This window comes from Notolepis coatsorum (genome assembly GCF_963971535.1).
Source record: "Notolepis coatsorum genome assembly, chromosome: 19".
NCBI lineage: Eukaryota > Metazoa > Chordata > Actinopteri > Aulopiformes > Paralepididae > Notolepis > Notolepis coatsorum.
In genome coordinates, this window is record NC_140183.1 from 50,458,366 (window position 1) to 50,519,313 (window position 60,948).

The window sequence follows — 60,948 nt, forward strand, 5'->3', positions numbered from 1 at the left end:
CAGCTGGGCCTTGCGGGAAATACCATGCTGGGGGACATTCCATGGGGTTTCAAGGACAATCGCAAAACCACAATCCAGTTCACATCACTATACTTCACATAAGCTGTTTTACACCATCCAGCAGCAGATATACTGTCAAACATTCAAACACTGTGTCCTGTTGGCTTTTATGATGATCAGACTGACATGGGCTTTCAATGACCAAGATTCAAGATTCAAGAGGTTTATTTATCACATACATACCAGGGCATACAGTGAAATGCGGGTGGCCATGCCCGCTTCGATTGTGCAAGAATACAATAGTAAATAAAATAAGTAGAAGATAATAAAAATACATAAAATAGACATGTTAAAAGTCCTGAGATAAATGCAATACAATGTTGAGCTACGAATTAAAGGCACTGGGTCCTATGTACACTACTATACAATATACAGTTTTACTCTATGTCCCTATGCTATACTTGCTATTACTAACTATACTATACAAGAACCACAACAAGTTCTTTCCTTAATTTAAAGTGACCTTTTTTTTCTCGCCTCCTCCTTCCTTTAAAAGTGTCACTTTACACTTTACATTTACACTTTAAAGTGTAATAAATATATATTGTAAACTATATATTAAAACACACACTTTTGGGGACGTTTATGGGAACTTCCTGCATGTTACCTCTCATTTGAAAATGTATATGCAAAATAAATAAATGATTCATGAATTTTTTTTTTTATTTGATTTGCCACATAGAAGTAATATAAATCATACAGTTCTCATACAAACACATAAATCCAGTTCTACCATGGGCAAAAAGAGCAGGAAGAAGAAAAAATCTTATTCACAAAAGTATTCATCTCACCTTTTATTCGAAAAACTGGTATTTGTTTATATCTTGCTTATTTAATGTAAATATGTGCAAAACAGTTGAAAGAGGTGTAGATATTTATATTTATGGAAGGGGTGGGGGAGGGGGGTGGTTTCACCTCAGAAAGAGACCAAGAACTCGGGACAAAAATGTTATCTCTGTTAAAGTAATGACAGCCAACACCATTAAATCTGACGATCACAAGAACAATGTGCCCTCTCTGGGGTGACAGGAGGGCCTAGGGGTAGAGAGGAAGACCACAGACACAGTATGACTGATTTAGTTTGTCTCTCTCTCTTCTATTTAGGCCACAACATGACCAGAAATAGAAAAGAAAATGATTTAGATATGAGCAAAACCACTCCATGTTGCTCCAGAGATAGTGATATAGTATCCCTCGTTGAAGATTCAAGATTCAAGAGTTTTATTTGTCACATACATATGTAACGGATGGTATCGTGAAGCACAGTCAAGAAGGGCTGGGGTGAGTAGCGGTGCTATGGGTTAAAACTCACTCTCACATCCTCAAAAGACGCATAGACACGGTACAATGAAGTGAATTCACCTCTTGGTATAGCGGTCTGTGTTGCTGCCCGCGGTGTGGGAGACCGGGGTTCAACTCCCACTCGGGGCATCGAAGTTTGAGGTGACGTTGTCACAACCGTTACAATGGTGCCGACTGACCCGGATGCCTTGATTGATTGATTGATTGAAAACTTTATTAACAGATTGCAGAATGGGTACAGTACAGTACAGCTCAATACATACAATTGTTAAGGGGATGCAGACCAGAGAAAGACTTTCGTCTTGTTTACATCAGGGTCCCCCATTTTCAATTCATCATAACATATATGACATACACGACATACAGATAGACAGTACTGCTACATCTATACATTTATGACATACCAGATTTGCAAATACAGTACTGTTTGTGATACAAAAAGAGTCCAGAAAAGAGAGTAGGCCTATATACATTTGACGTACATTGGAGGAGGTTGGGTAGGTGGGGTGTGGTTGGAGGGGTGGGGGGGGACTGTACATTCGAGGTGGTTGGGTGGGTGGGGGGGGGGGGGGGGGGTTGGGTAGGAGGGGTGGGTGGGGGGGGGACACTGTACAACTGTACAAGCAAAACTGTACATTGGAATATTGACAAAACCATACTTGGTCATTTACTGTACATTGGAGGGGGTTGGGTTAGGACATTTACAGGGGCCACTTGGGTGGAGTGGAGTGAGTTTAAGGAGGGTGAGTGTAACGGATGGTATCGTGAAGCGCAGTCAAGAAGGGTTGGGGTGAGTAGCGGTGCTGGGTTAAACTCACTCTCACATCCTCAAAAGACACATAGACACGGTACAAAGAAGTGAATTCACCTCTTGGTATAGCGGTCTGTGTTGCTGCCCGCGGTGTGGGAGACTGGGGTTCAATTCCCACACTGTACACTGTACATTGGAATACTGACAAAGCCATACTTGGTCTTTACTGTACAACTGGGTTAGGACATTTGTAGGGGCCAGTTTCGAATTGCAGTCTCCCGTAGGTGTTCTTTGAGAGTGTTTTTGAAAGTGGGTAGTGATTCACATTCCTTTACAGCTTTGGGTAGGGCGTTCCACATTGATGTGGCATAATTGCGAAACGTGTTTAGTGCCTTGTTTGAGCCGAATCTGGGTTTAACATGATTTGTGGGTGGCCATGCCTGCCTGGATTGTGCAAAATTATACAACGGCATGCAAATTTCTCGATTCTGATTGGCCATTCACACGTCTTTATTGGAAACAATCCACGGTCCTGGGCTCAGGACCCGCCCACAACCAAATCACATAACCCTCCCCGGCTCACTCCGGGAGAAAACAGGATCCCGGACAACAAATGGTTATGTTGAAAGCACCATAACGACTAAATATGAAGCGATTCTGTCAAGGGGAATGTGTTAGTATTTTAAACAATGTTGGATGATGTAATTGATGGGTCTTGACTCAATCTAGAACAAAAGAAAAATCGCGGTTTGATTGATAGATTAATTGATTGATTTAAATTTCTACTTCCTTCCCACTGACTGCAGCGTTCATCTCACACTGTCCGACGCTGGCGTACCCACAAACACACACACACACATACACACACACACACACACACACACGCACACACACACTGTGACACACACACACACACGCACACACACACACACACACACTCCTGTCTGCAACAGCGGGGGAGTCAGACTGAGAGAGAAGCAGCGCTGTTTTAAGTGAGCATGGTCTATTGAATTGATTGATTGGTTGATTGCTAATTTTATTACTGTACCCCTGGTTTCCAACTGGTTAAGTTTAGGCTAAAAGAAATAAATAAAAAAATAGGGCGAAGAAAACGTTTTTTTCCTATAGGGCAAAGAAAACGTTTTAATAAATTTTCAATCAATCATTCCAATAATACACAGTTGGATGTGTTAGTTGGTTGGATGCACTTCAAGCTGCTTCCACATGAGGCAACTTCTCTCAATCATTCCAATAATACACAGTTGGATGTGTTAGTTTGGTTGGATGCACTTCAAGCTGCTTCCACATGGAGTTGTGGGAACTACTTTTTCTGGCGGATGGTTTTTTCAATAAATCTTCGATTAATGTGTGTTTATTGTATAGAAATAAGGTTGGATGAATCTGGCAGTTGTATAAAAGCTTTACACCACGTGCAGTCGTGATTTGTGACCAATAAACCATGCCTAGGGGGTCTAACGACCCTCGGCTGCGCCTCGGGCCTAACAACCACCCCTAGGCATGGTTTATTGGTCACAAACCACTCCTGCGTGTGATGTAATGCTTAAATACAAACAATAAAATAAAAAATAGACATGATAAAAAAAGTTATACAAATAAAATACAGTACTAAACGTAAGAAGTAAAAAGTAATAAATAATAAGTAATACTATACAAATAAACAGTGGACTGAGAATATAAATATGTGCAAAGATGTATACAGTAGTTTTTTAAAGTGACCTTTTTCTTTTTGTATTATGTATGTAGGGTTGTGTGAGAGGGTGTAAGTGAGTGTGTGTGTGTGTGTGTGTGTGTGTGTGTGTGTGTGTGTGTGTGTGTGTGTGTGTGTGTGTGTGTGTGTGTGTGTGTGTGTGTGTGTGTGTGTGTGTGTGTGTGTGTGTGTGTGTGTGTGTGTGTGTGTGTGTGTGTGTGTGTGTGTGTGCGTGCGTGCTTGTGTGTGGAGAGATCAGTGTTGAGTGTTCTAAATGGATGTTGTTGGCATAGTACTGTATATACACAGCATATAGCCTAAAACATAATACAGTATATCTATGTCTATGAGTTGCGCTGTAGCCAAGATTTGTTTTGTTCCTTTCACTATGGCCTGATCGTGTAAATGGAACGTTTTCACACCTCTAGTGGCCCCCATCAGCGAAGGACAAAAAGTGTGTGAGCACTTCAAGGGGGCCAAATGGTTGCCTTGTGTGTTCAACCACCATGGGAAGTGACTGTGAGTGATGTGATATGGATCGTTGATGCAGCAGGGTGTGGTGGTGTACATACTGTGTCTAGGGTCACCTTGAAGAGAGCTGCACGGAAGAAGAAATATAATTCTGTGTGGGCAAATGAGCAATTTCAGTAAGGCTTTTCCCAGATTAATTAGCGATGCGTATAAGCTACCATCCAAAATAACTATATTACCCGTTTTCCTCTGTTACTTCCACAGAGGAAGTTGGTTTTCACCCCTGGGTGTTGATGCTCGATCACACAGTGACGTTGCCATTTTATTGGGGTCGTATTATCGGGTTGTTTATAAACCTATCCCTAACCCCAAACATAACCACCCACTACCTAGACATTTTAAATAAATGCAAAAAATTTCTTCTGGCCCGTGGGATCTAACATCTATACTCTCTCTCTGCGTGTCTGTTCCCAACATTATCTTGAAAAGTAATATGGCCAGATTGTTATGAAATTTGTCAATTGATCATCCCAAGAGGGAACCTATTCATTTTGGTGACCCCATGAGCCAATATTTTCAAATGAGCGCATCTCCTGACCTGTTAGCTGTACAGTCACAAAATGTGCTGTGGATATACATGGCCCCTAGAGAAAGACACATGTTGATGTTGGTGACCGAACTCTCCTCTAGTGCCACCATGAGGCCATGCTGAGAATAAAATATCTCAAAAAGTAATGGCCGGATTGTCATAACATTTGCTGTGCACATTCATGACCCCGAAAGGAAAAAATCTATTGGTTTTGCTGACCCCATTACCTTTCCTCTAGTTCCCCCACATCATATGGATTTATAGCCTGGCTCTGATGAGACTGGCAATAACAGCAACTCTTGTTTCTGTCATCTACCCAGTGAAATGTTGCATGTGAAAGTAACAACAAAGTGAAGGGACTGTTAGGCCTTGGCAGAGTTCTGCACTCTACTGAGTACATTCTACTAATTTCCAATGTTATCACTCCCTACAGCTATTCTCATCATATTTAAAAAGAATAAGGTTTGGTCCCCCTCCTCTTTCTCTGTCTGCCCCCCCCCCCCCCTTTCTCTCTAACTCCCTCTCTGGTTTTGTGATCACAGCCACCCTCCCCCTTCGTTCTCCCTCTCCCCCTCTCTCTCCCTCCCTGGTTCTGTGATCACAGCCCCCTTCGTTCACCCCCCCCCACTCTCTCTCTCTCTCTCTCTCTCTCTCTCTCTCTCTCTCTCTCTCTCTCTCTCTCTCTCTCTCTCTCTCTCTCTCTCTCTCTCTCTCTCTCTCTCTCTCTCTCTCTCTCTCTGCCACCACTGAGGTCTGGAGAGTAAAGTGGAACTCACAGTGATGCTGCTGAGGGAGACAGTGAACCAGGTCCTCCCCACCGCTCCACTGACCGAAGGTAAGCAGGGGGATTTCATTATGCTATAGCTTTTTTTGTTTGTTTTCCTTTTTTTTTTCATTTTGTAAAATATGAACAGGCATTATGGATTATACAATATGCACCGTTTCTATAATGGTGTACATTTATTTCAAAGTTTTAAAGAAAAATGCTGCTTTCTAAGGGGACATTCTCACTCTTTGTGCTTTTAAATGAATAACCAACGCTATGACCTTTATAAAATACTATTATTTTTTAACTCTTTTAAACAGGGATTTCCTTTGTCTCTCTGAGCCAGAGGCGTTCTCGTTATTTTGAAACAACATTTCCAAATGATGGGAGACGTTATTGCCACATCCTATTTCAACACTGATGTCACCACTGTAGCCTGCATGTCCTGCATACAATAGCCTTGTATTTACGATAAATGAAGTTTCCTGCATGCACAGCCTTTCTATTTATTGACAATCCTTTGCCATACGGATATAAGAGGACCAAGCATATAGGGAGAAACCAAATCCATTACCCTGTCAAATTAACACATCCAGCACCTTGGACGGAAGCCTGAGGTGGTGTAATATCCTGAGTGCGTGCACCCGTACAGCCCTTAAACTCAGATTGAGAAATATTGTCCCTCCAGTCAATAAGGGTCTCTGCTCTCTGTGGAAAGTAATTTACCTCCACCACTTCTGCTCATATATTCTGAGCACTTCCAGGAGGCGGTGGCGTGTTCCTGATGAAAACCAGTAATAATAATGGGCTAATCATTGGGAGGCAGAATGAAAACATGGAATAAGCGGTGATGGTGTTTGGAATATGAATGTTCTATACATTAGTACATTGACAATGATCACTTTGGGCTGTCTGCCTATAGTTGACAAGGAGCGTGTGCCGTTCTTAAGACTATTTCCTTTTTTATATAACGTTAGGGCCTATTCATAATTTTACCAGTTTCAGCTGATTTCCCTATTTTCACCAGACAGGGTTGACAGTGACACCATGGAATTCAGCCCATCAGTTATGGGTGGAAACAGCCGTCTATGACAGGTTCATCAATTTCATCTAGTCAAATTGACTTGTCACACGCTTTAGTTTAATCTATTGATTGCATAGGTTAGGTTCATCCTTAAAGATTGTTTTACCCAGTGATGATGTCACATTAGAGGACAATGCGCTCTATCCCCAAAAGGGGGCAGTCTTCAACCTATAAGATAACAGGACTACATTGTAATCAATTTCCCACCCCATTCCCTTTTGTGATTGAATACAATTATCTCCCAATGACACTGGAAGGAAATATGTCATCCACACTGTGGCCTTGTTCTCTGGTCTATCTCAAAGTCAAGAACATATAAAACCATGACCTGTGTTGTCGACAGTGGTGAGGTCACACCATACTGTACGTCTTTCAGTGAACTAAATGTCGTAGACCACCAGAGCACTGCAATTTGCCATAGACCATGGTCTGTATCTATCTCTCCAGTCACATCTCTAATTGCACCTTGGTGCCCACGACTTGCCTTTGACCTCTATTAAATGGTGTGCTGTCATGACAACACCCAGTTTATTTTTTCAAGCCTGCAGCTAAACATTGAGGATGAGATAAAAGTAAATGATTCTATTTTTCTCGGGCGGCTACATGGCGTAGTGGGCAAGGCGCTCGCCACGAATGCAGAGACGCTGGGCTCGCCTGTTCGAGCCCAGCGCTCCACATTGCTTTCAGTTTAGCTGGTCGTTCATACTAATACACATTGGCCGTATTAGGGGGTGGGAAACTGATGGGTGGGGATCGGGCGCTGTGGACAGCGACTCCTACAGGTCGGTTGGTGCGCCTGCGCAGTAGAATCAGGAAGTGTCGGGGGCAGCGTGAGCCTCCCACGCGTTACTCCTCGCCACTGAGAGATCGAGCTGCGCAGGTGAAAAAATGCAACTGCTGTTACCTCAAGTACCGGAGGGGACTTGTGCTATGTATGACTTAGTCCACATTGCAGCCGGCTTGTGGGAGGCAAGACACAGTGTTCGGGGTTCGAGTTATCACCTGAGAGCTATGGGGGCCCCCTGAATCTTTTTTTTTACTATTTTTTTTCCTGGAATTGTGGCTGTTTTCGAAGTCATATTTAGAGGAATATCTCATTAGGATTAGTCTAATACTAAGTAATAATGACATCACACAACATTCTAATCATTAGACCAGGGGTGTCAAACTCATTTTCACAGAGGGCCACATCAGCATTATGGTTGCCCTCAAAGGGCCAAAGACTGTATTAATGTTAATGTAATGTAAAATAAATGTAGCTACTCATTTACATATTGTTAAACATGTTGTTTCTGTATTTATTACTTATTCAAGTTATACATATTGCATATGCATTTGCATAGATGTAAAAATATATGTTAGCTTATGTTATTTTAACAAATAATTTTAGTTTATCAGAACCCCATATTACTCCATCAATCAATGATCAAACCATTCAAGTAAATAACAAAGAAGAATATCATCAAATACAAGCTATGACATTAAGTTTGTTCAAAACCTTTTTGTCACAGTCAAGAAGGGCAGAACTAACAACTGAGCTGCAAAGAACACGTGGGACAGATGTAGCAGATGTTACAAAAACAAATGGCTGCACACAACCTTGCAGAGGCCACTAATGGAAGATAGTTTAATTAACTTTAATGAACAGATTGCAGAATGGGTACAGTACAGTACAGCTCAATACACACAATTGTTAAGGGAATGCAGACCAGAGAAAGACTTTCGACTTGTTTACTTCAGGGTCCCCCATTTTCAATTCATCATAACATATATGACACACACGACATACAGATAGACAGTACAGATACATTTATGACATACCAGATTTGCAAATACAGTACTGTTTGTGATACAAAAAGAGTCCAGAAATGAGAGAAGAGAAGAAGTACCCAGAGACAGATCTACAGTATTGGTACAGTATATTATCCTGTAAAACAATAAAGTCGTGATGACAAAAGTTGGCTATAAGAGAATAGTCTACACACTAGATCAATATGTCTGCAGATGTGCTATACAAGCTCATAAGATAAGAGTGTAATACCTTATTAGGTAGCAGTCTATTCAAAGGTTAAAACAAGGTTTCCCCCAGTAGATTAGGCTTATATTAAGCTACTCTCCCAATCTAATTTATATTATCACAAGAAATAAGAATTCTAGATCCAAAATTGAGTCAGTTGTTGTCTACAGCGGTGACTTCTCTTTCTTTCTGCCCTCCTCAGTTCCTCTCTACAGGGGTGTCAAACTCATTTTCACAGAGCAGCGGTGACTTCTCTTTCTTTCTACCCTCCTCAGTTCCTCTCTACAGGGGTGTCAAACTCATTTTCACAGAGGGCCACATCAGCATTATGGTTGCCCTCAAAGGGCCAAAGACCGTATTAATGTTAATGTAATGTAAAATAAATGTAGCTACTCATTTACATATTGTTAAACATGTTGTTTCTGTATTTATTACTTATTCAAGTTATACATATTGCATATGCATTTGCATAGATGTAGAAATATATGTTAGCTTATGTTATTTTAACAAATAATTTTAGTTTATCAGAACCCCATATTACTCCATCAATCAATGATCAAACCATTCAAGTAAATAACAAAGAAGAATATCATCAAATACAAGCTATGACATTAAGTTTGTTCAAAACCTTTTTGTCACAGTCAAGAAGGGCAGAACTAACAACTGAGCTGCAAAGAACACGTGGGACAGATGTAGCAGATGTTACAAAAACAAATGGCTGCACACAACCTTGCAGAGGCCACTAATGGAAGATAGTTTAATTTGATTGATTGATTGAAAAGTTTATTAACAGATTGCAGAATGGGTACAGTACAGTACAGCTCAATACATACAATTGTTAAGAGGATGCAGACCTGAGAAAGACTTTCGTCTTGTTTCCATCAGGGTCCCCCATTTTCAATTCATCATATGACACACATGACATACAGATAGACAGTACTGCTACATCTATACATTTATGACATACCAGATTTTCAAATACAGTACTGTTTGTGATACTAAAAAAATCCAGAAGAAGAGTATATACATTTGACATAGAAACTGTGCATTGGGGGAGGTTGGGTAGGTGGGGTGGGGCTGTACATTGGAGGTGGGGGGGGGGGGGGGGGGGGTTGGGTAGGGGGGGGGGGACACTGTACATTGGAATACTGACATACATTTGACATGGAAACTGTACATTGTAGGAGGTTGGGTAGGTGGGGTGGGGTTGGGTGGGGCTGTACATTGGAATACTGACAAAGCCATGCTTGGTCTTTATTGTACAACTGGGTTAGGACATTTGTAGGGGCCAGTTTTGAATTGCAGTCTCCCGTAGGTGTTCTTTGAGAGTGTTTTTGAAGGTGGGTAGTGATTTACATTCCTTTACAGCTTTGGGTAGGGCGTTCCACATTGTTGTGGCATAATTGCGAAACGTGTTTAGTCCCTTGTTTGAGCCGAATCTGGGTTTTACATGATTTGTGGAGCTCCCTCTGGTGTTGTGATCGTGGTATTCACTGACCTTTGGGAAGTATTTTGACATGTACATGGGTACCTTGGTCGTGTAGTGTATCTTGTAGACCAGGCCCATTGCAAGTTGCTGTACTCTGTTGTCTACTCTAAGCCATCCTAGGTTGGCAAAGTGTGCAGGGGTGAGGTGGGTTCTAGGAGTCAGGTCAAGCAGTAGTCTGACTAGTTTGTTTTGAGATGTTTGTAATTTGGTTTTTAGTGCCTTTGAGGTGCTTTGGTACCATGAGGTGCAAGCATAGTCGTTAACTTTAATTAACAGATTGCAGAATGGGTACAGTACAGTACAGCTCAATACACACAATTGTTAAGGGAATGCAGACCAGAGAAGGACTTTCGACTTGTTTACTTCATCAAGGTCCCCCATTTTCAATTCGTAATGAAATTGCTATTATGTGTCTGCATGAACACACAACTGTAACTGTACTCAAAAATAACAAAATAAGGGTTGTCTCAGTTCACAACTATATTGGTCAAGTTTTGGGTGGGACTTGTTTGCGTCCCTACAGCTTCTTATTCAATTGAGCGAGATGCTCGGTTATGTCACACAGCCAGCTTGCATCTGACAGTTCAGACAATATTTCTTCAACCCTTTGTTACAGGGACGTGCACAGGACTTTAGAGGGGCAGGTGCTCAAAGGCTGAAAAGGGCACAACACTTGTGTGTCTATATTAAGCGAGCGCGCGTAAGGGCCCTTTTCGGGCGGGGGGCCCCCTTTTTATGCTTTTTGGGGGGTTTTGGTGATCAAATATTGAATATTGAACTATAATAATCAGTGCAGGAGCTCACTTATCCTTGAAAGACACTTTTATCACTGACTTAAAAGGCCCATACATCTCCATAAATGTTCAGGGGGGAGGGAATAAGTGCTTATCCTACAGACCCCAAGAAGTGCTGTATATTCTGTATTGTTTAATATAAATGCATTTTTTATTCCAATCCCGATTTGTATTTGAGATTCCCAAATCCCATCGAACTTGACTTCTTTGTGTCCCTCAGTGAGTGTAATACCAGCATTCAACAGTGGTTTCTATCATGATCATCATCACCACCCACGCTATGCATAAAATATATACAGTAGGTCCGCGGAGAGGCACGCTGAGGAGGCCGTGCAAACTGCAATGGAATATGGGGCATCTCTCTCTCTTTACCTAATATTTTTATTCTATCCTGACATTTTTCAGTTGGAAGGGCAGTCTATATGCGTAACAGTAAAAAAAAAAAAAAAAAAAAAAAAACCCTTTTTTTTTTTTCAAAAAGGGCACTTTTTTGATGAGGCTCAAAAAGGCAGGTGCTCAGGCACCCCTTGGCCTCTATGTGTGCACGTGCCTGCTTTGTTACCTATTCCGCCTGGATCTTTTTTGTATTTTGGGCTGTAAAATTGTCAAAGAATGTCTGAGGAGTAAGTGCTTTTGGCTTTTTTCCTTTGTTACTTCATCAATACCTCAGATGTTCAACACACATGTATGTGTAAGAATGTGTAATAACTAAGGCTGTCAAAGCTTTATTAACGCATTAACCCACAATTATTTTAACGCCGCTATTTTTTTACCGGCGCTCTTGGGGGGCCACATCAAATGACGTGGCGGGCCGCATTTGGCCCGCGGGCCATGAGTTTGACACCTATGCATTAGACTATTGTGTGATGTCATTATTCAGGCTCATTCTTAACCATCAATATTTGTTCATTTTCTTACTCACCTCTGATATATAATGCCATATTTACTTATTTGCATTTTGCATCTGAAAAAATACAACAATTTAATTTGAAAAATTAGACCAAATTTATGAACTTGAATTAACATTTATTTGTCTCTGCACTTATAAATCAAAAACTAACAAAATAATCTAATGGAAAATAAATAGTTGTATGGCACAACAGCAGCATTTATCAGGATACAGTAAGTAACATTATCATCTGATAATAAAATGAACATAAAATAAATACTTGTATAAATCAAAATAAATAATGTTATAAACAAATGTGCACAGGTAATCAAGAACTGTATGAAAAATAGTAGCAGCATCTTCTTAGAACAACAAGAAGAAAAGTAACTACTGCAGCATGTCACCGATATGCAGACCTGAAGAGCCGGGATTCAAACCACTGACCTCTTTTATCCAAAGCGAGTAGTGACGACTATATTCTCTTCCTCAACTTCTTGCTCTGAGAGCTAGTCACAGTCCCATTCATCCACTGCTCTGCCAAATGGGCTCCAAATGATTCATTTAACAATATCTTGGCGTTTTTACATGGAAGGCAGCCAATGCATCCCTCCTTGGCAAATAACCAGTCATATTTATTTTTCCAAAAGTTCCACTGACTCGGACCCCAGCATTGTGGTGGTTGAGTAGCAGCGCAGTCCAGGTCTAGTGGTGGAGACTCGGGTCTGGCAGTGGCAACCGGCGCGGTAACAATAACAGGTCGTGCACTGCGCACAGGAGCAGCAGAGCTAACACTAGTACTAGCACTAGCAGTGTCAACTTCAGTGACAGTAGCGCTGCTAGCTGCTACACTAACAGCGTCAGTCTTTGGCCTTTTTATAAAACCAAAGCTGTACAGCTTTGTACAGCCTTCCAGCTGGTTGAGCCTTTTTTTTTTTTTTTTTTTTTGGCGGCATGTGGCGTACTGTTTAGTGTTTATGTTTTTAGTTGTTCTTCTTTATTCTTTATCATTATTATTATTATTTAAATGTTTCTTGTTTAACTATGGATTGTGTTTCTTTTATAATGGTATAAATGATTATTTGTGTAAATAAGGTTATACGCCGACCATTAAGAAAATACATGTTAGTTTAGGAATAAGGGGCAGGTAACTATAAGATTTATTCTTCTTCCTGCTCCTTTTGTCCATGGAATGGCTATTTATGATTTTTTTTTTTAATGAAGAAACTATGATTGTATTATTCCATGTGGCAAATAAAAACTCTGAACTGAACTGAACTGAACACAGACCGGCAGCTTTCTGTTTACAGCAGCTGCTTGCTGCTTCTTCTTCACTAGGTTGCAGTAGCGTTAAACTCATGGGTGACGCATAGCGGCTTGGAGGTGAAATGCAGCCTATTCCACAACATTAATTACTCAGTTCTTTTAAAAACTGAAAAGAAAAATATGATCTATTAACAATTTATTTAGGTAACATAAATAATACTAATTCGTAAAAAAAAAAAAAAGAATATTATATACATTTTTTGAGAGACCCCGACAGGGGCTCTTGACTATGGGGGCTCAGACTATAGCTATGGGGGCTGAGCCCCCATTGGCCCCCTCATAATTCGAACACTGGTGTTCGTGACAGGGGAGGGTTGAATTGGATGATACAAAATTGGGATGGGAGAAAATATAGAAAATGGGAGAAAAAGTGGATAAAAAAAAATGATTCTATTTTTCTCATCCGCCCTCTCCTCCACAGGGAGATCCCATTCATCCACTCCAAGTGAAAGGCTCAAGGTCAAGGTTAGGGATTAGCTGCTATTACATCCACCTGTTGAAGCCCCCCCTTCTTCAGGAAATGTGAATTCCAACGCAAACTAGCATGGTTCACAATATTCCTTTATAAAGCACAACTGGTTTGAATAGTTTTTCTTCATACATGATGAATGAAAGTTATTACCATGCTTTCTTGTTTTTTTTCTGTATTTGTAAATGCAGAAATAGCCCCATTCAGTGGTTCATTTTGGTATTTGGTACATGCATCAAATCTTTATTCTTCTCTTAGTAGATTTGTGTAACAATCCTGTGCCAGTGTTTTTCACAGAGAGAATTTCACAGAGAACTCATACTTTCTCAGTTGATAGAATGTAAAGTGAATTGAACACAGTGGCTGTAGTTATGTAACAGATACGAGATTTCAAACACCATGTACTTTATTCCCTGGTTAGATCTTGGTGATAAAAGATTTGTTCCCAAAAATACTCTCACAGATGGAAGAATGGAATGATCCCTACTCATTAGGAACCATGGGAGCCAAAGAGAACGAGAGTATACCTGCATCATCCCCCACACGTATGTACCCTTCAGTAAATAAATCAAAATATTTGTATATGAAGTATTGGTTTTCCAGCAACAACGGTAATAATGATGATAGATACTAAATGAGTTTACCTGTCCTCAAACGTTATTTTTTACAAGATGTACCTCTCCTTCATTTCTACTCTAAACCCACCAGTCAACCGGTCCTGTGAGAGTCTGGACTGCTACATGGTTTTGTTTGACTCAGAGAAGACAGCTATCGGCTCCATCTGTTTCCTGGCCGGTCCTTTCACCCTGCTGGAGAACGCTCTGGTGCTTGGTGTGATCGCTGCCACGGCCGCACTGCGCCAGCGGCCCTCCTACCTGTTCATCGGCAGCATGGCTCTGGCTGACGTCTTCGCCAGCTGCTTCTTTACCATCAGCTTCCTAGACTTCCACTTGTTCCGCCGCAGTGACGGCCCCACGGCCTACCTCTTCAAGCTGGGCGGCGTCACCATGGCCTTCACTGGTTCGGTGGGCAGTTTACTGCTGACCGCACTGGACCGCTACCTCTGCATCCACCAGGCCTGCAGCTACAAGGTGCTGCTAACCCGCCGGCGAGCCCTGCTGAGCTTGCTGGCTCTGTGGAGCGCCACAATCTTCATCTCCTTCCTGCCGCTGATGGGCTGGAGGTGCCCCACGGGCCTGGCCCCGCCTTGCTCGCATCTCTTCCCCTACATCAACCGGAGCTACTTGGCCTGCTGGACAAGCTTCATCCTGGTGCTTCTGGCCCTAATCCTGGGGGCGTATGCCCTCATCCTGTGGAAGGCCCACCGCCATGAAGCCTCCATGACCGGCATCCAGGCAGCAGTGGGGACGGGTCAGGCCCGCATGAGGATGGACATTCGGCTGGCGCGTACCTTTGGTTTGATCCTGCTCATACTGGTAGGGTGTTGGCTTCCTGCGCTCTCCTTCATGCTGGCTGATGTTTCCATGCCCCTCACCCATGCCCAACAGAGGGCCTTTGCCTTCTGCAGCACACTCTGCCTGGTCAATTCAGCGGTTAACCCACTGCTCTATGCCCTGCGCTGCCGAGAGCTAAGGGTGGCTCTGGTGCGGCTGTCGGGGGGTCTGCTTGGGCTGAGGTGCTGCCAGGATTCAACCCCTGCCATGCCATCAGGAGAAGGCAACAGCTGTACCGCTGTCTCTGAGGGAGAGGCACCCGGGGTCACTCGCAGTCGACCTAACACCATCTCAGAAAGAGTAGACAAGCAGCAGCTGGACATCATTGGAAAATAATGGGGGAGGAAATATATATTGGGGAAGTAGCTACTGTACAGTATGTAGATGATAGTGTGCTTCTTCTGTGTTTGTGGCAGTGTGCTATAGTGGGTAAGAATGAATGAATGAAATGATAGGCAATTGATAAGATAGACCAATAATAAACATGAGACACAAGTCACCAAGGACCTAGGCAATCACAATAGAGTAAGTATGAAATCTAGAGTACAGTTAATTGTGTACAGACATTAGCACTTAGCTTACCTAGCTTTTTGGGAAATAAATGTTTCTCTAGATAATACTGTGAAAACTGACCTACAGCAGTTAAAGGAAAAAGAACAAAAGAGCATGGTGTGAAGAAACACCAGGAGCCAGGCCTGTAGAATTAAGTCCACTTATCTCAGATCAGTTCTTTAGGTGAACATCAATCTTGCGTTGCCATCGCTCCGTCTCTAATACAAACGCGCACAAGGAGTGGAACGACAAGGCTAGAGGAATATAAACAACGGTTCTATTCCTCGTTTTTCTTTTTTTAAGGCAGCATTAACGTGCTGTGACCTCTGCAGCACAAATCCCATAACCTTTGCCCCCTCTCTGCTCTGTGTCAGTGCTTTAGGGTTCACCGCTAGGAAATATTGTGTCCTCTCAACAGAACCGCTGACTCTTTGTTTTAGCAGCACACAGAGGGAAGGTGGATGTGTCAGAGTTGGAGTGTTTGTCCTGGGGCGCCCGGGCAGGTGAAAAGGATCCTGTTGTGGTTGCCTATCGGCACATGAATGCCAGGACATTACAAAGGCCCATTGCACGGGAGGTTCGCACACAATGTTCACCGCATCTGACGGCAAGCAGTGTGCCGATTTAAGTGAGGCACATGTCAGAAAGATAACTAACCCAGAGCACAGTCACTGGAACATTCTCTCTCTCTACGATGGTAGTGAATGGCAGCTATAGCTAAACATGCACACACACACACACACACACACACACACACACACACACACACACACACACACACACACACACACACACACACACACACACACACACGCAAACATACTTCATTTGAATTCACCCATTCGATTTCGATTATACAAACACAGATACACACGCCACCCAGCAAAGTCCTCACAAACATATTCAGACACAACTATTGATGTTTTGTGTCGTGTTTAAAGCACCATAATCAAGTGATTAAAAGTGATACTTGAACATACTCTGTTTTGACTCTATATTTCCTTTAATGTCTTTGAATGATTTTGTCCTTGAACAATTTATTTTCTACTCCACATCAGCATATTTATTGTCTCTATTCCTCGTCAGTGCTAGAGTACACCAATGCTTTTGAAAAGTCAATGAAAAAGTAGCTACTTAAGCATTACATCACACGCAGGAGTGGTTTGTGACCAATAAACCATGCCTAGGGGTGGTTGTTAGGCCCGAGGCGCAGCCGAGGGTCGTTAGACCCCCCTAGGCATGGTTTATTGGTCACAAATCACGACTGCACGTGGTGTAAAGCTTTTATACAACTGCCAGATTCATCCAACCTTATTTCTATACAATAAACACACATTAATCGAAGATTTATTGAAAAAACCATCCGCCAGAAAAAGTAGTTCCCACAACTCCATGTGGAAGCAGCTTGAAGTGCATCCAACCAAACTAACACATCCAACTGTGTATTATTGGAATGATTGAGAGAAGTTGCCTCATGTGGAAGCAGCTTGAAGTGCATCCAACCAACTAACACATCCAACTGTGTATTATTGGAATGATTGATTGAAAATTTATTAAAACGTTTTCTTTGCCCTATAGGAAAAAAACGTTTTCTTCGCCCTATTTTTTTATTTATTTCTTTTAGCCTAAACTTAACCAGTTGGAAACCAGGGGTACAGTAATAAAATTAGCAATCAACCAATCAATCAATTCAATAGACCATGCTCACTTAAAACAGCGCTGCTTCTCTCTCAGTCTGACTCCCCCGCTGTTGCAGACAGGAGTGTGTGTGTGTGTGTGTGTGCGTGTGTGTGTGTGTGTCACAGTGTGTGTGTGCGTGTGTGTGTGTGTGTGTGTGTGTATGTGTGTGTGTGTGTTTGTGGGTACGCCAGCGTCGGACAGTGTGAGATGAACGCTGCAGTCAGTGGGAAGGAAGTAGAAATTTAAATCAATCAATTAATCTATCAATCAAACCGCGATTTTTCTTTTGTTCTAGATTGAGTCAAGACCCATCAATTACATCATCCAACATTGTTTAAAATACTAACACATTCCCCTTGACAGAATCGCTTCATATTTAGTCGTTATGGTGCTTTCAACATAACCATTTGTTGTCCGGGATCCTGTTTTCTCCCGGAGTGAGCCGGGGAGGGTTATGTGATTTGGTTGTGGGCGGGTCCTGAGCCCAGGACCGTGGATTGTTTCCAATAAAGACGTGTGAATGGCCAATCAGAATCGAGAAATTTGCATGCCGTTGTATAATTGTCCTATACATAATAATTAGTAAAAGTACAAACTTGCATACATCTTTTTGTGTTACAAAGCATTTAGGCTACAATATGACCTCTGATGGTCCCGTTATGCATGCTCTAAAGTTTTTTATGAACCAATCACATATATTGTATGCAAAACCTTTTTCCTTCAGAGTAGGTGGAGACCACATGTTCTTTGCTGTCGCAGTGGAGTAAAAAGAAGAATGTTTGTTTTGAAATGTAGAGAATTAATAATCAACGGTGAACGGTTAAAAAATAAAAACACCAAAAATATAGGTACAGCACTATTAACTAACTTTCCATCCCTGTTGTTCCTTGTAAAGTGACAAAGCAGATTTCTGGGTAGGCGGGTGGAGACACTGCAGACATAACGTGCTCCATTTACAGCCTAGCTTATTCCTCTCCTGCATCAAGACTCTAGGGCCATTCTTCTTAGCTGAGGAGACAGGCTGGAGACAGGCTGTCTGCCATGCCAGACCAGTGGTCAGAGAACACCGGGAAAATACAGGATGGATTATGGAAGGGGGTGAGAGATGGCTGGAGGGGAGGGGATTTAGTTGTTTTACCTTTAAGAAAAAGAGGACGGAATGGTGGATGGCCGAAGGTAATTATATCCCTCAGGCAGTGGCAGACAGTGGACGCATCAAATTACAAACTGGATTTCATTGTTCAAATAACCAGCACCGCACAGAGGAGACAACAGAGACAGGGGGGGGGGGGGGGGGGGGGTGAAGCTCGACTCAGCTGCTCAGCAGAAATCCAACAGAACGACTGTATATCTCCAGCATCTGCTGCCTATGGCACACACTTTTTGGATGAGCAGCTAAGATGTCATCTTGATTCATAATGCTGAGAGCGTTCCCAGCTGTATACAACTATATATCACATGAAGAAGTGTCTGGGCCTTTTAATGTGCCATCCATCCCACACTGCATGGCTGCGTGCCCCTGCTGCTAATTGCTCAAACCCGGTGTTCAGCTTCACGAAGAATGCACATCAGCGATGTTTTGTTTGCATTCCCAATTAGCTCATCAAGGCCTGCACACAATGGAACAGAGTGAGATGTGCAGGGAGCAGGGGACCCCGGCCTGATGGGTTATTCTTAATTAGGCCGGGTCAATTCCAACACATCCTACAAAGCCATAGACTGTATACTGTATATGTGAGTGGTTATTGGTGCATGTCACAGAATAAGACCAGGAGGATGACATATAGCAGCAACAACTGAGCAAGTTATGTATAAACACATGCACTCACACAGTCCTTATGAGAACACCTGTGACTACATGCCAGTTGTGTGCAATCAGTCTGAGACACAGGCCCACAACGCCATGACGGGCGTGCTGAATGCCAAATGAAATATTTGTGCCATATGTTTTTCATACTGCTCTGATAACAGGTGTTTTGACGTTACACATCTAGCCTTTTTTGCCTGGTATAGAGCTGGCTCTAGCCTGTACTGTTAAACTGCTATGAACCCCCTGAATGTTCCTGCTGGGACCAAGCGACTAGCCTAATTGGATGGCTAAATGGAGTGTGGTTACAGTAGGCCACAAAACAAGGAAACTGCTTCAAAATTACATTTACATTACATTACATTTTGTCATTTAGCTGACGCTTTTATCCAAAGCGACTTACAAGTTTTGTACAACAAGACAGCAGGAAGGGTACAACTCTATCAGCTGAGTAACAATGTTCATCAAAGTATTGAGTGATAGTGTAGGTTAGTATATTAGGACAAGTGCATGACAGTAAGGTTACCGTAGTTAGGGTTAGAGTTTTTTTTTATTTGAATTTTTTTAATTTCATTTCAGATAATAATATCACTGTCTCTGATCATTACTGTGTGTTATTTGACAGTGTCCTATCCGTAGCTAGGATCACAGATGAGTGTTTGGTTCAAAAGTGATTCTTAGATGCTGCAGCAGAAAGCGAATTCTCTGAGCTTGTAAATTATTTTGATCCATGTGACAATCATTATATGAAATGGTTATTGCCTTCAATAACAACCTGATCGCCACACTGAACAAAGTTGCCCCACTCAAGGTTGAAAAATAAGTCATGCAATAAAACATCTCGATAGATAGACAACACTATCCATGAGCTCAACAGATGGTGTAGAGCAGTGGAAAGCAAATGGAGGAGAACATGACTGGAGGGCCACCATAGTATTTACATAGAATATAGTCACCTATGATAATGGATAACTGGATGCATCCCCAGATGGGCTTATTTTTCTAATGTCATAGAAAACAAAAGGAACTCAAGAATACTGGTTTCTACTATTGACAGACTGGTAAATCCTGACCTTCTAAACCAACTTAATTTACATTCGACATTTAGTCATTTAGCTGACGCTTTTATCGGCCAAGCGACTTTGAGTATAAATAACTCTGGCAGCTAAGGGTAAGTAACATTGTTCGTCAAACAGTGTCGAACTTGAGTGCTACAGTCTCTTGAGTGCATAGTATAGACATATTAACATAGTAGGTAGTGAATGAATGAATGAATGAATGAATGAATGAATGAATGAATGAATGAATGAATGAATGAAATTAATGAAAACTTTATTTAACAGATTGCAGAATGGGTACAATACAGTACGGCTCAATACACACAATTGTTAAGGGGATGCAGACCAGAGAAAGACGTTTGTCTTGTTTACATCAGGGTCCCCCATTTTCAATTCATAGGCAAGGTATATTCCTTAGTAGCAAGGTCGGCAAGGTAGATTCCTTAGTATAGCAGAGACTTTCTTTAACAATAAAATCACAACCATCAGAGCTAGCATTGCTAAAACTGCTGGCATCCCTGCATTAAACCTTGTGCAAGCAACCATGAGCAAGCATCTCAACCCCAGAACTTTGTAAGATTGTTACTCTGGGCGGAGTGGGCGCCCTCGTGGCACACCTACGCGGCCGTGCCGGGTTCGCCTCCCGCTCCCGGTGACATTTGCTGCATGTCTTCCCCACATCTCCTCCTGTTTGCCCTCTCCTCTGTCTGTCCTGCATGACCAATATAAGCTGTACAAATATTTAAAAAAATACTCTGAGAAAACTGTCGTCCTGTTGTCTCGACCTGGTCCCTTTTCCACTTTTTTTTTGTCCACTTTTTCTCCCATTTTCTATATTTTCTCCTATCCCAATTTCGTATCATCCAATTCAACCCTCCCCTGTCACGAACGCTGTTTCTTGCCTCCCACAAGCCGGCTGCAATGTGGACTAAGTCATACATAGCACAAGTCCCCTCCGGTACTTGAGGTAACAGCAGTCGCATCTTTTCACCTGCGCAGCTCGATCTCTCAGTGGCGAGGAGTAACGCGTGGGAGGCTCACGCTGCCCCCGACACTTCTTGATTCTACTGCGCAGGCGCACCAACCGACCTGTAGGAGTCGCTGTCCACAACGCCCGATCCCCACCCATCAGTTTCCCACCCCCTAATACGGCCAATGTGTATTAGTATGGACGGCCAGCTAAACTGAAAGCAATGTGGAGTGCTGGGCTCGAACAGGCAAGCCCAGCGTCTCCGTCATTCGTGGCGAGCGCCTTGCCCACTACGCCACGTAGCCGCCATCCCTTTTCCACTTTTAAGGGTGTTTTCAATAGTAGCCTATCTCAAACTCTGTCCTGAAGATTATTAACACATCCCTTGAAACTGGAGTTTGTCCTGAGGCCTTCAAAACTGCTGTCCTGAAACCTCTACTGAAGAAGCCTAATCTAGACTGTGGAATTCTAAGCAATTATAGGCCCATATCAAACCATCCACTTTTAAACAAGATACTTTAGAAGATTGTTTTCCACCATATAAACAACTTTCTAGAGAGATTTCAATCAAGTTTCAGAGCTAATCATTGCATACAGACTGCTCTCACAAAGATAGTTCTGTCTCATTAGGGGCTCTGCTTGGCATCACTCTGCACTATCTCGCGTACGTGCACGCGCACTGAATAAATTCCACAAATGTACCTTTAATACCAGTATTAGTCTGACCACACCCCTCATCAGCTTACCTTCATAAGCAGGTGTGTGGTCACCTGCTCTCCTCCTTCTCGCTTTCACCACAAGGAAGTGCCTGGTAGTACCCCACTTGACGTGTTGTTAGTTGAAAAGAGTTGTGACGAGTTTACATTGTGCTTAATTTTTTCTTCTCTCACATCTGTTGTACAAGAAAAAGTTGGGTCATAATGTATTCCGCGGAGAGTAGACCCGCTAGACCTACTCTTCACCAGCGGTTCTCCATTCCCGCCTCCGTCGTGCGCCTTGGTGCTGGGCTGTTGCCACTTTCGTGGTTGCCGACCCAGCCCAGGAGGCAGCCGGTGGATAGTTTGCCTCACCGAAGAGCCGAGGAGTCGGTGCCGTCGCTCCGGCGATGGCCTGATCTCGACTCTGGTTCCTCTGGTTCCGGGGAATCGCCCGTTGGTGAACGGGGGGTTGTCTTGGAGCCAGGGGATTTGCGACGCAAACTTTTCGCGTCTGCCCGTTCACGTCGCAAGATGGTAGCGTGCAGGCGCGAACGGCCTGGGTTTGGGGAACTGCTGGAGACCAGCGAAGATGCGTCCGGCTCTGGATTTCCAATGGAAACTGAGGACTTCATGGACGAGGCGGACAGGTTTTTGTATGATGGCCCCGTGGAGGAGAGTATCCCTCCTCAGGAGACCCCGGAGGGGGGGGAAATGGCTCCATGGGGCGCCCTGTTCGAGGATGTCGAGGAACCACCTTGGCCTCATCAGCAGGATGCCCTACTGTCGGCCACATCAGACTGTGGCTCCTTGACCAGTCGCAGCCTGCTGCATGTGAGGGATGCGGGGTCGGTGGAGGAAGGTTCGCAGGGGGAACTGCGGGCCTTGTTTCCCGAGCTCATGGCGGTAGCCGCCACCGCAAACGGCGTGCCGCTGCCGCTGCCATTGCCTGCACCTGTCCCTGATGACCTCATAGGCCATCCCTGGCAGCGTCCCCCAGTGAGAGGGGTGGACGTTGTCTACCCATTTTTCCCATCGATGGGGGCCTATGTTCGTCGGGGTCAGGCAGTGTCCAACATCATGGGACTAACTCCCGCCTACGTACCAGTTACGCGGGTGTCGGGGTTAGTCAAAGGTATGGGGGAGGGCGTGCCTCGGCTTGACAGTCCGATGGCCGCGCTCCTCTGTCCGGATATGGTGTGGGAACCCCTATGCAAGCCGGTCCTCCAGGGGAAATCGGCTAGGCGATTGGCTTATTGGGGTGACCAGTCATTCATCGCTGGTACACAATCGCAGGCTGCGGCGTCTAACATCGCCCACCTGGCTAGATTTGTATCGGGGATAATGACGGGCGGCACGGATCTGAACGAGGTGAAATGCGATCAGATCACCCAGGCTGCGGGAGCTGTCCTGCACCTTTCCCAGGTGCTGGCCATAGCCATGGGGAAAGTGCGCGCCCTGGCCACCCTGGGCCAGCGTCACCTTTGGCTGGAGCAGGCCCGTGTGCCAGAGAAGAAGAGAGCTCCTCTTCTGACGGCCGCCCTCTCCGACGCTGGCCTATTCGGGAAGGCCCTGCGGTTGATGACCTCAACATGCAGAGAGATGGCAGAGGAGAGGTCCATTCTCCAACCCCATTTTCCGCCCTCCCGTCCTTGCCGGTGGAGTCAGAAGGCTTCCGCGACGTCGAGCTGTCTCCGTCGCCGCTACCACTGCCTCCGCCGCCGCTGCTGGCCCTGCCAAGAGGGCCAGGGGACGAAACGGCGCTTCTGCCACCGCCGGCCCATCCACGACCAGAGGAGACGGTAGGGAACGTCGTGTCCAGCAGACTGTAACCTACCGTCCCTCCGGGGCTCCTCGGGGTGGCAAGACTCGAGCGGTGCGAGGTGGCAGACGCCGTTGAGTGACTTTTCCCCTCTGTGTCCCCTCTCCTCTACACCCTCCCCGGCCCCTCTATGATTTTGTGCCTTAGAACACTTTTTAGTTAATAAAAAAAGTTCCCCGATATAAGGGGGACTGTGTTTTGGCCGAACAAACTGTGTGTTTCTTCAAACAATTCATATGGTGGGGTTGTGTATATATGAATCTGCCTTTGTTGTAAAATCCTGTACACATTTGTGGGTAGCAGGCATTGTATTAGCTTATGCTATGCATTGCTTTCTACCGGAGGTTTTCAAGATGGCTACGGTTGTTTTTCTGTGTGTAGGGTAAGAAGAGTGTTTTTCGGGAGGGGGTGTCGAATAAACCCCTGCTTTTCCCACTTGATTGGTTTAGGGGATTTTTGATCTCTTCTGCTGAGCCAGTCAGGGCCAAGCCGGTGGGACGTCTTGGCAGGGGGGGGGGGGGGGGGGTGTTATTCTACCGACTCCTATTACATGACAGGAGCCGGCAGATTTCCCCGCCCGTTGTAGCGGTGTTGCTATGGCGACGCCTTCCATGAGTTGAGGTGTCTTAAAGGTGTCGAGTTAGGGCGTAGGGCTCACAGTTCTGCTGCGCCCGATTTATGTGTAAACTTGAGTCGGTTGGTCACGTGACTCACAGTTGGCATATCTTTTTCATGACTATGAACTCATGTGGGAAGGTGTTTCTGGGAGGGTCTTACACTCTGATTAAAAAGAGTGACTGGATTAAAATCATGTGAAAACAGGTTTTTTACTCCCAGCTGTGCAGTTGGGTCATACAGGTGATGCTTTTTCTTTATTATTATAAAGAGTTGGATGTGTCTATATGGATTGGAAATGAGGGTCCCTGATGGAAACAAGACTAACGTCTTTCTCAGGTCTGCCTCCCCTTAACCAATTGTGTGTATTGCCGTACTGGGTTGTACCCTTTCTGCAATCTGTTTGGTAAAGTTTTTCATTCATTCATTCATGGAGTTGATTGCATCTCGCCCCTCTTGTCGTTCCCCTGGGCGTCTTGGGGATTCAATAAGGTGGTCTGAACAGCCTATTGTTGATGTGGGTATGTCAAAACGGACACATAGTGCTAGCTCAGGATGTTCTGTTGGACATTAGCTGACTGGCGCGCCTTGATTGCTTGGGGTTAAAACAGCGTTTTTATGAAGCAATTGGGATGGGGGTTTTTCCTCTTCCGACACCCTGTGTGGTTGTCGATGGGTTCCCGTTCATGTCAGGGGATGATAACGGAATGGGTCTGGACATATGGGGAAGGGTCTCACGCCCTGGGGGTGGGCCGCCGGGCGCGGTTCGTACCGAAACGTCTGGGTGGGCCTTCTTTTTATGTTTTAGGCTCAACACGCATATCTGCCCCTTCTCCTGGGGTTGGCAGGTCGGCGTGGTTAGGGCACAGGACTGGTTCTGGTCGCGCTGGTCCAGGTCAGTTACACCCGTTGTCCGCCGGGGATGCAGATCTGCTGTTCTGGTACCCTGAGGGACTTGGGCTTTTTTCAGGGGGAAAAAATGCTAGGTCGGTCCGGGTGTCACAGGGTTGAGCGTTATGGAACCCTTGTTGGGTACGTTGTATTCTGCACTGTCGTAATGGCTTACGGCCGTGCCAACCTGTACGCGCCCGATCTCGTCGGATCTCGGCCGCTGTGCAGGTTGGTCTTGGTTGGTACTTGGTTGGGTGACCTCCTGGGAATACCAAGTGCGGGGTGCTGGGGCTGGTCTTCCATTTTTTACGCTCTTCTCTTGCGCTTGGCGAAGAGGGGCCTGTTGGGGTGGTTTTAGCCTCCTCGGGGGACCCTGTGCTCCCCGTATCACCGGGCCCGGTCCGGGGTAATGTCTCGTTGACCCGTAGGCCCGGGATAGCCCTGTTGGAAACCGGAACGCGGGCTGCGGCAGTGTGTTTTGGGGTTTCTTTCCTGAGGGGTTATGGGACCAACCATTGCATAGGGTAATGCCTGGGTGGTTGGTTCTCTGGTGTGTTGCTGCAGTGTCAACTCCCGGTTTCTCCGGTTGAGGGTGCCCCTGCACGTTCATGACATCTGCCGATCGTATCAGCCTTCTCTGTGGAGGCTTGGTTATGCGACAACGCCAGCATACGCCCCTTCCGCCGGGGCGGCTGTGTTCAGCTGTCCTTTCTGGCGCCTGTCTCGTCCGCAGTCTCCAGGCTTGGGTTGACAGCCTGTTGCCTGGTCTTTTTTCCCGGTGCACTGCCTGCTTCCGTTGGTTAACTCTTGTGTGTTACGACCATGCTGTCTGCCTGTTGCAGGGCCAGTGTGCCAGGCGGTGTACTGTTGGGGAGGACAGGGCCCGCTTGGCTGAGGGGCCTTTGTCCGAATACGCTGGCGATGTGGGGGGCGGGGTCACTAAGTGCCCACCTGGTGGGGTCTTGATGCTGGCATCATGGACTTCTCCGGGCCCCCATTCCAGGGAGTCCAGTCCTTTTGGTGGGTCTGGGTCTTCCTTCGCGCTCCGCTGCTACGGCCTTGCCACGGGGTTGGGTTTGCCCTTGATCCCGTGATTCTGGGGGCAGTAACGAGGTTGTTCCCTACGTTCGTTCCCGGGTGGCATGCGGGTTGTGCGTGGGTGTAGTCGTGGGGTCAAGCCACGGTCTGCTCACCCTGTGCGTTGAGTTGGTCAAGCCACGGTCTGCTCACCCTGTGCGTTGAGTTGCTTGAGTGCCTCTTCGCGCGGTCGGGTCCGTCGCCCTCTCGGTAAACCTCTGATAGGGAGGGTGCCCTCCATTAGGGGGGGTCGGGGGGGCTCGGCCTGTTCTGTTGGTTGTGGGGGGCCTTCAGCAGGGTGTATTTGTCGGCCAGTGGCTCCGCTTGGCCTCCCTTTGTGCAGAGTGATGCCAAGCAGAGCCCCTAATGAGACAGAACGTTAGGTTATAACTATAACCAAGTTCTGTTAATTAGGGGTGACGCTTGGCATCCGACGGCCGCTGCGGCCCTTGACCTCACCTTGTGGTGAAAGCTTGGGAAGGAGGAGAGCAGGTGACCACACACCTGCTTATGAAGGTAAGCTGATGAGGGGTGTGGTCAGACTAATACTGGTATTAAAGGTACATTTGTGGAATTTATTCAGTGCGCGTGCACGTACGCGAGATAGTGCAGAGTGATGCCAAGCGTCACCCCTAATTAACAGAACTTGGTTATAGTTATAACCTAACGTTAATGATCTGGGACTCACTGACTAAAAAGGTTTCAGTTCTGGTTCTCTTAGATTTAAGAGCAGCATTTGACACAGTAGACCATGAAAATATTTTAAACTGCCTTGAGAACTGGGTTGGCCTCTCCGAATGTGTTCTAAATTGGCTCCTAACATACAATACAGGAGGAAAATGTTATGTTAGTCTTGGGGACCATGTGTCAAAACACGACAAAAGCCTTTGGTGTTGCACAAGGGAGCTGCCTTGCCCCTCTGTTCACTATACATGCTTAGGCAATATCATCAGGGAACATAATGTTAGCTTCTATAGCTACACGGATGATACACAATTGCACATATCTGTTGAGCCAAGTGATGTAGATGCCTGCTCCCTCACTGCCTGCCTGTCTGCAATAAATAAATAGAGGGATAATAACTTTCTAAAACTAAATGAGGATAAGACAGAAATTATATTAGTTGGCCCCAAATCCAAACGGATGAGCTGCTTAAAACATTTGGTAATTTGATACGCTGGATCAAACCAGAAGTAACAAGTCTGGTTGCTATTTTAGACTCCAACTTCACTTTTGTGACCAAGGTGGCATTCTTTCACCCCAGAAACATTGCCAAAGTAAGGTAATTCCTGACCCAGCAAAATGCTGAAATATTTATTCATGCTTTCATTTCAAGTAGACTACAATATTGTAGTGCACTTTCTGCAGAACTTGTATCCAGAACTCTGCTGCAGACTGCTAACAAAAGAAACAAAGAAGAGAGAACACATCACTCCAGTCTTAGCTATGCACTGGCTCCTTCTGCTATACAAATCTCTCAGCGGCTTGGGACCAGCTTAGGACTGGCCTACATCACAGCTTCCCTGTTGTTTTATGTTCCTTCACGAGCAGTTAGATCCTCTACTGCTGCTTTTCTAGTTACTCAAAACTCCACCTAAAAGAAAGTTGGACATGCAGCTTTTTTCAGCTACGTTCCCGAACCGTGGAACAGCTGACCCATAGATATTAAGGCAGGCTCTGTTGACATTTTTAAATGGCATTTAAAACGCATCTCTTTAACATGGCCTTTTTCTAGCACTACTTCTCATGATGTGCTTCACATGGAGTCCCACATGCTGTTTTTTTTATGACCTTTTATGCCGTTAAATGTCTTTTTTAATAATTGGTCTTTCAAATGTCTTGATTTCACTGTAACGCTAAGCATTTGATCTTTACCTGCTGTTTTTTTTTTATTTATTATTTAATTAGTCTTTCCTGTTTATATTTTTAAATGTAAAGCACTTTCAGCTGCATTTTTTCGTATGGAAGATGTTATACAAATAAAGTGTATTATGTATTATTATTATCATCATCTGATCTGTCATGCAGCAACAGTGGCTGTATTATTTCCGATAGTGTAGGCTGCTTACAAAGGGTGAGATTGAAATTTGTATTTGTATTGATAAGACATACAGTGAGCCTGCCCGTGGTTGCTGCTTCTCATACATATTATACAGACGTACAAACCTGTTTTTTTGGAGTGTGAATTCCAAACTGGCTATAGGGTTAATTGATTATCTACCCATTTACCTGTCAAACGATCAGACTCCTCGAGAACCTTAAAAAAAAGCAATCGTCATCAACCATAGGGTTACAACTCAACACCACGAATGCTAAAATTGTACGCCCGTCGCCCAATGGTCAAATATACACTTGTTCCGAATAATACTTTATGTTAAGATGTCCATCGCGTTTTGATAGTATTTACATTGCCAATGAGCGAAAGTATATAGGGAAGCAATCTAGTGTAGATATTTGAACACCCCCTTGTTTGCCTGAATGGTAGGGTCCGCCATTGTGACGCTGTAAAGAATCAGCAGGCAGTCAGTTTGTCACTAACGTTCCTCCAGTGGAGAAAAGCCCTTGTTGTGAGAAGAGAAAGGAAGGCCCGAGAAATTCGAGGAAAAAGCTTATCATAAACATTGTCAGCGTTATTAAACCCTGCTTTTTTTTCCGGGTCGGCCTTTTCCCCGATCACATTTCTTTATTTTTTTGTATTTCGCCACCATGGCTTGTGGAGCTACGTTAAAGCGGTCGATGGAGTTTGAGGCCCTCCTCAGTCCCCAGTCTCCGAAGCGGAGGAGGTGCAACCCACTACCGGGGACTCCGAGCACTCCGTCCCCGCAGAGATGCAACCTCCGTCCGCCAGGCGATAGCCCGTCGCACTCCATGTCTCCTCAGGCCATTGGAGGTGAACACAGACTCACTCCAGGTATACACATGTGTAAAAGTGAAGCTGTTTCTGTGTGTGTCGGGGTGGGGGACATGGGGGAGGGGGTTTGGGTGGAGTTGGATCAGAATGGGGGGTTGGAGGCTCAACATGACCGAGCCCGGCTAAGCTAACGTTAGCACCGTGCACGCCTTCGCGTTTACCTGCTGCACGGGACATTAATGGTCGGAAGAATTACATGGAAGTAACGTAGAAAATATGCATGGGTTATATTGGGATATTTCTGCCAACTAAATTGTATTGTTAGGAAGCTCGTCTTAACATTATGATGAGCTATCCTCCTGGCTCAGACCGCATAACTGTGGCTAACGTTAGCTTGTTAACGAAAATATGTGTTACAAAGTTTAGCATGACCGGGAAATGATATGCTAATAATAACCTATTTATTTACCTAACCAGTTGTTAGCTAAAACTACCGATATATATTGGAAGAAACGTCACGGTTGACACGTTACGGCGTTGTATTATCACCAGTTTAGTCAACAATAAACGATTTAATTGTAACGCAGTACAAACCAAAGCATAGCCCAATAAACACCCCTCTCTTGGCAGCGTTTACACCCAACATGCCCGCAATATGTTATTTCCCCCAAATGGAATCACACCAGCCTTTTGGCAAATCATGGCAAGAGGTTAATTAGGAGTTGCCAGGTCCTTAAGTGCCCCTGTTTTTTTGTGCAGATGGGCTTTCTATGCCACGACGTCGACGGTACGACCATCTTCTGTCTGGTTCTGGAAGGCATTGTTCTTTTTTTACGCCTGTATTCTTCCATGCCATTTGCTTGAACATGCAACTCCTCTGTGAGCTTGGACGGGGAGGAGGGGGGGCACAAGTGCAGGCGAGATAATTACCTGGATATCTCTGCTGCAATCCATTGAGGTTTATAGTATGTACCAGACACTGGGGTTGGACAGTTTGACGGCACCCAATGCCTAATCCTTGTGCTTTTTTTTTTAATTCCTAATTAAAAAAAAACCCTCTCCCTCGTTGGCATTATTTGATCATTCCACCACAGAGACGTGCAAGGAAGGATTACAATGTTGAGCCAAATCTAGGGGTAGGGCTAAGCCCTGCCCTAACCACCGGAATAGTACAGTTTGTTCACTCCAGTGACTGATTTTTCCTAGACTTTGTCAAAATAGGCCTACTGTTGAGGTGAAATGTAGGGGCTTCTCCTGCCACAAAGTAACTGTGAAGAATTTCAACGAGTCAGAAATCTAATAAGGGTGCTCTGCGCTACTGCCTCCTGGGTCACTAGCTTGTATTGACGGGGCACACCAGGACAAGCAGTCTTTTGTTTTAGGGGCGCTGCCAGCCCTCATCATTACCCACGGCTTGTGTCTTGAGGAGCTCGCCGCCTCCATTCAACTGGTTAAGCCTCCTTCTGTTTCGTTTGCCTGTCTATCCATTGCTATAACATTGTCGACGGCCTTCCATCACCTAACCATCCAAGGCTGTTGCACATACTTTGTGCCCTGGCTGTCTGCCAGCATCCCTCTATCTTGAGCATGTTCTGTGACGCTGAAATACCAATGAGCTCTGTCCTATGTAGGGTTTCAGTTGGCGCTACTCGTGGCACTCGTCCACCTGCAGGAGGGGGAGTGGGCTTCCCAGGAATGCACCTAGTTTAATTATCATAGTGAATGCCTAGAATTCCCCTTTGTTATCCTGCAATGTGGATACATTCAAATGAAACAAGGGAGAGGGAGATGGTAGGCCATGGCTTTGTATCAAGTGACATTCTGAAGCTATTACTGACCTAGAAGAAGTCATGTTAATGTATGACTAAATTGACTATGAATCGGTGGTTTTTTTGGGGGGGGGGGGGCACCCCCCCAAAGGGCATGAAAATATCTCTACCACAATCCTGGTTTGTGTGATATGCCTGTTGTTTTAGATGTTTGGACAAGTGACAAGCCGCTCTGTGTTTTGTCCTTGTTTTTATTTTTTCAAGGCCAGAGAAACATGCTGCACAGCATAGCGAGATAATGCTTCAGGGTGGGACACATTTGGCGCAGGGCGAAAAACCAAGGGACTCGTGGTGTTGGCTGCCTTTCGCACATGCAGGTGTCAACAGATGCGCAGGCTTGTGTGACATGGGAGGAAGAGGTGTCGTCATGGCTGGCTTCCTGTGAAATTCATTTAGTTTCTGTTTGATGAACACAGGGCAACTCCCGTTCAGTTATGTCACCAGCCTGATTAGCCCTCGCTTGTGTGCTGCAGAAACTGGAAAATTGTCCGCTGGTTCTGAAACCTGAAGCTGCCATTATGTTATTGTTTGTCGTTTGCCTCCATGTTGTTTGGCTATTTGCTGACCAGTGCTCAGTATTATTAGGACAGGTGTTGCAATATATTCTCGTATGAGTGTCTGACACTGATAACAACAACACTGATGGGCGGATGTACGCTATTTCATGTTAAGCAATCCACAACAGGCCTCTTGTCTGCTGCCAATTTCTTCAATGTCTGCCCGGCTCACTGAATTACAGCCCAGCAGCTGCAGGGGGAGAAGGAATGTAGATGTCAGACAAGTGTGTCGCACACATGAGGTCCCGCTAGCAGGTATTATGCTCACCTTCACCCAGAAAGAGGCCCCTCATGGGACTGGTGCTGCAAGCCTTCCTCTCAGCTAGGGCTTTGCCAAGTGAAAGCTTTTTTTGTTTTTCGCTAAAGGTCAGCTGTCACCCCCCCTCCCACCTCTCCCTGCCCACACAGGCCTTTCAGCCAGTCGGGTTTGCTTTGTGGTGAAGGCAGTGAGTGTTGGGATCTGTGAGTAGGCAAGCTACCAACTGTAGGCTCTGCTCTGCTTCCCGTCATGGCCAAGCCATCTTAAGGGTGTTGTTCCTCCTCCCACCTGTTGGTGCTAACCAGTCGGGGCTTGTGCTAAGGGTTAGAAATGCCCTCGGATGACTGATGAGCCATGTCTTCCTGCCCGCCTGCGGCACCGTGTTGGCTAAGCAGCGGGGTGCCATTCTTTCCCAAGCTCCACAGACAGGTTTTTAACTCCCCCATCAGCCTTCAACCTGAGGAGTGGGTTGCCAAGTGCATAGGTCAGATTACTGATGACGCTGTAGTACTTAACTAGCCCAGCCTGTATCCTCCTGAGTGTCTGATGTAGTCGTCTGTGTTTTGACCTTCAGGAATCGTTTCATCCACTGGCCCACTGGTGGATTCCCAAAACTCAGCAGCTACTTTTCACTATTTTAGGGAGGGGCCTGTTAGGGTATCTGCTAGTGGCCGCCACATCGCAGCCAAGGCCTCTACCAGCATAATGGCTGAAGGTTGGTGTTAAGTTCCCATGCCGATTGTTTAGTCATGGAAGCTTAGATTTCCCTGGATAGTGTAGCCTGGTCAGTTTAGCCTACATCTGAATCACATTACAAATTTGGGGCCTCTATGTATGCTAATGTTTATATTTTTTTTCTAAACAAAAAAAAATTCACTTGAGTTGAATTAATTATTACCTCACATTTTTACCCATACATCTAAATTGTTAACCTTGCTGGTTCTATTCATTGCATTGCTGTTTTTTGTTCCAGATACTTAATATTTTCATCGCCACACTTCCTGATAGTCAGCAGATCAGTTGTCTGCTCCCATTTCTGGTTGTGCATCGCAACCAATGACTGCTATTCTTGAGTTCTTTTTTACTGCATAGTAAAAACTGTCAACTTGATCTGACCCACCATACATCATGGGCTACTTCCTGGTAGCATTGGCATTCTAAGTCCCCCACTATCCTTCAGCAGTGGAGGGTGAAATGAAATGAGTCAGACAGCCTGTTTTCTCTCCACCAGCCCTCTTTACCCCCACGTCCAGTCGATCTCCTGTCGTATTCACTGTTTTTGTTTGTCCTATGCCTAAGCCTTTTAGCCGAGGCTCTCTCTGCTGCCTTACCCTCACACGTCCGGAAGTCTCTGTGATTGATTGCTTGGCCTGGTCATTGTTGCCAGGCAACGCCCACGATTGGGATTCTAGTTGTTGGCAGCACTGGGAGTGACTGGCAACGGGGGGGTTCACTTGTCACTCAAGTGGTATCTTGGACTTTACCGCTGAGATCACTTGACAGATCTAGCAGCTCTGTAGAGAAATCTGTCCAGTATGTCTCGCTTCTTTTAATCAATTCGACGTGGCTCACTTTTTTTTATTCAATAGGCTGCTGCAATGTATTTATGTAATATGAAATGAGTATACTAGGCTAGTATGTGGGTTAGGTAGCAGATTGGATTGGCAGAAGTTGATGTGCCACCATTGTAGCCTATTGGTTAGTAGCACAAACTAGAGAACCCTTTCCTCTCCAAGCCCCCAGTCAATACTCTGCGGCCTCTATGGGGTAAGGATTGGTTCAGGGATGTCATTCAGCCCCCGGTGTCACAGCTTTATTAAGTGTGAAAAGCTTTGCTGGGGCTAAATAAACAGTGCCTGTCAGATTAGGGGGTCTGTATTGTTGGCACAGGAAGGCTTCAGCAGCAGCCTACCCCCCCCCCCCCCCCCCCAACTCCTGGTATGCTCATTGAAGCCTCCCAGTTCGATAATGCACAACCACACAACACGGCCCTTTTCAAAATGGCATCTCTAAAGAAGATTCCGCTTGGCGTCCTAAGAAGCCTATTGGTGTGCAGGCTGAAGTAGCAACATGGCTGCTGGCTCTCTCTCCACCCCGAGATAGATGATGGCAGGCCTCCCCAGATAGAGGCCCAGTGAGTGTACACACACACAACGGACCTGCAGCCTCCTGGAAGGGAATACGATAAGTCTCTCTCACTAGATTAGCAACAGTGGTTCAGGTGAACACAGAGGGAGAGGCCAGCTTGTTTTTCTCAGTCTTTCTCAGGATATTTCCGAACTTTAACCTCCCGATTAGATGCAGAGTTAGAGAGGGAGGAGGAGGGGCTTTGTTTTGCTAGCTGTAGCCTCTGTTTAAGCTGTGTTGACACTAGGGCTGTGATGATAAAACACATTACTGCGGTCATGTGAGCTCATTACAGTGAGTGTGACATCACCACTATTTGTTTAATTTTTTAGTTTTTTTGCTGGTGAAAGTCGCAGGAGAGCATATAGTGTGTGATATGAAATGTAAGCTTCTTTGTAAACACAACCAATAACTGAGTTTGAAAAAAAAAATTAGCCAATCACATGCTGCATGTTGCACTTATATTAACTTCTGAGCTGGGGTGGAAATTTGGAATGAAACAACTTTTGGTGAGGGAGCAAGACGAGGTTTTATTGAAGTTGTTCAGCCAAGAAATTAACTGTTCAATTCATGATGGAACTGTATGTAAGTTACCATCTGGTGGCTACTTTCTGTTTTATCGACTGGACGTCTTGTAGCCTAGTGTTTGCTTGCTAATGGCAGGGAACAAAATTAACTTTTTGGCTTACCAGCCAAGGTGGCTGATAGAAAAAAAATAAACTACTAGCCAGGCAGATTTTACCAGCCAAAAATGATAAATAGCAGGGGTGTGGCTGGGTAGCGCAGTGGAGAATGCACTCGCCTACCACAGCAGAGAGCTGTCAGCGGTACCTCCGGCTTGGTCAGTCGTCCCTACTAGCGGGTGGGAAGCCGGCAGGGTATGCGTCCTAGACAGTGTTGTCAAAAATATCGATACATATAGATTCTGAATATTTAAAAACGGTTTCAATACTCATTTCCTAGCCATAACACTGACGAAGGAATAAGAATTCCGAAACATGTTTGTTTCCACTTCAGGCTGCTATTAAAATGAGAGTGCTGGTCCAGCTTCCCTGCTTCTTTTTATATAATACTCATTTCCCGAAATATCGATATGTAATTATTCATAATTATTATTTTTTTGTATAAGGAAGTTGCATTGTTCATTTCAATACCTGTAATAGTACAGTAGTCCACACACACAAACATGTGCATTCAGTTAAGTCGGAATATGACTGTAATACAAACGGTTCAGTTTGTCAGGTACATGCAACACAGATTAGTGTTTACATCTGTCTGCTTGAGAAAATACCATGTTCTGCAATAAAAATGATTGAAGTGAGATGAACAGTTATTTTTAATGTGTGATCTAAAGATAAACAAAGGGTTTTAAAAGTGTTATATTTATCTTCTCTTATAGTACCAGAGAGAAGCTGAGGAGAATCAACCAGCAACAAAAGCAACATTTATAATTTTATTAATTTTTACATGATTTGAACACTTTCCGTGCCGGAGCTCAGTGCCCCGGAACCTCCTTGAATGCCGCCACCCACTTTAATGTTAGCGCTAAAAACGCCTAATCTATGTTTTAAATTATGGCTGTGTCTAATCTGCCCGTCTCTTATCAATGACTCGTTTGCAGTCAACATTGTCGAAACGGATAGTTTTTTGTTATATTTATCTTCTCTTGTAGTACCAGAGAGAAGCTGAGGAGAATCAACCAGCAACAAAAGCAACATTTATAATTTTATTAAATCTTTTTACATTTGAACACTTTCCGTGCCGGAGCTCGGTGCCCCGGAACCTCCTTGAATGCCGCCACCCACTTCAATGTTAGCGCTAAAAACGCCTAATCTATGTTTTAAATTATGGCTGTGTCTAATCTGCCCGTCTCTTATCAATGACTCGTTTGCAGTCAACATTGTCGAAACGGATTGTTTTTTTATCGGTTCATTTTCGTTTTATAGCATTTTGAAAAGCCCTCGTTTTCAAGGAAAATATAAAGATTCCGTGATAAAAGACATTTACTGGAATATTCTAGAATACACAAACGTTGTCATTTTTCGGCCTATTTATGAATCGTTTTCAAATAAACGCTAGATTATCGATGGTATATGTGTACGTATGCACGCTATAGATGCGAGCTGAAAAATCGACTATTTCCTCATCAGCGATCGCAGCCAAACAGCCACATCACACATAGGGGACACAATGTTATCTCAGTGAATACAGCTCCGATTACCCCAAGACTGGTAACATAGACTCCTTACCTTAGATCAGATGTTCTCCAAAAAGATTATTCCAATTCCTGATCGCCATTCCAAATATCGATCACGCTTGATGGATTATTGGCTGCTGTAAATATATATTCCAGGCTGATTTCCGTCTCGCGATCAGATCCCTCATCATCAGATCCATCGCCAGCACAATGGAGCCAGTTGGCTCCACCTCTACAGATCTACAGATCCCAGGTCAGTCTAATCGACTGCCTGCAGTTACACAGGGATAGACGATAGGGGGCACTTTTTTTCCATTCTGAGCTCCTACAGGGGCTGCTGTACCAACGGGAGACTCGGTTGATGAAATATGAATTCAGATCGCTAATAAAAAAATAAAACGATAATAATCGTCGTCTGCACTCAGTGGGGGGGCTAATAAAACGAGATATGACGTCGCTGCCACTCAATGTGTTAAGATTGAACCTTTTTCCCTGTGGTATCGAAAATGATATCGATACTTTTCAAGGTATCGTATCGAAGTTCGAAATTCCAGTATTGTGACCACACTAATGTGTCCTGGTCGTTATAAACTGCGCTTTCTACTGGTCGGTCGGGGCGCCTGTTCAGGGAAATAGCGTGAACCTCCGCACACGTTACATTCCCCCAGTGAGAATCCTCGCTGTCAGGTGAAATGAAGCGGCTGGCTGACTCCACATGTATCGGAGGAGGCATGTGGTAGTTCTACACCCTCCCTAGGCCGACAGTGGGACAATGCGCGCAACGACCAGGAAGGGAATTGGCATAACGACTTAATTGGGATGGGAGCAAAAATACAGAAAAAGTGAGAGAAAAAATGATAAATAGCTTAGTATATTATCACCATGTATTATTATTACTATATATAATACTCTCATAGGGTTGGGGACCGAGAACCAGTGATGGGAATAACGGCGTTAGTTTTTTCAGTAACGAGTAATCGAACGGATTACTCTTCCAATCTTAATAACGCTGTTACCGTTACTGCCAAAAAATGCGGCCCGTTACTATGATTGAACTTTAAGCTGTTTTTTTCATCAGACAGATCTCTGTGCCGAGAGGCATACTGTTCTTCCTTGGTTAGTGGGCAGTGCGCGATTGGCTGAGGTTGAGTAAAATGTCATGGTAAGTAGGCTTGGGCGGTATGACGGTATTACGGTATACCAGGGTATTTAGAAATCCAGACGGTATTGAAAATCAATACCGTCCGTCACCGTCAAAATCACAGATGCGCTTCAGTTTCTTTTACAGTGAAACAGAGTTTTGAGTGTAGTGCAGAGGGCGAGACCAGTCCTCACTAGTGAAGCGAGTGGGTCACAACGGTGTTCACGTTTTACGGTAATGTTGTGACAGTGCTGTGAAAATACCGTAAAGCGTTGTGACGAGAGTTGGTGTGTGTTGTTGTGGTGCACTACTAGTGGAGCAAGCAAATAATCCGTCTCTTATTATATGTGAACTAAAGAGTACAAGGTTTACACAACAGCCCCCACCCGCTTTTTTATTGTATTTGTACCGTCCTGTACTATCCGCTGTCAGCTGTTTATCTCTCTCTTGTGAGCTTGATTAGCTAGCGTTAGCTCACGTTAACTAGCGTTAGCTCTGTGGCTAATCTTAGATTACCCTGAACTGAATCAATGACTAGGTTATAAAGCATTCGAGTAGTTTTCACTGCACATAGAAGTAGCCAAACAGCGTGAGCATTTCGGGAGCATATGACCAAAACCCAGGCAATTTCGAGTCCTTAAGGAATCAAATAGTCTGCCATGGCTAGGCTATATGCTAACGGTGCGGGCTTCTGACTACCACTCTGAGACTGAGAGCTAACGATGATTTGTTTACTTGGTAACACGGGTTGCCCCCCCCCCCCCCCCGCTGATTAAAATGAAAGTCATACCGTATACCGGGGTATTATGTCATCAAAATATGACTGTGTGAAAAAAATTATACCGCCCAAGCCTAATGGTAAGCCAATCAGAGGTAGAGGTGGGCGGGTGTTCGAACGCATCCAGAGTCTGACACACAGCGACGCAACACAAGCAAGTTCAGTCAACGTGAGACGTAGGTCCGTGTACGTTTTGATTAGAGTTGTTCCGATACCGATACCAGTATCGGAAATGCCGCCGATACTGCCTAAAATGCTGGTATCGGCGAGTACACGTAAATTCTAGCCTCCGATCCCATGACGTCATTTATCTCCTGCCGAGAGTGAGGATTATAAAATGAACGTGTTTTAAAGTGTGATGCTGTTTGTCATTTTAACAGCAGATACACATTCTTAAATTCCATTGTCCCGACAGAGTGGTGTGACGGGGAGCTCGGACGGGATGTGTTTTGCTTGCTGGTGTTATGATAGCATTAGCTGAAAAGCTAGCTAGTTTGAACAACATCCGCTTTAACGTTGCATCAAATCAGATGATCGCCTGTCCTTTCTCCAGGACCTGACACTGTCCGTCTATCAACAATAATGCACCCACGGTGAATCGTATTTAAGTCAAGTAGCTACTAGGGGTGCTGCACTTCCTGGTTTAATAGCAGTCTTCAGGTGCTCAGATATATATATATATATCTGTATGTCATGCATGTCTTAAATGTCATGATTAGATTTGTTTAGATGATTAGATTATATTCTTATATCTGTATGTTGTGTATGTCATGAATTGAAAATGGGGGACCCTGATGTAAACAAGACAAAAGTCTTTCTCTGATCTGCATGCCCTTAACAATTGTGTGTATTGAGCCGTACTGTATTGTACCCATTCTGCAATCTGTTAATTAAAATGTTCAATCAATCAGTATATTTGTTATTTATTTTTGCTATAGTGCTTAATAGGGGTGGGACGATACATCGATCCAGATCGATATATCGATCTATTATCAATAATCAAATAGGATCGATGCAACGTAAAAAGATCGATTCATATTGTGATACTCTTATTTTGAAAATCCCCTCGTGAGCATATCCACCCGGCTAGCTGCAACAACAACAGTAGCTCAGCGTGTGTAGACGTTAGATAGTATTGCTTCAGAGTCCGCCTATTTTACCCGAAATAAGTGCCTGTTGTTTTTTCCCCACAAGGGGTTAAATGTATCTAACATGCTTTCCATCCTCGCCATTCCTTTATGCCCACGTCGCGTTAAATACCTAAATTAACGTTGCGTTAGCGTGAGCTAACTAAGCTAAGCAGCTAACCGTGAGAGGAGAGAGGAGAGGGGACTTGGGAAGGAGCAGGGGTGGGGGCAGTCTACCTTTCTGGGGGAGGGGCATTCTGTGTGTGTGTGTGTGTGTGTGTGTGTTACTGAGGATGGACAGATAATGTTGATATTTAAACATGAGATCATCATGCAACATAAAACAATTGTAGCAAGTTTGGGAGAGGAAGAGGTTTTAGCTTGCGTGTTGTGAGTTCCAAAACATTTTACTTAAAGTTTAAAGCTCAATATATAAAAAGTGAACAGGAGGTCTATTTGTATTAAAAACAATAGATTGTTTTTCATTTAAATGTCTGGAAGAGCTCAAAAATAAAAACACCAATTGATATTTCCGTAGCCTTTTTTTAGTTGATCGAAATGTGACTGATTGTGTTAAATGGGCACATAATATCGCCTCATATCGATCGCAGGCACCTGAATCGTATCGTATCGTGGCAGACTTTGTGATATCGGCAAATATCGTATCGTTGTCCAAAGAATCGATATCGTATCGTATCGTGATGAAACTGGTGATGCCCACCCCTAGTGCTTAACAAGCATAATTTAATGTTGCCCAGTTGTGGCCTGTTGAGGGGCAATACATATAAAAAGTTCCAAAACATCTATTGTATTTGTATGATCCACTATATAAACATAGTAATTATAATATCTACATACATGGCATTTGATTGGAGGCTAGTCTCACTTTGTCCCACAGCAACATTAAAATAGTTTAGATTTGTGTGTTTATGTAAAAACATTACTTGGAAGTAACGCAATAGTTACTTTCTGAAGTAACTAGTTACTTTTATAATTTGTAACTGAGTAAGTAATTTAGTTACTTTGAAGAAGTAACTATTAACTGTAACTAGTTACAATTTGTAACTGAGTAAGTAATTTAGTTACTTTGAAGAAGTAACTTAACTGTAACTAGTTACTTTTTTAAAGTAACTTGCCCAACACTGCCGAGAACCTAACTTCCGGTTCCGGAACCGTTAACTCATTCTGCGCCAATCACGAAAAAAGTCGGGTTAACTCGCCATGCGTTGAGCGCCAATCACGAGAAATCTCTGGTTTTAATCGTTATTTCTTTTATTAGCTATATCCATTAGGGATGCCCCGATCGATCCGCCAGCGATCGGTATCGGCCGATATTCAGTATAAATATGAGATTGGTGAATTCTGATAATGCTTTATTTTCACAGATCGAAAAACATGATCCAATTCTTAGCGGAGTTCTCACTCGCTGACTTCTCTCTCAGGCACACAGAGCTGCAGCACACAGCCCCTGCTCCTCCTCCTCCTGTCCCTCCCAGACCCGTGTCAACAGAGGCTCCTATTGCCTCCGGCAGTCTGCTCTAGTCTAGTGCATGGGATCTCTGTGAGCTAACGTTACTGTTTAAACAAAATGACCCAGTCAACTATTCACTTAGTTTAATACATGAGGCATTGTCTAACGGTATCTAGCCGGCTAGCTACTGATATCTCCTGATATCAACAAATGCTCCAGCAATAGTCTAGTAGTGCATGATACCTCAGTTAGCTAGGTAGCTCGGTAGCTAACATTAGTTTTTTTTCCAGGGCTTTTTTTGCCCCCCCTTAACACTTTGGGTGCCGGGAAACGCTTAAACACGTCATTCCCGGCCATGCTCAAGTTGCCGAAGACGCTTTACAGCGTCTTTGATATCAATATTTCAAAAATCTGGGATCGGATTCATATGTCCCCTCCGCTGGCCTGAGATCCACCAGGAGGACCCACTGAGCTCTCTGGCGGTTCAGGAGCGCCATCTGGTGGCCGATCGGCGCAATCGCTTAACAGGAAGTGCCATAGAGGTTGTGCTGGACGGCCGTATTACTTCCGGGCACTCGCTATAGGTCCCGGCATTCTAGCTCGTCACAATACACAGCGATCGATTGCCAATAACTCGATAAACAACATGATTTGGACGTATATACCATTATACAAGCTGGAGATGGACCGGGTAAATCTACATCCCATAATGATAAAATTTCTACTCTACGATGATCGCCCAACGGCGCGCGGAGACTGGAGTGAGTTTTAGCGTGTAAAGTTACCGTCTTCGATACTAACTGCTATTATCAACATTTGACCCACATTAGATGATTGGTATAACACTGCCCACGGAATTATAAACGCCCCCTAGCCCATCCGGTCAACATCAGATGACGTGTAGTAACTTCTAGAAGTACGTCTAGTTGGAATTTTTTATATCGCGCTGATTGCCATAAAACTGTATTGCATCATCAATATAATGTATTTGGGGCTATAGATCACGTTCTGGAGAAAGCTGCAGAAAGAGATGAAAACATACTTATACATTAGACCATACTTTACTATGAATATGTGAATGAAAAAGTTTAACGTTGCTACACAATGAACAATACATATAGGACTTTGAATGGGCCCTAATAATGGCAATGTAGCAATAGAATTTAAAAAGTTATAGCCCTGCAAAGAAGGGGACTTTCTCTATAGACAAATAGAGCCGGCAACCTACGGTTGATAATGAATTTAACCCATGGCAGCCAAAGTGTTAATTGATTTTAGGGGTCTATTTTTTGTATTTTGGGGGCACATAATTTTTATGATAAACAAAGATTATAAAACATTGTTGACACTTTTTTTTACAGTCTTCGTCCCTATGTTTGATAACGTAATGTTAATGTCTCCATATATAGGGCTCTACGCTAACCTTTTTCCCAAGGAGCACATGTGCTCCTAAATAAAATGTTAATAAATAAAATCTAAATAAAAATTTAGGAGCACACAAAGAAATTTAGGAGCACAGTGAAAATTGTTCAAGTAACAGAGTTTATTAACAAACTATTTATCACATGCATATTATACTGTGCGTGTGCACACTATGAATTGAAAATGGGGGACCCTGATGTAAACGAGACGAAAGTCTTTCTCTGGTCTGCATCCCCTTAACACTTTCAGTGCCCAGCAGGGGGCGCACATTTAGTGCTTGAATGCCAACCATCCACTTCAATGTTAGCGGTAATTAGGGCTGGGCGATATAACGATAACGATAAATATCGTGATATATTTTAATAATCGATATCGAAAAAATATATATATCAAGAAAAAAAAGATCAGAATTTTTATTTTTTTACCTGCAACAGGGCAGTTTTAAAACCAGAGACAGTGGACAGACTTGTCTTTCTTGCCTGCAACTTAAAGTAATGGCTTTGCTTGTCCAAATGACAATACTGACCAAATTGAGATTTATTTTTCTCTTCTCAATTTATTTTGTTTGCTTTCTAATTTTAAAATACAGTTTGAAACCGTCTGTACACAGTGTAGGCTATGTGTGCTAGCAGAGCTAGACTCCAGTCACGGTGCACATGTGCGGTGGTTTGTCCACCAAAAAAGCGCCAAAAGATAGAAAAGAAACTAGCAGAGCCAGAACTGTTCAACTCCCCTGGAACCACAGCCAGTAGAGAAGCCGGTTTACTTTAGCTTTTAAACCAGCTGCAGCCTGAGAACTGGAGTGTGAGGGGATGTAACACTAAAGATGGCGGCAATGACAAAGAATTGCTGCAAAATAAACATACATCTATATATATAATCTATATATATATATATATATATATATTATTTTTACTTATAACAATTTTGATAATTATCGATATCGAGTGATATGATAACATTATCATATCGTTATGGCAATATGATTTTTTGCCTTATCGCCCAGCCCTAGCGGTAATATCGCCTAATCTATGTTTTAAATTATGGTTGTGTCTAATCTGCCCGTCGCTTATCAATGACTCATTTTCCAGTCAACATTGTCTAAGCGGATTTTTTTTATCGGTTCATTTCCGTTTTATAGCATTTTGAAAAGCCCTCGATTTCAAGGGGGGAAAAAATATTCCGTGATAAACGCCCTGTACTGGAATATTCTAGAACGTTGTCATTTTTCGGCCTATTTATGAATCGTTTTCAAATAAACGCTAGATTATCGATAGTATGTGTACGTATGCACGCTGGTGCCGCGAGCTGAAAATCGATTCTCTTAGTTCCTGATCGCTCGCACAGTCAAACAGCCATATCACACATAGGGGAAAAGCTTATATCTCCGTGAAAACAGGTCTGATTATCCTAAGACTGGTAAAATAGATTCCTTACCTGAGATCAGATGGTATCCAATCACATTTCAAGTGATCACAATGTCAGTAGCCTAGCTATATATATTCTATTGTGATGGAATATAGTAATGCATAATTTATGCACCTTTAGTTTATTTCATTTATAAAGGACAGTGTAGGCCTACTGACAATCATTTGCAAATACTGTAGATGGGTGCACCAGATTTAGCAAGAAGCTATAATTTCCATCTATAGCGAGCATTTTGACTTGTTGCGTGGTGGCGATGTCTGGCAGATAATACAACTACAAGTATAATTATATAATATATATATTTTATAAAAAAATATATATATATATCGGTATCGGCCGATATGGCTCATAGACTATCTGTGATCGGTATCGGTGGCAAAAAACGTATTGCACCATGAGGGGCAATACATATCAAAAGTTCCAAAACATCTATTGTATTGGTATTGCGCTCTATTCGAAACTATGTCGTTTCTTTTCTGGGCCGATCTGAGCCGAGCGGGCTCATTTCATGGGTGCATGAGGAAGGATAATAACGATGATCTAGCGTTGATTTCAGGAAGATTCGATAATCAGGCTAAAAAATTACGTGTTTAGTAGGGATGGGTACCTTTCACATTTGAACCGGTACCTGTGAATCGATACCGGTACCCAACGGTACCTTTTTTTGGTACTTTAGTCTCAAGAAATGTAATTTACCTACCTCAGTCGTAAAAAAAAATCCAAACTTCAAATAGCTACAATTTCGACAGTTTTCGGCTTGTCATTGCTCCGACTGCTTTGTTGTTGAATCAAGTCAAATCCTAGGTAAGCATATATTGTGCGTGTGAACGTTGACATGAAAAGAAAAAAGTAAAAATAAAAAAAATAAAAAATAAATAATAAAAAAAAAAAAATTTTATTTTTTTTTTGTTTCTCACTTGATTCGATACTCGGTAGTACCGACGTGTTTCGGTTCGGTGCCTCAAAAGTACCGAATTCGGTACCCATCCCTAGTGTTTAGTGGATTTCACTAAAACGCTATTATCGCGTCTTTTCCTGGGATTACTAAGAATCAATCTGTTTTGGGCATGTTGACTGGAAGAAACTCACTGACAATCGACGGTGTTATTGGATCCATAGCTATAATATAAAATATATTTTAAGCACTCACAAGTGAACAAAGCGCCCCATTGACTTACAGAGCTGCCGTTCTACCCAGAAGGTAGACGGCGACCCCTGGCGCTGAATGAGTTAAGATGTTTGAATTTCTATTCTTAAATCTTTTGTATTTTTTTTAATAAATTAATTTGTTAATTAATACCCTAGTTACAGTACAGCAACCAAATTAAACTGTATCAAGTCAACTGACAATGTGAATAGTATGGGGGGGAAAAATAGGATTTAAAAATAAAAAGAATTCTCCTACGAAATAAGCTGTGACCTGTTTTGACCTGCACCTCAAATAATCGGAATCAAGAATCGCTTAGAACAGGAATCGAAATGGAGAATCGAAATCGGAATGTATGGTTTTTACAGAACTTAAGTGCGTTGTGAGTAACTGTACCTTCATAAGAGCTCCAACGTAAAATGAAAAAAGATCCGCGCGGTCACAACCTTGGCTGACTGAACGGAAGGGTCGGTGTGAGAAGCAGCTAAAGGATGTTCAGGGGTCAACCGCTATGGGAGCTGTAGTCATTAGCCTTCATAGCTCTAGCCACATGTCCCTGCTGTACTAAAGACGGTGACCAGAAAAGGCATTGGAGCCAGGATGCAGCCCAGCCCAGTTCTCCCAGAAAAAGAGGGCTGCGCCTGAGGTAGCGGTGCCCTGTTTCACACACACTCCGCATTGCAGTCTGATATCTCTCATATCTCTCCACACTAATCAATCGGCTTTGTACTCTCGGTAAGGTCTTGTACGTCTGTTGCTGCTGCTAAACGGTCCTCCCAGGAGCATGAAATATTAAGGCGGTTATCCGTTGTCACCGCCTAGTGAGGCACTGTGTTTTATGCCTCAGCCTAGATTTGGGCCTTTTTCAGGATGGCAGGATGTACCTACGTCAACAGTTGAAGGGCAGAAGTGAAAGCGATAGTCTCCTGTTCTCTAATGGTCACAAGATCGGGAAGTGTGTTCACTTGGTTGTGTTTTTGTGTGTGCGTGTGTTACAGCTGTGTCTGATTTGTGTTACGGGTGTTACTGACATTGGCCTTTCTAACTTTCAGACTCTCAAAACTTGTTGCACTTGTTTTTGAAGCCATATTTGCTGATGACTGCACAGAGGAAGTGTGCACAGCTGTAGACATATCTCTAGATTATATGGCATGATTATAGCATACACGAACGGCCCCCCATTACATCTTTTGGAATCCAGTCAATGGTTGGATGAATGCGGTTGAGCTGTTTTTTATTTAGCTGGGTTTTTATCTGGTCTGGATCAAAGTAACTAGGCACATTATTTCCAACTCCTCAGAACTGGTCTTCATAATGTCCACCAGTGGGCACTATTATTTTTTGAGGCTTCAGCCTGAGCTTAGTTTCACAGCCATTCCTGGAACGGGCCATCATCAGAATTCCTGTTAACATGTTTTTGCTCCTTCCTTGTGCGAGTAACTATCATCAAGCCCGTGCCAGTGTGTCTCAGCTGGCCCACACGGTGGAAAAAAGTGAGACACTGTGACCATGGTGTTCTTTGGCCTGGGGGTTTTGACTGCGTGTCCTGGTCTTTGTCCCCTACAGAACAGATCTTCCAGAACATCCGTCAGGAGTACAGCCGGATCCAGAGGCGACGTCAGCTGGAGGGGGCCTTCAACCAGAGTGAGGCCTGCAGCTCCAGCGATGCCCCTAGCCCCAGCTCCTCCCTCGCAGCCCCCAGCTCCCCACCAGGTAACATGGAGGTTGTTTTTATCCTGGCTGAAAATCATCTTTGCCGTTTGCACACAGGGCTTCAGACGTAGCTCTTTCCACTATTATGAGCGCTGATCTTACCTACTGAATATTTTGCTAGCAAATATATTCAATTCAAATCCTCTTCAAATGCAGTCAATTAAAATGTGTTAACTCTCGTCATTAACGCTTTGATTACCAGCCATGCTGTGCGCCTTACCCCCGTTGAATGCCACCACCCACTTCAATGATAGCGCTCTCATATTTGTGAATTATGGCTATGTGTCTAATCTGGCCGTCGCTTATCAATGACTTGTTTGCAGTCAACATTGTCGAAACGGATTGTTTTTTAATCGGTTCATTTCCGTTTTAGACCATTTTGAAAAACCCTCGTCTGTGATAAACGCCCTTTACTGGAATATTCTGGAATACACAAAAAACGTTGTAATTTTTCGGCCTATTTATGAATCGTTTTCAAAAACGCTAGATTATCGATAGTATGTGTACTTATGCACGCTAGAGAAGCGAGCTGAAAATCTTCTCATTTCCTGATCAACACACACACACATATGGCACACGCTGATATCTCTGTGAAAATAGCTCTGATTATCTTAAGACTGGTAAAATAGATTCCTTACCTCAGATCAGATGTTCTCCAAAAAGATTATTCCAATTCCTGATCGCCATTCCAAATATCGATCGCGTTTATTGATTTTGCGCTGGCCGCTGGGTACTGGAAATATGTATTCCACGCTGTTTTGCGGCTCTGCAATGACTTGGATCGTCTCTGATGGCTTGCCGGAGAAGTAAAATGAGGAAACTGGATCCCCCCCCCCCCCCCCCCATGTGTTTCATTCAGTCTAATCCAATGGGGTGCAGTACAACAGGGAGAGACGATAGGGGGTGGTATTTTCCCAATGGAGCTCAGAGTTTGCAGCACTAACGTGAGACTAGATTGATGAAATATGAATTCAAATCGCTAATAAAAAAAACGACAAACGCTATTTGTCGTAGCTGGCACTCAACGGTCGGCATGAACTAACGACATATAGCGTCGTTTCAGTGTGCACTTTTGTGATGCCAGAACTCCATTCGTCGTAGTGTTATTGTGCTTTACGAGTGCTTTGTGTTTAGACATAGTGTTCAAATCGGCAAACTTGGTTTTCCCTGTAACTGTTTGGAGAGACGCTAAGAACTGCCTTTGCATTATCTCAGCCACATAATCTGTGTGAACCATTCCTGTCTTTGCATTATCTCGGCCATATAAACCTGCCTGAGCGAGCAAATCTGATCGCGATCTGGGAAATGACGGTTGACTATTACGGTTGACTAGCTTGGCAGCCACGCCGCAGAACTTTGGGGCGATCATTGTCCCATTAACAGCCAATCTGATCTCTGCACTGTGTTGTTTCCCCGGCGATGTGACAGTTCTGTACATAAATGTTCCCCCTGCCATGTCAAAAATGTCTGGATTAGATCCGTCATGTCATTCTAATAAAAAATGGAGAAGTTTGAAGACTGCCAGGTTACCCTTAGGGTTCCAAAACGTTGATTTTGTAGAACAGATTTAAGCCTCCTTGGTTAAATTAGGGATGTCCGATATTATCGGCCGATATCGGCATTAAAATGTGATATAGGATAATATCGTTATCGGTTTTAAACCTATATTTACCCAGGCAAGCAAGTAAGAACAAATTCTGATTTTATTTATTGTCAAAAGTATGCATAATGTTGTGTTAATTCCACAACAAGAGATATGTAATGTTAATTACCTGAAATTATTAAATTTGGGGGGGGGGGGTAAGAACCCTGCATATATATCGGTTGATATCGGTATCGGAAATTAAGAGTTGGGACAATATCGGTATCGGTAAAAAAAGCCAATATCGAGCATCCCTAGTTAAAATGATGTACCTCCACAAGACCGCTGCAAAGACCCAATTGAAGTCTTATTTTGAAACTGACTTATAGAATATGCCAGAATCATAATTATTTATATTCTCCTTTGGTTCATTACAATTTCCTCAAGCATAGACGCCTTAGACCAGGGTTCGGCAATTAGGTTTGGCGGCGGGCCAATTTTCCCCCAAGCCATTGAATGGCGGGCCAGAACCAAAAACAATGGCTAATTTAATATAATGATTGTGAATTTTTTTAACTCTGTCAAAATAAACGAGCTGCATAGGTGGCATAATAAACTGTAAACAACGTATACATGCACTGAACATTATACCTTTGTCTTTTTTCCATTGTATTATAAAGTGCCTCTCTATCGGTCTATCCTACATTACGCGCGCGCAACCGGCCACGGACCGGTTTAATGTTGAATGTTTAATGTTGAAACTATCGATTTATATGGAATTCGTTAAACTTATCCGTTGTCTTACTTATTATTATACTTATTGAATCTCAAACAAGCCTCGTCTTGTTAAATGAGACAGTCTGGTCTACGGAGGAGACTGGGGCTGACGCATCCAGATTGGGGAATCCCCCACGATCGATTATTGACACTTCCGCTAAATATATTAATCTAGCTACTAACTGGGGAGACTGATCAATTACGGATAAAGGAATATAGTGGGGCGATCGATTATGATAGTTAACCTTGTTAGATGAGGCTGCACTGGAAATGGAGCTAATGGACTTCCGAATGTCTCGTAATTCAAATACCTATAGCAGTCATTTCAGGAGCTTCTTCAAGCACTCTTTTTGTTTAAAGTTAATTGCATTGTTTTTAATTGCATTACTGTTCACATGCATGTGTGGTGCCGTCAGTCATGAGTAAAGATAAAGCTTGAATGACTTACTGAACTGGTGTTTTTATTTCATGGACTCTGTTTCCCATTTCAGCACCACGCGCTGTCCACCTCACTTTGAGCAAGCCTATATATACGGTACATTGCACCTCACTGCCTATACCTGTTATTCACTCTCAGGGGAGGAAACTAACTTTTTGGCTTACCAGCCAACTGGCGAGTAGCTGATTTTTTTTTAACCAGCCAAACAGATTTTTTTACCAGCCAAAAAAAATCGCTAATTGTGATAATTACTTCTTTGTATGTCTTCGATCATAGTAATAATCACACCGTGTCTCTACTCTTTAAAATATTTATTAGCATAAAACATTAATAACAGTGTCTCTACTCTTCACAATATTAGCATAAAACATATTAACATGAAAGAGGGATCTATTCTGGGCTGAACTGGGCAGTGAAAGATGCTGGGTTGGACTGGGTTGGGCAGTGAAAGAAAAAAACAAGTATGTTGTGAAGTGTATAGATATATGTGAAATGTATAGATGTAGCAGTCCAGTACTGTCTATCTATGTCGTGTATGTCATATGTTATGATGAATTGAAAATGGGGGACCCTGATGTAAAACAGACGAAAGTCTTTCTCTGGTCTGCATCCCCTTAACAAATGTGTGTATTGAGAATTGAGCCGTACTGTATTGTACCCATTCTGCAATCTGTTAATAAAGTTTTCAATCAAGTTAACTTTGAACCTCGGTTGTCAAGCCGCGTCAATGTTGTGTATGCATCTGAGTGGCATCACAACGGTGTTCACTAGGGATGCCCCGATCACGTTTTTTGCCACCGATACCGATCACCTATCGTCTTGAGCCATATTGGCCGATACCTATAGTTTTTGATTAAAAAAATAATAATTAAAATTATTTTATAATCTATATATTTTTAATAAAATATATATATTATATAATTAGACTTGTACTTGTATTATCTGCGAGACATCGCCACCACGCAACAAGTCAAAATGCTCGCTATCTGCAAACAGCTCCACTGTCTGCGTGTACTCGAGTAGCCTCCAGCTACGGCCAGGATTCTCTGGCCCTGCAGCTGGACCCTAGTATTGGTATAAATCACATTCAGCAAGCCCTCGGCTCGAATACGCATCGAATCAATGTTATAAGACATTGATATCAGGAGCTATCTGTAGCTACTGCTAGCCGGCTATATAACGTTAAGACAACGCCTCAGTGAACTATTTAGTTCAATGGGACATTTAGTTTTGAACAGTGAACTAACGTGAGCTAACGGAGGTATCAACATGCACTACTAGACTTGCTGGAGCATTTGTTGATATCAGGAGCTATCAGTAGCTAGAGGGCTAGATACCGTTAGACAATGCCTACTAAAAGTGAATAGTTGACTGGGTAATTTTGTTTAAACAGTAACGATATCTAGGTAGCTAATGTTAGCTCACGGTCGAATGCACTATAGACTCGAGCAGAGGAGCCTCCTCTCAGTCCTGTGTTTACAAACTTTACGCAGGCGGGGCAAGGGAGGAGGAGGAGCGGCAGTTTGCAGGTCCTGTGTGTCTGAGACAGAGTGAGATCTCCGCTTGATCGGTTTCCGCGATCGGCGAATATGACTCATTATCGGAATTCACAGATCGCATATTTATACTGTTTATCGGCCGATAACGATCGGTGGCCGATCGATCGGGGCATCCCTAGTGTTCACTGCCTTTAAGACGGCACGGTGGGCTGCAGGGTTCTAAATTAACGGGGGCTTGGGGCATAATGCCCTTGAAAATGGACAAAATGCCCTCGAAATTCAGTTAAGGGGGGCACAAAATGCCCCCGACAGTTTGGCGGAGGTGAGCACTGGCTGCTGCTGCTGCTGCTGCTGCAGCAGCAGCACTGCAGCTGAGCCAGGTGCTAGTCAGTTTGTGTACAAATGGCAAGCACAATCTAAATCAATCTTCATTACGACTTTAAAAACAAGGGGAACTATCTTATAAATGGCCTTTTTGAGTGTTTAGCATTGTTTCCTAGCTATGTGAACTTATATTAATATGATCTATGTCTCAAAATTCTCATATTGGCGCATTCTTCCAATTCTCCTCTCACAATATTCACCCTCACTGAACTGAGTCGTTTGAAAATGTGCCTATTTGTGATGTCATATAGTCACTGCTGCATGTTAATGTTCAGGCGAAGACGACGCTCCGCAGTGGTTTAGGAGCCCAGGCTCAAAACAGCTCGAGATCTTGAGGTAGAAAAATGCTGTTTTTGAGGACTTGATTAGAAATACAAAACAATGAATAAAAAAAATATATATATTACAGAGGTGTTCCATAGACTCACAGGAATTGTGTAAAAGTGCCCAAATAGTGAAAGAAATAGTAAAATAGTTCCCCTTTAAAAACATAGCCATTAACATTACATAGGCATACACACATCTTGCCATAGCGTTAGCAGTTTGTACAATACAACGCACGTTTTAACTATGGTAGCACTAGCCCCAGCTAATACAGTCAATGAAATGTTATCGTAGCTACAAGCTAGCAGAGGAGGGAATGAGAGTCTGAGAGGTGGGGTGTTTAAAGACAATGATAGGCGTTTATTCAACATCCAAGAAGGCTAACATACAACTGTGTTTTACTAACTCCAACCGGGACTATTGCCGCTTAACCCGCTTTCGTGCTGCTTGTTGATGTTTGATCTCCTCCTAAAGTTACCGGAGCTGAAGGTGCCACACGCTAAAATGTCCGTGGGGACCCGGCGCCAACCCATAGATAGTTCCAACTCAACGAATTACGTAATCCACCACAGTTGCACTCAATATTTAAATAAATGTAGATACATAATAATTTCAAGCAGAAAACGAATCTTTCCATTAAGAACTGACAATCGGGGAATTTAAACATGGTTGACATTGTTTTTTTTTTTTTTATATTATAGAAAGGAAAGTCTAGTGCTGGCTGAGCATATTGTTTGTTTGCACTAAGTTAATACTTTGACAAATGTAGCCTATATTTTTCAGTCAGTTCGGTCTTTGTGTGCCAAACATTATTTAAGGCTGTAAACACTGTAACACTGTAAACCTTTTTATATATATATAAATGAGAAGCATGTTTAGATTTGAGTGTTATTTTTTTTTAATAAAAATTAACGTATATCGAACTGAACCGAAAACCGTGACCCCCAAAACCGTGATACGAACCGAACCGTCCATTTTGTGAACCGTCCCACACCTACCGTTTATCATAAAAATTCAGTGCCCCCGAAATAAATAAAAAAAAGCCCCCGAAAATCAATTAAGGGGGGCAAAAAAAGCCCTTGAATTTTTTTTTTAATTTCTAACCCTGGTGGGCTGGACGACAGGGCTGTGAAATACCATCAGTGTTGTGGTATCGTCAGTTCGGTTGGTGTGCTGTTGTGCACTGGTTGAGCATGCAATAAAACATATAACCTTAAGTCATAACAGATACACCTAGCTAACATGGGGCTGACTGCTTTGAGCACACACACAGGGCTAACGTTAGCTAGCAAGCAGCTATATAGCTAAAACGCTAACTAGAAGCTAACTACTGTATACTGTTCCAATAGACTAACATACACCTCTGTGATTTAAATGTGTCCTTGCCTTATACTCAAGGGTTGTACTAGGGTTGGATGCAGTTCCCCGTTGGTCAGTCAGTCTGTTTTCCATTTTCTGCTGTGTTTAACGTTATCTGTTTGCGAGTGCTCCCTTGACTGATGGCTAGTACCGCAAGACTTTTATTCAACATTATATATGTCCGCCGCGGGTTGGCCAGTACTGCAGGAACTTTTATTAAACATTCTATATGTCCGCGGGTCTTGTGCAGTCCTCTCGTGACACTGTCAACTAAAGCGAGCACTCAGAAGACGCGCACCGTTTGCCAGTAACCGTGATTGCAGACCCCTGCCTTAGACGGACACAATATTTCTGACACTGGGAATACATTCCCTGAGGTCCATAGATGTCCCTAGATACCAGGAACAAATGGACCTTGTGGAAGTGGAGCAATCTTCCTTTACTTTGGTATCTACTTTTAGGCGAATCTTCTGAAAATATGGCTTAAAGGCCCACTTGCATGTTGTATTTTTGTTCAATAAACAATGTGACTAGGCCAACGGTGACTTTCATGAAGAGGGGGGAAAAAGTTATCGAAATTGACCCAGTTTTAGCGTTTTTATCAAACATTTTGTCGACCCAACCACAACCACTACGCACGTGGATATTTTAATCCATGGTTCATAACGTGCGTGTGTCATCTTAATGATGACGTCACAGCAGGTACAGGGCAGCAGGGGCTCTGAGAGTCACAGGCAGGTAGTGGCAGGAAGCAGAGCCTTCTTGTTACTACTAGCCGAGGAGCTAGTATCTGTTTCACCTAACACTATTGCTCCGTGATCATAGCCATTTATCTCTAAAGCTAACCACTATTTGTAAAAGCCACAACCACGTTACCATATTTGTAAATACTCATGTAAATCATTGTGTCGTTGTACATAGTGTATATAACGTTAGTAGCTAAGTTAGCTTGCTAGCTAGCCAGCATTCTCGAAACTCCTAACATGCCCCGATTTAAAATGGTTCTCTCCTCTTTGTATACCTTTGTTTTCACAAAGTATTCTGCCAGGGAACTTATGGACACGACAGCAGTTATAAGGTGTTTGAGCTTGTAACGTTAACGTTAGTTAGCTATCGTGGTAGCCCCTTTCGTGACCGAGTGCATCAGTCATGAAAGGGGCTACTATCGTATCAACATGCCATGACGTGTAGCTTGCTAGCCGGCATGATGCGTGTGCAGTGCTTTGCCCCACAGGTCTGAGAAGAGGACCTGCACATTTTACTCGTTTCCGAAACTCTTTTACATGCCCCGATTTTAAATGGTTTACGACAGTAGACATAATGCTAACATTAATGTTAGCCAGAGCCATATAGCCAGCTTGGTACTATGACCCGCACCAGCCCACAGACCAGTAGCGCTGCTGTACTGAACAACAGGCTGCCTAGTGGTACATGTAGTTCTTTTTTTACGACATTAAAAACATTATAACTACCTTGTTTCAACCAGTTGTAGCTGGTCCATCAAAGTCTCTGACGATTAAACCCATTTGAGTCTTGTAAGGCGTCCATTTGGATCAAGGAAATAGCTTTCTGCACTCGTCAAACTCTATTGTAGTGGATCAGAAGTAGGGAAAAGTTACCCGAAGTGACGTCACGGCCCTGATGGCGTCTGATAAGCTTTTCCATTGGCTCCATACATGTTATTCGTGCGTGGACATTTTTAACCCTTTCAGAGTGGAATTTCCGGCGTCAAATGGAAAAAAATATAATGAAATTAGATACCAATGATGTAAACTACCCATAATTGAAGAGTAGGGTTTAACCTGCAAGTGGCACTTTAACACTTTAACACTTTGGTTGCCTAAGGTTAAATTAATGATATACCATAGATTGCCAGCGCTATTTGTCTATGGAGAAAGTCCCCTTCTTTGCAGGGCTATAACTTTTTAAATTCTATTGCTACATTGCCATTATTAGGGCCCATTCAAAGTCCTACATGTATTGTTCATTGTGTAGCAACGTTAAACTTTTTCATTCACATATTCATAGTAAAGTATGGTCTAATGTATAAGTATGTTTTCATCTCTTTCTGCAGCTTTCTCCAGAACGTGATATATAGCCCCAAATGCATTATATTGATGATGAAATACAGTTTGATGGCAATCAGTGCGATATAAAAAATTCCAACTAGACGTACTTCTAGAAGTTACTACACGTCATCTGATGTTGACCGGATGGGCGAGGGGGCGTTTATAATTCCGTGGGCAGCGTTATACCAATCATCTAATGTGGGTCAAATGTTCATCATAGCAGTTAGTGTCGAACACGGTAATATTTCACGCTAAAACTCACCCCAGTCTCCGCGGGCCGTTGGGCGATCAGCGTGGGGTAGACAGTTTTCCATTATGGGATGTTGAAATAGTCGGTCCATTTCCAGGTTGTATAATAATATATACGTCCAAATCATGTTGTTTTTTCGAGTTATTTGCAGCGATCGATGTTCACTGTGTGAAGACGGAGTCTCTCTAACATTAGCGAGTGCCCGGACCCCATATGGAGTGAGTCCTACCGGGTTAAAGGTTGACATCCGGTTTCGATCTGCCGATCGGCCACCAGATGGCGGTCTTGAACCGCTAGAGGATTGAGAGGAGATCACACTTGTGTCTCAGGCCAGCGGAGGGACATTATGAATCCGATCGCAGATTTTTGAAATATTGATATAAAGACGACGTACAGCGTCCCCCGGCAACTTTAGCATGGCCAGCAAAGACGTCTAAAGACGCCCCCTGGCAGTCAAAGTGTTAAGGACCAGACACAAGTATATACGTGTTTCGATTCCATGCGTTGTGGACCAGAGCCACGTATATACTCGTGGCAAATTGTTATTGTTTTATTCCATATTTATAACGCTTATTAGGTACCCGATCCACTAGCAGGATCTTTCCACATATTTGATTTTCGAAACATGCAGTACCGGCCAGATCCGCTTAGGGGCGCCATCGCTCGACTGCAGTATCATTGATGGGATTAAAAAAAAAAAAAAAAATGCTTTTACAGTCATAGATCCTTGATTCCAAACGAAGCCCCTCCATCTTGGATCAGCTTGCCGGACGTTTTTTCCAGCGTGGAATAATGGGATTTATGATTAGCCAATGTGCATATCGATCTACCAGAATCCGATGACTGGTGAGGAAATGCTGCCGGCGATCACATGGCCTGACGGTAGGATAATATTACCCCAAATTACAGCTGGATTGGACATAGGTTATAAAACAAACGTGATAGACTACTGACATTTGCTACCGGAACGCACACTCTATTGCTAATCAATAATACTGATCGGCGTTCCCCGCCGCCCCCATTTCATCCATAGATGCTCTGTAATAGTCCGGATGCTACGCAGTTTGTTTTATTTTATTCGTATATATACAGCAGAAATGGCGTTTGATATAACGGCGCCAACGTTTAGCCTTTTTTGCAGCCTCCTGCAGAAAAGCCTAGACGAAAAGCGCGATATACCTTATATTCACGACGCTATAAAATGACAACCAACCGATGGATTTTTTTCTTTCTTTAAGCCATTATGAAGGCACGGTTTATGCACTCAAGTGACAATGAGAATGGACAGATAGCAATACTATAAATGATATATAAAGCTCTTAGAAAGTACATCGGTTTGTTTACAATCCGCTGTCCTCTGAGGCCTAAATCGCCGCGGGGCTCCGGACGCCATAGTGTTAAGAGGTTAAACAAAGGGTTGCGAGCCTGATTCTTAGGCCATGGTTACACTGGGGTTTTTGTTTTTGTTGCTGAATGATTACATTTGCTGTCCTAGTTAAATAGAAATGCCGTTTTGGCAGGATAAATTGTGTTTCCGTTTTGGATACTCGCCAAAACTCACCGACAACGTGTCATGTAATCTGCGCCAGCCGGATACGGAGCCGTTGTTGCTCAACACCCATGTGCAGTAGATACCGACATCTGTGTGCCCTCAACAACGTCCGGTGACGACTGACAGCTGAGCTGTCCCAAATAGCTGCAGCTACCATGTGTTGTCAAGTTATTGTTATAAGGACCCAGTCCAAGCTACAACAGTCTGCATTCCCTTAACAATTGTTTGTATTTAGCCGTATTGTATTGTACTCATTCTGCAATCTGTTAAATAAAGTTTACATCCATTCATTCTGCTAGCATTAACGATTGCATGAGCAGCTGGCTAACGTGAGCTAACGTTAGCTACCTGCCGTAGCTACCTAGCTACCAGACCCTGTTAGCTCAGAGCTCTTCTTTCAATCTTAACAAGCATTAAACAAAATGGCCCAGTCATCTATTCACCTTTGTTTAATACATGAGGCATTGTCTAATGTTATCTAGCTACTGATGGCTCCTGATACATCAGTTTGGTGCTGGCTGGCTAACGTGAGCTAACGTTAGCTGCTAGCCACAATGCTATACTGTTGTACTGGCATATTTCATTCACGTTAGCATGTAGCTAACAACATCGGAGATCTTTTTGTGAGACTAAACTATCCGCTCTTGGTGGTCAATTGTGTTGATGTTAGTTTTGTTTCATCAACAAATGAGCCAGAACACAGTGAATGTATCCGTTTTGTCTATTGCACTTTCTTTGCTGAAAATAAATGCTACATTGGCTAAATGGCTCACGCAAGGCATTTAAAGATGGTGTTTTTTATTTTATTTTTGCAGGAAGTGTATTGGCACAACTTCTGATTGGTTGAAAATTGCCTTCATGTTCGCCACCTACTGCTTTGGCATTGTACTAAATCACTGTGCTCAGGAGGCAAAACCAATGTCTAACTTGCCTGCCATTACGTTGCGTTCTGGAAAGCGAAAACTGACCCTGAAAACGAAACGAAATAGCCCTGTGTGTAACCGCAGCCGTAATGTCTTTCACAGTTTTGGCTTGGCAGGAGATGGAGATGTGCATAATAATTACTACAATACCCCATTTAGCATTGCCCCAGGAATCTCCCTCATTGCCCCAGGAATCCCCCTCATGGCTCCCTTTTGTTCTAGCCTTTGTATTGATGTAAATGACTCACTGTTGCCACAGAGCAATGCTAAAAGGTTAATGATCTGGAACACATAAAAGTAGCCTATTTCACTTGGATACTGCAGTGTATATAGGCTTATACAAACATTTATCAGTTATTTAATTCATGCAAACATTTATCAGTTATTTGATTCATCAGAAAAGAGAAGTTTAAAATCAAACATTCAATTTGCTAGATGAAAATTTGACAGATCTGTGGTCTTTGACTAAAAGTCCACAGAAAAATATCACGTCAATGTATCACCCTTATCATAGACTAAGACTATAGAATATTTTTTAGATGTTCTCCACCCCTAGTATCTCTGCAGGATCATCTCTAGTACTGGTGTGGTGCCTGACCTGCACTTTATATCAAATGTTTTGCCTTTTCTCCCATCCCCCAATTTAGTTGTTTGTTATGCAAATTCCCTTCTGGCCGTTGTGCTGCCCAACTGACATAGGGGGTATAGATGACTACATAATCTCCTGATACATGTGGAGTCTCCAGCCGCTGACGGCAAGGAGTTTCACTGGGAGAGTAACATGTGCAGGTTCACGCTATCTTCCCCCAGATCCCCTCCCTGCTGAACAGGGACCAGTCTCGACTGACCAGTAGGAGTCGCTAATCCAACAACCAGGACTCATACCACTGCTAATGTGTTCGAAGGGATGATTGACCACGCCGGAGTACCGCTGACGGCGGGAATCGAGCCTTGAGTCGCTGCAGTGCTTAAACCTACACTAACCAGCTGCCCCTGACCTCCTGCACTTTTGAGACCTCTGTCCACCCCTCTACCTCACCCTGCCATTCCAACCTGTGACTTGGAAACATCTCTGTACAAACGGGCCACAGCAGGCCTCCAGTTTTTCCTGGAACTAATTGCCCTATGAAAAGTGCTGGATGATCCCCACCCCTGGCTGCTACTGCTGCTCAGGTGAATGGGACAACGGGGGAAGCTGTAAATTGAGCGGGACTCGGTAGCTATCTTTGAAGAGGGGACATTGAGGACTCAGTGATACATCACTATGGATGGCAGAGTGTCTATTCTATTTTAACAAAATTATGTTTTTCTATGTTCTTTTTTTGGCAGGTGCCTCGAGGAAGGACCAGCCGTCGTTTACACTGAGGCAGGTGAGCTACCTGTGTGAGCGCCTGCTCAAAGACCATGAGGAGAAGATCCGGGAGGAGTACGAACAGATCCTCAACACAAAACTTGCAGGTTGGTATTGTTGCTGTGCAGCCTATTAGGGGTGGGAATCGCCAGAGACCTCACGATAATAGTATCGCGAGTATTGTGAATTTTTTGCATTTTTTTTTATCAAATCTTATTTATTACCTTTTTTCAACTGCAAAGTAAAACTTTGTCAACATGTTTTATCTAATAAAATAATCAGTCTGTTCATCTCACTTCAATCATTTTTATTGCAGAACATGGTATTTTCTCAAGCAGATGGATGTCAACACTGTAATCTGTGTTGCATGTACCTGACAAACTGAACTGTTTGTATTACAGTCATATTCCAACTTAACTGAATGCACATGTGTGCGTGTGTGTAGACTACTGTACTATTACAGGTATTGAAATGAACAATGCAACTTCCTTATACAAGGAATAATTAAATATCGATACTTGGCGTCCCTGTATCGATACAGTATCGCCACGCAAAGTATCGCGATACTACTACGTATCGATTTTCCCCCCACCCCTACAGCCTATGCACCATTATCGTCGGTCAAGCGGTGAAGCCAAAGTATCTCTTGCCTATGAAATCCCTTGTGAGCACATGCATGACGTCCTCTTAAGACGATTGCCTGCTGATATTTTTCCTGTACTATTAGCCTTTCTAGTTGCTTCATGCTAGATTTATCTGTGCTTCTGGCCAATACTGTAAATGGGGCTAGAGTGGCATTGGTGTTATGGTTCTCGGTAGTGTGTTAAGGGAAGTGCAAATTGTGTTCTTAACTGAAGCAAGACTACTCTCTCGTTCCCATTGCCCCCATGTGGTGGTAGAATCTGCAGCGCTGCCGTTTGTACTAAACCCCGGCGTTTTGTCTCTTCTCTTTCAGAACAATATGAATCCTTTGTGAAATTTACACAAGACCAGATAATGCGAAGATACGGCGCACGGCCTGCTAGTTGTAAGTATATCGCGGCGAGCACACACACTGCCAGTTGTGAGTCAGGAGAAAAGATGAGCTCCCTCGAGCCCCGCAGCGAAGCCTAGATGCCTATTCTTCGACACACAGTTCAAAAGCACATTCTTAACATTCTTACCTGCGTCTTGTTTCTTTCCCGACTGCATCACTCATCCGTTCTCCACTCTGTTTTCAGACGTCTCTTGAACTCCCCCCATCCACGAGGTCCCAGCTTCTCTCTCAACCAGACAGCTGCTCTTCTACTGCCCCCTACTGACCTCCACTTGATTTACACTTTTATTTCCCATTTTTAATATTGTATAGTTTTCTCTCAGAACTGTTTGGGTGCCATGGTTTATCCACATTTTTAATCCAAAACTGATTTTCTTAACTCAAAACTGTTGCTACTGGCCAAAATGTAGAAGAATCTGAATATAAAACAAATATGTAAAAAGCCCCCCCCCCCCCTGCCCCTCTGCCCCTCTTCACCCTTTCTTGTTGATAACGTGCTCTCTCTGAAAATCTCCACTAAAGCAGATTTGTGTCAATCTCTTGCCGGCGCTGTAGAAAAGCTTGGCTAACGTGATTGTTCTGTATAAAGCTGCCAGCACTGCCCCCTGCAGCGGCTGTATTGAAATAGCTCCTGCTTCTCACATTCTCCCACTCCACTTCCTGCTCGGTTTTTTCCCCCCTTCAACTCTTTGAGAATGTGGATTCCCCCCCCCCCCCCCTCCCTTTTTTGAAAATAAAAGTTCTGTGATTAAACCTGTGATGTTGTCATTACATTTGTTCATGTGTGAGACCAGATGGCATGAGTGCAGTGGTGGCATTTTTTTTTAATTAAAAATAAAAATAAATGTTTATCTTGTACACTTACATTTTATACTTACCGGTAGTATATTTACATTTAGCTGACTCTTTTATCCAAAGCATCAAGTTCGGTACAACAAGTCAGCAGGAAGGGTATAACTCTGGCAACTAAGGGTATGTTTGTTGAACTTGAGTGCATACTAGTAGACATATTAGCAAAGTAGG

The 60,948-nt window shown here is 43.5% G+C and overlaps 2 protein-coding genes across 3 annotated transcripts; both read left to right on the top strand.

The window, feature by feature from the left end:
* Nucleotides 1–14,175: 14,175 nt before the first annotated feature.
* On the top strand, nt 14,176–15,502 carry cnr2 (cannabinoid receptor 2; the record flags this gene model as incomplete). The annotated part of the gene is made up of 2 exons (XM_084335741.1): nt 14,176–14,257; nt 14,421–15,502. The coding sequence occupies 2 exons, from the start codon at nt 14,176–14,178 to the stop codon at nt 15,500–15,502; spliced, it is 1,164 nt and encodes a 387-aa protein (XP_084191867.1).
* A 13,376-nt stretch (nt 15,503–28,878) lies between these two features.
* Nucleotides 28,879–60,673, top strand: akirin1 (akirin 1). Of its 2 annotated transcripts, none has more exons than XM_084336178.1 (5): nt 28,879–29,244; nt 46,234–46,380; nt 58,868–58,996; nt 59,845–59,916; nt 60,110–60,673. In XM_084336178.1, exons 1-5 carry the CDS (start codon nt 29,040–29,042, stop codon nt 60,118–60,120), a joined length of 564 nt encoding a protein of 187 aa, XP_084192304.1. In that variant the 5' UTR covers nt 28,879–29,039; the 3' UTR covers nt 60,121–60,673. The 2 variants fall into 2 exon arrangements, with proteins under 2 accessions (XP_084192304.1, XP_084192305.1); XM_084336179.1 differs by having other exon boundaries at nt 28,879–29,223.
* Nucleotides 60,674–60,948: the final 275 nt, after the last annotated feature.

Coding starts and splice junctions, on each gene's coding strand:
- akirin1 (XM_084336178.1), top strand. CDS start 29,040: ATGGCTTGTGGAGCTACGTTAAAGCGGTCGATGGAGTTTGAGGCCCTC. Junction 29,245..46,233: donor TGAACACAGACTCACTCCAG/GTATACACATGT, acceptor TGTCCCCTACAG/AACAGATCTTCCAGAACATC. Junction 46,381..58,867: donor AGCCCCCAGCTCCCCACCAG/GTAACATGGAGG, acceptor TTTTTTTGGCAG/GTGCCTCGAGGAAGGACCAG.